Genomic DNA, 72,089 nt, shown 5'->3' with positions numbered 1-72,089 from the left:
TCGCGCGCACAACCCACGGAAACCGGCAGAAAGAATGGAGCCGTCTCGCGCCGCCATCGGCGAGTTTATTACAGACGGAGAACGGAAGCGACGACAGCCGGCTGCCGCGAAGGGACGTCGTCCACGGGGGCCTTCGACGAGATAATCCGCGCCAGGCTGACAAAGCTGTCCGCGTTTCATTAATGACCCGCCATACGTATAAAACCCGCAGACGACTGTATCGGACCCCGGGTCCCGAGCATAACCGTCTCCTTAACATCGTCGTCGCCGGGACGGCATTTGTTTTCGCGGTTTTACAAGCGTATAACGTGTTGCGCGAGAACGATAATGCGAGAATAGTTTATGTGTATCCCGCCCGCGCATGTGTGCGTATGCGTGCATGTACACGGGCGCTCAGCTGGTGCAAGGATCCTCCGCTCCCCCCGTCGACACACTCGCGTCCTCCCTCGATGCGCATACTTGCACTTTCGCGCGTCCGCGCACAGGTATGTAACGCATTAACGTTATAGATACGCCCGGCGTGGGACACGGACCTCTCGCGCACACATCCTAACGAGCATGATCACTAACTCTTAAATCTCTCGCATTTATATCGCGTCTCTGTCGTTCGCTCGGTTCGGAAGATGGTTCCTCTCTCCCCGAGTCCCTCCCGGACCCAACCGCCGTGAATACATTGTCCCTTCGCGCCTTTTGAGGCCGCCCGACCAGTCCCGAGGGGGAAAAGACAGACGCGGCGACAGAAAGCTACGGACGTGCCAGGAGACGTCGGGATGCGGGCGCCGTCCGGAAAAAAGGGGTTGCAGTTTACGGTTTTTTATTTCCGCTATCACGAGAAAGAATAGCGGTATGTTGAAGTTTCTAAATCAGGAGATGTATCACATTCAGTTTTCACATAATCGGTAGCATGGCATTTTTTGGTGTGATTATAATATAATATCCTAATTACACAAACACGAAAATCTAAATTTTTATTAGAACGATATCATTTGAAAGCAAAAATCATCGAATGGACTTTCTGATATTGACAGATTCGATTGATATCGAATTGAGAAAGCACTAATGGATGCACTATTTGCTATCGTATTTCTGGTCAAATCCATTATACCTCGTGGTACGCATAAATAACATAGCAGCAGGTAGTTTGTGGCGAAACCGTAAAGAGGGTAAAATCGTCTACCTGGGATGACGTCACTGACAAATCGATTGTTCATGAAGAAACTAAGTTTATTTTTCTAAATATAACAGCTTTCCTATCAATCGATCCAAAAAAGAATAATTATTGCTGTATTTTTCATGAAGGGATATAATAATAACAATATTCTTCTCATGTGTTAACAATTTGGAAAACATATTTCGCTACTGTCGTATCTGAAGCTATGTATTATAATGGCAACTGTAACGTGTGTAGAATAAAATTATTACACTCGTTTGATTTCGTAACTAGGGCAAAGAGCTTGACACCAAATATTATCGACTTTTCAAGTTACCATGTTATCCTCTGCAGTTTATCTGAACAATATTACCGCGTGCCGCGCTACAAACGGCGAAGCTGCCACGGGGAACCCATTTACGGCGCGGCGCGAAGTTGCTTGACAAATTAATAAAACTCGCGATTAATCTCGCCCTGTCCCTGCGCACCGTAGCTTACGAAATCGGGAAAGAGTCATTTATCATGCGCAACAATGCACCTCCGCTCGAAGAGATTTCTTCGCCATTTTTACGAATTTGCACGTCAGAAGGTACTCAGCTGCTCGGAGCGCGCATTAATAACAGCATTTCGGGATGTCTGGATAATTGCTATATTATCTGGAAAACGACGATTGCGAGCTGTGAACCAGCTATTTCTCAGTTTCTGCTCCTGCGTGCAAATCGCGCGCACGTATATGTAAATACGTGATGCATGTAGAGGATGATACACTGCATTCTCTTGCTTCGAGCACCTATCGACAGTCGTTCACCACATTTGCATAGAAACCATCCGCGAGCAGAATATTACGATCGTTTCTCGCTCGCGACGCACAGGTCTCGCGAATACATATCTATGCTATACATACTGGATGCTCGTAAGTCGATCTTCGCCGAAATATACGAGGGAACAAGTATCTCGTAGAAATTTTACGAGATTCCATATGCATTTTTCAAATTGCTTTGAAGCCAGCCGTCGATTTGCGGAATTTGATTTATCGAAAGCATTCGATAGAGATATTCCTAGCTGTGTTATTGGATATAGTCGGTGAAACGTAAAACGCGATATCCGTTGATTTCGTAGTGCACCAGTTTCTCAGTCAATCTACTAACAACTATAAAAGTTTTCATTTACTACTTTCGATCAGACTTTACCCATATTCGTATAATTATCAAATAGTACCTAACACATAAGATAATAATATATAAACTAATGAAATATGTTGGAAATGCTGTCACTTGTACTATTTTCTAACTCTTTTTGTCTTCACAAATGGCATTTAAGCTACGTACTGATTACTAACTCGCCAAATATTCATAGCCTGTCACCGCACGCAGTCACCGCAATTTTTTATCGAGGTAAGAACACGACGCGTCGTGTCGCGCATTACGACAGAGCTCTCGGCAAGAAAAGCATCACGACGTTTGCGTAAGGATCGCCCTACATAAGTAGATACGTCGCCAGCTTCATCCGCCGATCCAACGGAGATACAAAATCGCCGGAGGTAGGTCGCGTTGCGTTCGACGGCGGACAGATTTATGAGGATTCTATGCCGCGCACTAATAGTACTCGAAATGGGAAAATCTCGAACGTACGATGACGATTAATTACGGGTTACCCGTATACATCAAGCGTGTACCCTGCGGCTCTTTCCGTTGACCTTGCTGGACCTCGCGTCTGAGCCCTACGCACCTCGATTACGCGCGTCTTTCGACGCGAGAGACAAATGCGATCGGTAAGCGGCGCCAGCCGCTATTACGAATGTCCCCTTGCCGTATAAGCAGGCCGATTATATCCTATTAAATTATTATAATGTCGTTGAGAAATAGACTTTCTATTCTCCGTATAAAGCCTGCGAGGACCACGCGAGCAGCGCGACAAGTCCCAGCGACACACGACGTAGTTACGGATTCTCAGACGCGACTACTATGCCATGCATATGAACGTTCCCGGTCAACGAGCCGTCCGGGTTAACACGAGTCGGAACGCTGTGACCGCCGCGATATGTAGGTGCCGCATAAATTGCACTCGAGTGCATGATTGATGGGAAGGCGGCTCCGCTAGACGCATTGTATCGGTACGAGACTTGACGCGAAAACGAAGAATTTTTTAACGAAAATGGACAACAACAAAGTTTCCAAGTTTCTAGAAGCGAATCAATATCGAAAAGCAAGTGCCAGCAGAAACCGGAATATCGCGAGTATAACGTTCCGGATATCATTCGTTGCAAACAGATAAGCTGTTACGCAATAAATCACGTTACCGTCGAGCCTTACAGTGTAAAGCTTTTTGCCTGCAAGTGAAGCGAACGGTGACGCCACCAGATGTGACGGCTGGTAAGAGGCCGTGGAGCGATTAACTTTCGAAAACGCGTACTTTCCACGATCATTAACGGGGAATTAATATTCCGCGTGACAACACTTGCCGATAATTACACGTCAAATGGTTAATGAGATCCCGACCAGTCGCACCGAGTGAAGGCACACCGCCTGTCGCAGCAGTGCATATAATTTCGAGTTAGAGTAAAACGAGGCAGGCTCTTCGTCGTCGTCGTCGTCGTCGTCGTTATCGTCGTCGTGGTCGTGGTCGTCATCAGCGAGCTACTATGGCGAACGCGTTCTCTCCGCCAGTTTGACGGCCGAGTGAAAGCATGAGAAACGGGCGAATTATGCACCCGTTTACCGTAACTCATAGACGCCGCCGCGGACGTGTGTGACTCCAGGCTCGAGGATTAGACGCGTTCCGACCGTGAAGAGTACGTGGATGGTGGAGACGCGAGAATTAACGTTGTACGTACGCTACACGCGTATCCCACGTCTCGAAACGAACCAACCGTCTCGAATCGGGTCGCTGTTGCCCGTAACGCACCTGTAGTGTATCGCGTATACCCGTTTTCAGCTGACATTATTCCGCCTGTTGGTGGGGTCGACGAGGTTTCTAAGGTCCTCCGGAATTAAAGGCGCGGACACAAGAGGATTTCCTCGCGCCGAGAATCCGAGGGAAGGATTACTGTGGCACGACGTGTACGCGTCATTATGAACGATAGGATAGAAGAAATAGGAATGAGGATAGAGGAAATGTGCCGGGCACACTTGTTATTCCCTACGACGTCTTTCTTTCCTCTTCCGTTGAACGACGGGGTCTTTGACTCTTAAAATATTTAGTAGGTCAAGGTTCTACGATAGTAGAAAGAGAAATTCTTATTTCTCTCCTTATTTTTTCCTATTTCTGATTGTCATTTTATCATATTATATATTTTATACGATTTATCATGTATGCAACGCTTATGAGCGTGTTTGCTCATGTATCTGCTTTGTTCGACGTTCACCGTGTTGGATTGTTTCTAAAAAAAAACTGTTGCAAGGTACTTTGCATATTTTTCTGTTTCGATTTGTGCTTGCGCAAACGTTGTGTGAGGCATGGAATGATTTTACCATGTAGTATTTCTTATCGCGATGTCAGATAGAATTTTCGCTCGCCACGTCGAGTCCACGTCCGACACGATCATTCGTAGCAAAAGAACTTGTAACGAAAGAATCTTATAAATCACTAGTTCACCGTACGTACACCCGAATCCCCGCTTTATGTCTGAACAATTTACAGTGACAGCGGTGACACATTCCGTTAACAGAATTTCGCCTTTATACAAGAATTACTCGATAGAAACGGATTTGTCCGCCTCGAAGCGCCGGTTCGCGCGTATTATGCAAATACTCCACTAGATTATTCCAGTCGCGCTCTAAAGAGTGCACGAAACAAATCGCTCTCGTGACGCGGTCGCGTAATGCACGCCGGTCAAAAACAACCCCGAGTAATTCTTTTCCATTACACGAGAAAGAGATAGGGAAACCGGCGGGACGGCGCGAAGCGACGGTAATGCAAATGTCACGCGTGTTCAGGCTCGTTTTTACGGTGTCCGGAGTTCGCGTGTCCGCGAAACGTCATAAAGGCGAGGATATTCATTTTAATAACCGAATTAGTTAAAGCAGGATCTGCGCGCAAGATTTCTTAAACGCTCGCGTGCCACCGGCCATTCGCTTCTTGTTGCGCTCGCTCAAGGCCCGCAAAAAAGGACAATACTTCTTGAAACGAGGGAGGAAACACATATCGAGCTGAACCTGCCGGAGCCTCCCGGACGGATCGTTTTAACAGCTGCATGACTGGCTTTCTTCAGTCGAGTGAGCCGAAGAAGCGTTTGCAATTTTCTAGGAATACGGCGGCGAAAGGCAGATGTTTTAGAGAACGTGTTTATGCACATAGAAATAGCGTTTCAAGAAAAATTATAATTAAAATACACATGCCATATGTAATCATGTATATCATTTATTTATTCTGACAGAACAAATTATGACAGTTTCATAAGTGGTTGTGACATTTATGTACTCGACCATCACATAGAATGTAATAATCTTACAACATAAAAATGCATCTGTGATTTAGTTTGACGAGAATGAGAAATACTTTTATAGCTGACTCACAAATTACCGAAAATTTCGTTCGACTTCATGGAATGCAATTAACATTAAGTACACAAATATATTGGAACTTGTTATTACATCCGAAGAGCGCGAGCATAGTACTTATAAGGGATCGAATGTTGCGCAACAGTGGTTACAATCGAGAAGCCGATGAAGCGAAGAGGCAGATGTAAGAGCAAACGAAATGCAAACGACACGATGAGGTGCATCATCGTACCGTGGACGATCGATGCTAAAGTCGGTACTGGTAGTTGCGAACGGGCCCTTCGCCGCGGCATATGTTTGACAAGGGCAGCAAAGCAAACATAATGCTCGGGCCCTCTCAGGCCCGCGATGCAATTTATTACGCGATACGACCCCGAGTTAAACTCTTGCGGCGCGTATCTGCGCGCTTCATCGACTTCCTCGTAAAATGCATACGCATGTGCATTTTTAACGGTTCCTCATCGGATCGTCGTCGCGGCGTGGAGTGATGCGGTTTGGCGAGATCGCCGAGATGAGATTTAATGGGCGCTCCGCTCCGCGAGATTACTCGCGTATTCCCGCGTGGTAATTCCGCGCCGCGGGGAAGAGGTAATCGCGGTGGGAGTTACGTGAGGCAACTTTGCATTACACGTATGCGCGCGCGGTGCTCGAGTGACCCACATCGCGAAACTTTGCTCTCCCATTTAAACACGTTTCTATCCGCGGACGAATACGTGTTTTTTCATCAGCATAAGTCATCCACACCCTGTCAGATCCGCGACCGCACCTCGGCAACGATCCGCTCTCGCGGGATCGCGTGATACACTTTCATCCACGCTCGCAGCATCCGAACTTGCAGCCGTCGCTAGAAAAGAATATCGGGGTAGTAGGGGGGAAGGTGAGTTATCAGGAATTCCATCGACTTCGCAACGTTAATTGAGGCCTCATCTCTCCTGCAAAACGACCACGTCGATTCAAGCGTGTTTCTCGAAAGCGTGTTCGCCGTCTCTCGCACGGCGCGAACATCGCGATTCCAGGGGCGAACGCTCCGTGACTCGAGGCTAATGATTTTTAGGGATTCCTAGTAACAACGTAACCTGGCAAGGACGTGTTAAGGGAAACATCTTCTATTTTATGCAACACGTAAACACGCAACACTCGAAAAAAAATCATGATTATTTATTAGGAAAATTATATTCCGCGAGGCCCTTCATAGTTGGCGGCTGAAAATTTAAATTTCATTGCTTTCCATATTAGTCCCACATTAGGCTCTACGTTAGTAGCTCTATCTATCCCTGCGGAGCCCGCTCGCTATCGTCGGAATCGCAATTTGTAAGCGCGTCTGCGAATCGCGGCCTGGCTCGGCCGCTCACGCGCGTAATACGCAATCCGCACGAGAGTGCGAGCGTGAGCGGCGGGAACAAATTACAGACGTAACGTACCGATCGCAGACATTCCACCGTGCCTACGGTGTTAATTGAACGCTCGTCATCTCCCGTGGACGCGACGGACGCTCGGCGGCAAACTCGGTGCATCTAACACCGCGCGCGCGACGGCGACGAGCGCTCGCCGTGCGCATTACAGGGCATTAAGCTGGCGAGGGCCCGACGTAAATATCCGCAAACGGGCGACGTCTCTCGCGGGACCAGGACTAATTAACTGTGTCGCAGGCACGGCGAAAACGGCCACGCGCGTCCGATGCTTCTCGACAGACCAGAGGCTCGATCAAGCGAAAGAGAGAACGAGAGATTATGCGAGCGCGCGCACACGGCAATAACTGTTGTCGGCAGGCGAATATATTAAAAATCTTATTGCGACAGCAACTTTATTCTTGCACGCTGACAAAGTAACGTAACGAGCGTGGCAGGAGGTGCCAATCGCGTCTGAGGCACACACCAAGGCACACCGGGTGGAATCCGGAGAACGTCGTCGAGGCGGGTTCTCGCCTTCTACCGGACGAGTTCATCGGCGACATTCTGGCCAGGTCGTGTGAAACGGGAAACGGAAACGCCCCTGGTCGACTGGAATGTCGGGTTACGTCTCGCTCTTTCTCTTTCTCCGACTAGAACGACGGTGAACATGCGCGGATATTAGCTCAACGGGATACCGGTCGGAAAGAGAGAACGAAACGCCCGTTTTTCTCGTTGTGAGTAGCGAAAGGGTTAAGCTGCACGTACTAGGATTAGATTCTCCTTGATCCTGCTTACACCTACATGCGACATAGCCAAATTTAGCATTCCATCTGCGCTGGAAAAATAGACAATAAATATTAGAAATGTTAAATTCAACTTCTTTCGCGCATTGTAAGAAAAGCATTTATTATTATTATTCATTCATATTGAAGAGTCTGTAGCATGTTTATATTATATAACATTATAACTTTTCATAAGTTAAGATTTAACTTTCAAGAAAATGTTTAAGATTCAGAAATAACTCTATCATAAATTTACAATGACACACACTTGAGAGGGTTTTTGAGATTCTTGGCAGTAGATTATCATTCATCGAGTGGACTACGAAGTGGCCGCCTATGCCTCGTTTATTCCCTTCGTGTTTCCACGAGCGGGTTCGCGACTAATTGGCAGACCAGAGGCCTAAATGGCGACCCGGTTAAATGTGAACCTGTTTCGTGACGACGTCGGCGGCCGTCGCCTTCCCCGTTTGCGGTCCACAGGCTTCACGACACCTCACGAAAAGAATGGTCTTTCCGCCGTGTTTCTGGACGTGATTCACGTCTCCATTCATCCGTTGCCCGTGAGAACACGTCGCGTTTCCAAGCTCTGACGATATTCCGCTACCATCGCGAAATGATGCGAATAAAGTCGAAAGTGAACTTCCTGGTGACGAGTCCGCGCATGTTCACGGTCGAAGCGACACTTCGGACGTGACTGTCGTGAAGTTTGCGAAACAATCTTATTCGCGGAAACTTTGAATATTCATCGTTGACGTTTCGCGGATAGCTACACTACAGTGAAGTTAAACAATGCCACAGATCGAGCGAATTCCGCATGACTAAACCCTGTGAAGCTTACTTCATCGCAAGTGTCGAAGTATAAATCGCGTGTATCATATCTCCAACATTTCTGATATGTAGAAGGCTATATAAATTGGCTTTTCGAAGATTGAACCATTTTTCTCTTTTGTACAATTGCTTATTAAACGATCTCGAAGTATTCTTTTAACCAGAATATAAGTTACACTTAAAATATCAATAAATAAACATCGAAAAATAAAGGCAGCGCCTTAGATGTTCCACTTTTTCAGAATTAGCATTCAATTCGCGACCAAAAACGCCAACTAAACAGCCATACGTGCAGAGCTCTTCCACTGTAAACTTCCGCTTGCACCGGCAAAACCGCAGTATAGCGAATAAATATTCGAGGAGAATCCAAATAAATCGGGCTCGCCTCGATCTTTGGCGCATTCCCGCGTCGATAAGTTACTCGCCGTATGTGCAATTCTCAGCGAACAATGTATCGAGGATGACGGGGTGTAAGCAAAAAGGACGCGCGAGCGGAAAGCGCCATGACTCATGGCGACGATGAAGAAGCGTTCTAAGAAACGCAGTGATCGTCTCCTCCTCGGCGGCCTCCTGGCCTCTCTCGACACCTTCGCGAGTTTAATACACCGACGGCAAATTCGAATTGAGAAGCGTGAAAAACGCATTCTCCGATCATTACACGCGGCTGCGCGTTCTCCTCGCGACTCCTCTCTTGAACTTGGACCACAAATCACATCGACGACGTTACCATCAGTTTGGGAGACAGTCGGCAGTAAAGCTCGTACTGTTGGGTTTACCCTGCTTGCGGCCTCTCGTGAAGGGTCAAGCGCCAACGAGAACTTCAGTCTCCTTTTTTTACTTTTTCTTTCGTCGGCGCAGTTTCCTAATCGTTAGCGCACCAAGTATCCAAGCGCGCAATTAAACTTTATTCCGCAATTATTCCGCGACTCGAAAGGAAACTCGGAATTAATTATCGGATCTCAATTCGATAAAAGCCTGCCGTAAAATTCTAGTTGAGAAAAAGGAGAAATTACTCGATATGCTCCTCGCATGTATACGCGTACTCCCGCGTAAACGACAGGGGTATCCTCCGCTTGGCTACGTGGTAGCCAGCCGACAGACTCGCGGGTCAACAGGTGCATAAAATTTGCGGTACGCGGAAATTGGCGGGGCGGCGGCCGTAAAATCCGATGCACCGCTGTGTTCCGGTCGTTGGCTTGGCGAAGGGAAGATTTAGATCCGGTGTTCGAAGGTGCAGCGCCTATACCTTGACTAGTAGATCACAGAGGGGGCCCGGAGGGGCACATTAGGCGCGACGAATCGCCGTCGGTTTGTCGAATAACTAAGAAAACTGCGTTGTCTAGCTTACCGCGAACAATACATTACATTCCGTGGCATTATGAAAATGAAACTGCGCAATGAGGCGTGGCTGCTCCTGATGGCAAACTGACGGGTTCCAGCGGAGTCGCGATCTGTTAAAGTCTTCCTCTTGCGCAATAAACGTAAGTTACACCATTCGTAATATTGCTACGACGTGTCCTCCCCGTCTTGCTCGATTGGATACGTTCAGTCAATGCCAGCGACGTATGATCGACAGCATTACTTTTGCTATTATTATCATTCGTATTTCTATAAGCGCTAGTTAAATACAAGAATTTTATATCCCATCCGTTTGGCTTGGAGACGCTTTAAACAGGGACGCGTTTGCAGCGAAAAAGTATATTTTTCATACTTTTTCTTTCGCCTACAGTTCTTTTCTTTACCTCCTAGACGCACATTGCAACGCGCTCATATTAAAGCCCCGAATTGATTAATTATAATGATGCTATATTAGAGCGCCATTAGAGACGTGCGAGTGGTGGAACACCTTGCCTCGTGAACGTGTTAGCGAAACTTATCGGCACTCATGAGCTCTCGTTTCTCCTCTCGAAAACGGAATTTGCATAAGGAACCTGTTCGCGGGATGCGCTCGCCGGGAATAGATCCGACAAAGTGTTTTGATCGCGTTCGTTATCGGCCCCGAAGGAGCGTGAAACGTTGTGACGCGCGAGGCGCGACAGGAACCAGGGTGGAATCAATTTTCCCGAGAGATCGCCAGCCGCGATAGCATTCTATTCGCCGTTCGTGAGCGTGTATCGACAGACCGCGCAGCGAGCCGTTCAGCCGTGAGCGCCGCGCCCGACTCGTTGCAGCGCACGTCACTCTCAGTTCGTCTCTCTGCATTACGATTATCACCGTTTCGAAGCGGGAATCCACCGGCGACAAATCAACCATGAAATATGGTTATTGCTCCGCATTTTTGCGTGTCACATTCTCACTCCCGATTACGTAATAATTCTCCGATCAATGAAGCTGCGTTGCTCCAGCATCGGTTCGGTGTTAATCGGGATTAAATTTGAATAGATCAGCATACGCAGTTTACGGCCAGTTCTCGGCCAGACGTTGGATAGACGGAGATAAAAGGACTGACAGAAAAGTGCAGTCTTCCGGGGCTTACTCCGCGAGACATTACGCCACGCAACTCACGACGCCTCGTCCTCACACGTGCCGCCGCGTGCACGCGCGACCGTGAGCGGGTTATTCACGGCAACGATCGCGCTTGTACACCGTGCGCGATACTAGCGGACAGGCGAGATTAATCACGAGTACCGGTATACCCGTTCTTAATTGGCAGCATGTGACGTATCTATTAATGGCGAGCGGCTAAGCTGACGGCTCCACGCATTCGATTTCCAAGATTAGGCAAAGCAGAGGAAGAGAAAAGCGTCCCGCGGCTGCCCATGGACGGGAAAACTCGAAGGAACGCGCACGTGCGAGAGAGGGAAAGCGGATACCCGTGTACCGTGTGACAGCGCGTCTCCCCGTCGTGAGAGAGATGAAGAGATTGAATAGAGAAAAATGGTATTCTCTGTTAACATGCCTGTTGCCTCTCAGAAATTAATAGCGGTTTCTCTAATTGATACGTAGAATGACTCTCGATTGTCTACGCCTCCCGCTGTCCCCTTCTTCCTGTCAGCGGTTTCTCTCTCGCTCGCTACCTGCTTCTACGTATACCGTGTGTCTCCTCGTCTAGCCTCCGTCGCCATTCGAATACTTGGTCCTTCTCTCGTCCGTATCATTCGCCTCTCCTCCTTCGGCCGTGAGTCTCGCTCGTTCGCTTCTCGTCTCGCGGTTTTACTCGTCTCTTTACATACCGCGCTCACCTACACACCGTCGAGCGTGCACCAACGCCCGCGAGATACACACACACACACACGTACGAGCACGCAGGAATTCGCGAACGTGTGGCAACGGTGGTGGATTAAATGTTGTTTTAATCGCGAACGGGTCGGATTTTCCTGAAACGCGGCGTGGCGGAAGCGGCACACAAAGCCGGATATCTCGCCTCCATTGTTAATCATGTTCCTCTTGAACTCGGGCGGCAATTATTCCTTGGATATGCGGGAGTCAACCGTCGAGCGTCGCGTGAATAACGGCGGAAAGTGAGGCGTGAAGGTGTAGATAGAATTAATGACGACCGGAGATGTCGCAGAGAGCTGCGCTTTGCCTTTGTTGCATTATCTTTGACTTTACAGCTTGATGACGTTACGCGTGGCTGATGACATTATTACCGATCTCTTTGCACGCTTTTATGAATGGATCGCGTATTACTGTGTTTTCTACAAGAAATTTCTCGTTAACTGACAAACGTATTTTCGATGAAGTTAGTAAAATGTGTTATCTCGGATTTTATTTTTGGAACTTGCGTTTTAAGATTGTCAAGAATTTCAAAATGAATAATTTCACTATTTAGCTCGGTGTCATTCTTCTCGGTGTCATTTCTTCTCGATGAGAATCTCTCAAAGCTATTTGGCACGATTTATTTCTCTGCAATCCCTTCTTTCTTCCCTGCATATGACGACGTGCAGGTGCGCGATCGATCGAGTGGCGTTCCTGGCGCGATTCGATGTCCCCCGCGAGCAAACCATGTTCGTATTCCATGCGGGGCGCGAGCGGTCCCGACGACGTTAATTTCAATGGGCTTCACGTCGCTACTTCCACCCCCGGTGACCTCTTGAAAAGTAATCTCATGCCCCATAAACCTCGCGGTAGCAGGTTCGCGCGCTGAGCTCTCCGACGAATTTACGACGTCTGAAACCGGTGATTCGGGAGCCTCGTTGCGTTACGGCATACCGATGATTTCCTCTCAAGGGAACTCGCGTGCAGGCCACGAAGAGAGAGACCATGACCGGATCACCGCTCCTTTATCCTGCGGGCGAGTGTACATCCGCGGTCCAGAAATAACGCCCTCCGCGGCTCAGCTGGTTCGTCTCTTCTCGCTTCAGGGGCCCACGATTTCGGTTCGGATCGCGACTGTGAGTTTGCTTACCTTTGCGACTCCGGAGCCGCATGTCTCTTTCATATTCCGCTCTCTTTCGTGGAATATATCGTCCGTTTACGAACCGTGTGTGTACATATACATTTAGGCCGCTACATGCCGCACCGCCACAGCGTATTGCTGGAGACCGCAGTGCGGCAGTGACGTGTCGTGTCTCCTTCGTTAAACAATGAGGTTAACAAACCGCTTTCGAGGAAAAAGCCGCGATTGTAGATAACTTTAACGCCACAGGGGCCCGATGAGACGCTTAGCTTTCTAGGTTTCACGGACTCGAAATTTCGGGATTGTCGTCAGAGTTACTGAATACGTCATAGTAGAAATTTTCTTTGGACAAGATAATATATACTGTAATATATATCCCTATAAAAATAATGTAATTCAGTCTAAATAATTTAGAAAAAATGCTTTTTACATAAAAATTGTGAATTCTTACAAGTACAATACGCGTTTGCAAAAATTCGGAAATATCACTTATCATCAAAGAAATTGATTTCTTGAGGATAATAAAATCTCTTTTGTCCTTGGAGGATTACACCGAGCTGACGAAGCCGCACGGAACGAATCGCTCCTCCAGTGCGCGATCACACTTTTCCTGGCTATTACACTCTTTTCCTCGTACGTCTCGTACACCCGCACAAAGCGGGTCTTTTAAGACTCGCGCGTTTACCGCGCTGGCGTATAGCCTGGATTTGTATAGACTTTAAGAGCGGCCGCGCCCATAACGTGGCGGTCGAGTCTCCGCATAGAGAGAAAGAGAGAGAAAGGGATAGACATACATGCAAACGTCTGATGTGAGAAGAGCAATAAAGCGAACGGCATCCTTCTGTCCACAAAGGGTGACGGATTCGATGAAACCGGGCAACGCCGAGATGTGGGGCCATCCTCTTCGCCGTCGTCGCGAGTTTTACTTTTATTGCGGCCGCAACGGCGTTAGCATGGCGTGGCGAGCCCGGGAGGCCCCCGTTTTCGTGTAAACGTATGTGAAACGAAGCTTTATTAGTTTATTTTTAAGGCCCCATGCTCCCGCGCGTCTTGGGACTTGCGTGAGCGCGCGAGCATGGTTACCGTCAACGGCGTGCTGCAGTGGTGCCGTAAACTTCGACATCGAGAGTAAACTTGTCGTCCAGGAACTAACCGCGGCTTGGCCGGAATGTCTTTTTTATAAGGATTTTATAAGTAAGAGCCACGTGCGTCCGCCGGGAATCACGTGTATGTGTGCGAGTACTCTGACGCAACGCGAGGACGAGGACGAAGTGTTTCATTCGTCTAAACGAGTTTCTTAGGCATATAAAGGAGACCTCTAAATCTTTATCGTAATGCGTGTATTTCTAAATTTTGGGAAAATATAAATATGTTTGTACATGTTTATATATGTTTTCATTCTTTTTCGTAATTATTTTAAATGTTATATATTTCTATAGTGAACATTCGATCGAAAAGAATAATCAAAATCTTGTACCGTACTTGTGGTATCAAAAGAGAATCTTAAATATTTTCGATGAAAAGTGAAATTCCACAAAATCTTTATCTCAAAGTACGTTGCACCCAGTTACATTCCTCTTATTAGGAAATACTGGAAGGCATCTCGCATTCAACGAGTGAATGCTCGGTCTCGCTACTCCAAGACTCTCCGTCGTAGAGGCACTCGAGCGACCTTTCGAGGCTAATACGGATCTAAAGGCGCCTAATACCTCATACGGAACATCGTCGACGGATCCTTATATAGGAAAGGCGTTTAATTAACATTTCTCGATGACCGCGGGCAGCCGTGCCGACTGCCTCACGTCACCCCCGTACGCGCGCACTCACGTCAACGCCAAGTTGCTCAATCTCTCGATCTCATACCATCGGTATTGACTTGGAGTAACGACGCTCGTTGCACTCGGAAACTAATAGGGAGTGTCGTGGAAATCAGATTTAATCTCGCATATTCGATGAAACGAACATATCATGATAGTCGTGCTTCACTTAACCATGGATTTCAAAGATCCACAAGAAGCTTTAATGATTTTACATTTGTGATGTCTATCAGTTGATATTTTTTTCTCCAAAAAAGATGCATCGTAACGTATCTAGTTAAAGTTATCATTAATCTATTTCTCGATTTATTATCTTGTTTTTTTCGTATCACTTATTTACCGTAACCGCGACGTGGATAATTGATGTGTTGCAATGTTCAATATGACACAGAGTATTGAAGCTAGCCTGTCGGGATCCTTCGCAGGATAAATATAGCTCGGTTCGCCACAAGTACACACGGTGGCGATAGAAAAACGAATGCATACGAACTGTCATTAAGACGTTGCGGCGCTTAATAAACATGCCGCTGCTTCCTGATGAACTCGGCACTCGCTGTGAGTGGTCGACGAGGCGCGGCGAACCGTGTCGTAACCTCGACTGCGACTTCAACTGCTTTCGGTAATGCCAGAAGTCGTGGAAGTCCTATTGAATAACAATGATCTGCACGGAGTGCAGCTCGCAGGCAATCAGTGTCAATCACGGTGATTACCTCCGGGGTAATTACCGATGCCCGCAAGGGAAATTTGCAAGTTTCGAAGCGCGTGTGAGCTGGCAAAAGTACGATACAATGCGCAGAACAGTGTAGTATCGTATGCCAATGCGGGATGTATCAGCATAATTCGCTCGCATAGCGCGATTACATGCGAAATGTATTTACAACTGTATACATAGATAGTTATAAAGGACACATTATATATTCTCAATTTCACGTTTTCTAGTTTAGTTGCTTCGTATAAAACACTGTATTATTTACGTCAATAACAGTCTGATTTTATTATATTAGTGTCCGATAGATTACAACAGAATATTTTATCGCGTGGTTGTGAATATTTCTGGATAACTCGTTATTGCACTCTCAATTGGCTGGAATAACTTATGCTTGTCAAATTTTTTATATAGATATAATTGGATTACAAATTAAGTCAAATATAACACGAGACATTGGAAAATAACTTAAATTTCTTATTGTGTCATCCGCAAAAATAGTTTCATAATTTATTTTATCATATAGTCATATACCGCTGCATATCACATGTGTAATCATTTATGCGAAACGTATTTCATAAATGAAATACAGATTTAACAAGTTTGAAGCGCGTTATAAAAATATGCAATTTCGCAGTTGTCGTTTTCATTAAGCTAGACGTTGCAAAATTAAAAGTTTAAGGAACTTCGCCGAAATCGCCGAACTAAAAATACAAATACGATGGATGAGTCGAGTTGAAACGAAGCATTTACGGTGTCAAAGCGCGATCGGCTGTCGAGAGGTCTCGGCTCGCCGTTAATCAAATAATTCAACCGCCAAATTTAAATTGCACCATTGGCGCGTACGTCTATCCGTCCATCAGGCTGTCTGTGTCTGTAATCGCGCGCGTCAGGAGATTATAGGATTCCTACCGATATTCAGCGCTTACACAAGCGGAACCGGGCATTATCGTAAGTGCGTGTTCTTCGTTCAACTCCTCGAGCCCCGATATCGCACTTATTATACGGATCCTGGCCGACAAGAGGGACGAACAAGGGCGAAAAATCGGCGTGAACGCGCTCGTGCAAGAGGATCAGTACAGGTGTAGCATTAAAGAGAATTTATATGATTAAAGTTAGGCAAGTAGAAGAAAAAACTTTGATCCGTATCATTTAACGAACATTTAACAAGAAAAATTTAAATAGTTATGATATATTATCTTCTTCTACCACAATTCAAGATTATCTCAGTAATGATCGCTTCTCGACAACGTATTTAACAGCGACGTTAGGTGAAAATAAATTTGTCAAGCATGATACAAACAGTAATGTCCATGAATTTAATGATCGAAATCTTAGAAATATAATAAGGTGACACGCAAAACACGACCATAGGTGGCCAGAATTATTGCCATCGGATGTAACTCGAGACGATTCTAGACACACAATAAACAAGCTATTTCGGATGTATACGTAATTACGTGAATCACCGGCGGTGCATGGAGGGAGTATCGCTAAGTATCGATTTCATCGGTTTTCGGCTAGACGCGGATTCGTCATGGCACACTCTCGGCGGGTTAGGTCGCATTAAGCGCCGCGTTACATCTGTTAGAACACGAGAACAACCGCGGGCCCCTTTTGGACTTCCATTTTATGGGCCTTCTTTACCGCTGCCCCTCTTCAGACCGGTTGAAACGGTTTTTTGCCGCCCTCCATTGGAATTCAGTCCTCTCTTCTTCCCCCACGCAAACTTGCGGTACCGCAGAAGGTCGTGAAGTGAGAAAAGAGAGAGAGGAAATCGTTATTCCTCGTTTCCTACCCGGAATTCAATCGAAATGTATTCGGTATCACTGCGGGATTCTTGTCCTCGTATATGGGAGAAAAGCTAGAAAAACAACGATATGCTGGCGAAAATGGCTATAATGCGGAAAAAATGGAGCAAAAGAAGATTGATAAAAAGATTCACGCAATGACACGATTGCATTTAAAGTATTCGATTATAATAAAATTTTAAATTACACAGAGGCTAAAAATAATTATAAATTTTAGGTTTAATTAGTAATGAAAATTAGTAAATAAATTTTACGCAACCATACCTTAGTTTCCATTTATTTGCTAGTTTCTCAATAAAAATGTTCACAGATATTATATTGTGTTAGAATAAACTTATTTATTTTAAAATTAAAATTAAAAAGAAAACGGTGCATTGTCTTGTTAAAGTTGTATTATATTACTTTGCTCGAAGATTAGCTATTGCACAGGAGCTCCGTTCTCCGGCCATCGTAACTGCGCTATCGAAATAAGAGCAAGACCGGCGAGTCAACAACGGCCCAGATGTGCGGGCAAAGTTCGGAGGCTAAATTACTCCAGGAACAGAGACGGGTCGCAGGCATCTAATTCGGGACCTTCCTTCGACACGTGCACCACGCGACAGCATTACACGACGTATATACTTAGCCGAAAAACCATTCGCATGTACTCAACACATATACTCGGTTTGTCGTCGTAGCCGTAATTTCTATGCGATTTATTTTGGCAAGCTACACGGGACCCGCCGTTCAGTCGAACCAAAGCGAACCTTAGTAAATAACAGGGTCGATATTTCTCGAGGATATGCCGAGGCTGCATACTGCGGGGTGCAATCAACCGCGATTGCGATACGTCGATCATCGTAAGGTCGTCGCTCTCATCGCGAGGATGGATGATTCGTTGTTACGTTGCAGATTTAGAGATCGGATTGGCAGGAAGCCTCCGTATAAATGATACGCTTTAAACACGTAATGAAGAAGAGACGCCGATACTTCCTTGTAGCGTCACTTTGATTCGCATCATCAATTTCGGCCTCATTTTCGGAACATTTGAGAACAATCTGCTACTTTGCGAAGAAAGTGAAGTGTGAAAAGAGAAAGAGAGAGAAGCAGTAAATTTTGCATTTTGCATTTATTTCTTTCCTTCAAGTTTTTATTTATAACCAAATACATTCATCCCTCTAGAATTAAATCCCATTAGTTCTTTTGATCCCATCTGTAAAGTCAAAGTACCATTTTTCCACACAGATACAACACTATCCATTATTTTCAGCGCCACGCCCGTGAAACGGACTTATCGTCACCGAATGTATATTTCATCCTCCGTGTTAGCCATGCTTTTAGCCGCGGATATGGTGATCCATTTTGGATATATCACCGGTTGTCGCGATTTTCACGAGAGAGGGACTCGAACGTATACCGGAAGTCCAGGGGCCCGTGGAAGCGTGGAGAACCCGGGCGCGCTCCCGTAATCGCGATCGACCGATCGCCAGGCCCACCAATGGAGAGACATTATTTCTTCGGGTCTCGAAATAGGTCGTGTAAGTGCCTTCGTGGTCCGCGTGCCCCCGCGGTGGACACCACTTCCAGGTAGATATTGCTTGGCAAAGAGAGAAAGAGAACGATGGAGCGAGGGGAGAGGCTGATGGAGGCACGTAAGAGCTGCTATCGCGGCACGCCTCGAACTCCGTTCTGGCGGCACGCCCGTGTCAGCTCACGGAATGACGTTCGTTCTGGATTATTTATTGCCGTGAAAAATACTTCGAAGTGTCCTCCGTCTCGCCTCGACTCGCTCGGTCGCGCGATAAGAGAGAGGTGCTCCTCTCCCGTTTCTCTCTCCTTCCGCGGCCAACTTGGTCTACTCTCTCGATCAGCTTTTTCTTCTACGGTCGCTCTTATCTGAGCTTTGTTCCGGCCGACATCGAGGTACCCCATTCGCCCACGTTAACCTTCGGCGACGTATGTAAGAAGGATGTAAGGGGGAAGGGAGACGACTGCTCGAAGTATTCCTTTCCTTTCCCGTCCATTTCTTCCCGGTTTCTTTCCTGCTTCGGCGAGAGATATGCCCGACCACGCTGATGCCTAGTAGAGTTCCCGCCGGGTGTAGTCGACTGGGTTGTTTTCTACGTTTACCTGGCTTATCTGCGTTTACTGCGTACGGATACGTCGGTCCTCGCGAGATTAACCGGATACGCGACGTTTTATTGGAGCTCAAATTTATGCCCGAGACATGTGGAACAATATGAAGAAACCGAGAGTCAGTTTGGAGGATGCGAGTGGAGCTGAATGCGCTATTAGCGAACATATGTATCTTCCTTTTTTTCTACGAAAAAAATATATTTTGGCCTTGAGAATTCATCCAGCACCATCAAGGTAGTAAAATAATATCAGCGTCTTGATATCTCTCTCTCTCTCTCTCTTCTCATATTTATTTCACGTGGCAGAGAGCTCCGTCTATCAGCTTGGTCTTAAACCTATATCAATACCTGCGCAACATCGAGGTCCGCAACTTTGTACAGCGTCGCTTATCAGTAATGAGATAGATAAATCAATGAGTTATCGAACAATTACGCGAAATTACGACCGCCCGGGCGATCATAAAGTTATAATACACGAAGGATATTACCTTGCGCGGCGCGAGTGCACGATGGGAGCCATAAACGCCTTCGCGTATGCACGTAAGTCGCGGAAAAGGAAACTCCTTATGCGAGCATCATTAGCATGCGCGTTACGGGAAGCGATTATTCTCAGGCAGCCGCTAGTGGGTGGCCATTGTTAACTTTGCGAAGCTAGACCAATACGTAATAAGGCGCGATGGTTACTCAACTGTCAAACTGATTCAGCGACTCGCGCCTCTTTCGCGTGTCTCTGAATCATCGTTAGCGATAGGCGACCACATTACGCATTCCGCGCGTATAATAGACAATGTAATTGAACGTTGCGTGCGCCGTCCACACTCTTCTCCCTTCTCTTCTCAGACTCGCTTTGGTCGATATCTCGTAGCGAGGCGTGAACGTTTTCTCTCAAACGCGTGCCTGCGGCTAACCTCACGACCGAAAACCTGTTCAGGAGTTCTCTCCTCCTCGAGATCGGTCCTCGATGACGTCGCTGACGAGGCTCGTCAACGGGATTGCTCTCCTCGGTGAGCCTCCTTCGCGAGTGTCCTTGGCTCGGCCGCTGAACGTTTCGAGTTTCTCTCGATTGCTGCTCAGAAGAAAGTATCTCATATTTTGCATAATCTCAATCGTCCTTTTTGTTTCCTTATTCTCTTAATGATTATTCTTAATTTATTGATGAAATGCCAGCAGTGAGAAATATTCTTAGTCGCGTAGATTAAGATTCGGTAAACTGTAAAATTCTTATCTGGCGTTGGATATTATTGACACATCTATCAAGATAAATCTTGATTCATCGAAGCATGATAACGCAAGATCGTTGAACTCGGCCGAGAGGGAAGGTCGCACGGATCGTTCGTGGGTCGTTCTGGCGAGAGTGATGGACGTATCAGCGTTTTCTTATGCTCGATTTCCTACGCTGGGTATGTCATCGTTCGAACAACCGGACTATAAAATGACGAGTGCTCGCGCCGAGGATTAACGTCGTCCACGTCGAAACCGGAACTCGCCCGTCCCACGAACCATTTGGACAACGTGCGAATAAGTTGTAGAATTCTTTTCCCACCTGCGCCCCTTGTCGGGCCGAAGATCGCGACAGGTCGGATTAGCATCAGTCAGGCGACTTCGTGCCGACCGTCCTTAAATTCATAAGTCCCTTTTGCACGTTCGTCTCTTTCTCTTTCGTATTTTCTCAGCGCGCTCTTTATCCCATTCCGCTCGGTAATACTTTTCAACGATGTCTCTCCAGACTTGCCAAACGTTCCAGGCTTCTACCTTTCGATAATCTCGTCGACTGTCGTCTTCATTGCTTCCTGCTCGCGTGTTCGTATATTACTTATGTTGTATCGCAGATTTGACAATCAATCGTTTGGTTTTAATCCACGCATCGCCGTACCTATAAATCCGATTACTTTCGGTATCTGCTAATCGCACGAGACATAATGCATGAGAAATGTTTTTCAAAGTATAAGATTCTGACAACAAAGCTACCCTTGGCGGTCGTAAGCACGAATTTCAGATAATAATGTCATTTACATTGATCGCAAGAAATCTATTACAAAAGTAAATGTGTAAAGCGTGTAAAGCGGGCAACTTATTTGCATAAATACAGGGTGTCCCGGGTTTTAACCGACAAACTGCGGGAGCATATTCTACTAGTGGAAATAAGAAAAAATTCTTATATCGAGTTTGCTTAGAAATGCTTTATTACAAAGTTATAAACCAATATTGAAAAGAAATATGAGATAAGTAACAACAGAACATAGTGTAGATGTTTATGTTACGTGTATTCACATGTATTCATGTTCACTATGTTGAAACGATTCAGTATGATTGTTACTTTCACAACAGTAGCTGTTAGATTTCAATCGTCGTGTGAACTAGCAATTACTATCAGAATGCCAAAAGTGTTTTCAAATGAGGAATACACTGATATTCATTTCGTGTACGGATTCTGTGACGGAAATGCACGAGCTGCCGTACGAGAGTATCAACGTAGATTTCCTAACAGGAGAGTATCAGATAGATTTAAAGCAACGAATTACCAATTCAGTTACTGAGATGCAACAAAATTTTCAGGAATGTCGTACTGTAACAAATTCTGTACTACGTCGATGTCTAGCTTGTATCGATGTGCAAGGACAACATTTTGAAATGCGTCACTAAATCATTGCGTAGATAATTTTTATTTTTGTGAAAAAATCCGTTGTTACTTATCTCATATTTCTTTTCAATATTGGTTTATAACTTTGTAATAAAGCATTTCTAAGCAAACTCGATATAAGAATTTTTTCTTATTTCCACTAGTAGAATATGCTCCCGCAGTTTGTCGGTTAAAACCCGGGACACCCTGTATATGCAGCATGTGTTGACTGTATAATTCCATATTTAATTCCAACGTTTTACATATTTATCGAATTAATATTACTAACGTAATGCAGTAGATTCTCACTTTGTGAAACAATTTACAACACGATTACGTTTATGTCATAATTATGCTATTTTACTACCTATTTACTGCCACATGCACACATAAGTAATTACAAATATCATTTTGTTTTGCAGGTAAGCTACCACGCGCGGAGATAAATGTTATCTGGGCGGCGCGCAACCCATTCCGGATATCCTGTCGAAATAATCGTAAGATCAGAGACACTGTTTCTCGCGGGATTTCCCTACCGGAAACGAGTGCCGCTCGCACAGACGAGCCGCTCGCTCACACGAGATATTATCGCGCTGATAAAGTGTCGGCGGACACATGGGTGAACAGATATACCAATTAGGACGCGCGATAACGATCTCGATCGAGGTGTCACTCTCGGTCGATTGAATCGTCGAAATATCGTAACCGTACGGCCCTCGCTCTATTATTGAGGTATTAAACGTTACCCATCGTAATGACGCGCCATAAAACACGGTGCCGGCTCTAAATATAGGAATAAATGTCGGAGCAAACGCGCGATCGCCGTGAAGATAAGCCATGCTTCATAGAAGAAGCTATAGACTAAAAGCTGTTTAAATGACGTGGATGTAATCGTTGGAAATGAAACGTAATTCTCATTGCGATATTGCGGAGCTTAATCAAGACGAGTAATTAAATGCTCGGGTAATAATAAAGCTGAATGAGGCACGTCGCAGTGATTCATATTTTATCTTTAGATTTGTGCGCGACACGATTTTATTCTGGAAAAACTAGCCTTTCAGCTGCAAATCTAAAGAAAGACATTTTTGACGAAGTTGCGTTGTTAGTCGAGCTAAAAAGTAAAAAACTATTTTTAGTGAGTCCTTTGCAGTGTCACATTATCAAGAGAAGAGAATGCACTTTGCGTCGTTTGTCATAGCGAGATCACTAAGCTGATTAAGAAACGCAAATCCGTTTTCTATGCGAGCGAGAATTGATCTCTTTGTGCACCGAATGAAAAGGCGCGCCGGGATGAGAAACGAGTTCTACAGAATTTCTACGCAGAAACAATGAGTTTGCCTGCTCTGAATAACGGCTCATTAAACGTGAAGTTGGATCTGTTGTATGTAATTACGGTATCTGTCGCGCGCAAATTGCGTATTTCCTATGTTATAATTATGCGATCGTAATTAGTACGTTCTCGAATTTCGCGAGGTGAAGTTTGAATACACTGTAACGTTATACGCATCCCTATTAATGCATAATTTATAGCCGATAACGTCTCGATTTCAAAACGTCGCGGCTGCGGTGCCTTAATCGATAAATCCAATTATGGCATGAGGAAAAAAGTAGACTACTAACATTGTTCATCAATTTATTCATAAATAGTTTATAAAACAAACAAAGTTTTTCTCTTATCTTCGCAACATGAACTTGGTTGCATCAATGTGTTGGTTGTTTTAATGTTTTAGAATAAATATTCAAGTGATAAATTTAAAATTTATATAGATGTTGAAATACGTGGATCATAATTTGAGCCATTCGATTCATGCATTATTATTCTCAAAACTTCGAAGGATTAACATCTCCCTGCAGCACATTGTCCACTATGCGGCAGCGCCTGTCCGACATTCTTCCAAGATCGAGACTTGTGCTCGTAGAATCGCACCGAATGTTTCCTTCTTGAGCCGTCAATAGCACCGACACGCGTCGGCAGCCTAGTCTGCTATGCGCGCGCAAAAACACGTCTTTTTAGCGCGGCCAAAGGCGGCGGGGCCGACGGGTGACAAAACGAGCATGACCGAGGCGGATTCGGAATATCGAACGAGCGGAAGCGCTTTGTAGCGTCCGTGCTCGTTGGTCGGGTTCCGAGAAAACGAGATCTCCTCTCGATCTCCTCGCGCGCTCCGCTCGTTCGTCCCGTCTCTCTTCCCTCCCAGCTTCAGGATTCGCCGTGATCTCCGACGCGACGTGTCTCCACGTCGTCCATCTCCTTGTCGTTCTAGGATTCGCGCGATCCTTTCCTATGCCCGACAGTTCGTCCCGAGTCTCTTCTCCTCGTTCTCGTCTCCGCTCTCGCACTCGCCTCGGATAAACGGGAGCGGATCGCGCGAGGAACGCGAGAACGGCGAGAAATCGGCGAAAGGCGAAGGCAACAAGAGGAAAAGAAAGCAGACAGGAGGATCCACGAACACTGTTCCGCGACGCACGACGCACTCCACCCCGAAGGCCATTCTTCAAGGCCAACCTGTGCGCTTTCTTTCGCTCGCTTTCGCGCTTGTGCGCGCAGAATCACCAGCGAGCGCAACGCTCGTGCCGAAATTAATGAAGTACAACGCTCGATAATCCAGGTACTGTCGGGTCTCTTTTCACGAGGGATTAGAAAATGCATAAAATTTTTACGTGCGTCTGTATCGGCTCTGCAATGGTCATTCGCTCGTTTCGTCGCTCGTTAACGCTTGTAAGAACGGCGCGCGGAAAGACGCGCGCGAGCGCACAGCAAAAAGACTGCCAGGAGGCCGGGGCCGGTCCGGCCGAAATCTTTCCCAAGTAACCGGACACTTCGCAAGCCATTATATCGGCTGGCCTAGCGAGCAGCCGAATATTTTATCGTATTTTTATAGCGATCGAGTCGCCGCCGTGGAGTGGCTGGACTTCTGACTGCCACCACGTATCGTGTACACGTGTGAGCGAGTTTTTTTTCCCGCCCAGTGTGCGGTTACATATATACGCCTTCTCGTGTAAACATCCTTACACTAGCTGCACGTCTGTCACGCGGTTAGATTTCCCCGAAAAAAATAACGATAGCGTAGAACGGACGTTTTAACGAAAAATATTCTGCGATTGAGTTTCATCCTGTTATGATTATCCTGTGATGGACAAGAGTCAATTATCACACTTCTGATCTGGAAAACGATCAGTAGTCGGATTGATGCAAGATCAATTTCATAGAACTGTAACAACACCGTAGCGGATCGCTAGGAGCGAGACGATGAATCGAAGTGAAGCTGAAAAATCAAACGCCGCAAATCCGTACAGCGATCGGACGTACGAGTGACCGCTTCCTGGCGAAGTAAGGGAAAATAGCGAAACACAAGTCGAAATTAGCTTAGACGCCTGAGCGAGCAAGTTTTTAATTTCCAATCCATTACCCCGTGTCTTGCGCGTACGAAATCACGTATCTGCGGTCTTGGTGCCGTTAGACAGATTGGCAGGTTATTATCATCAGCGTCGGTACCTAAAGCGAAGCGGATAAGGGCAATTTATCGCATATTTATCGCGTTTAGCAGGCGCGTCTTGTACTTAAAACACCATTAGCTCTTAATTTGCATCGCCGCGATGTAGCGACATTGTAGTCCCATTGTACTGTCGGACTCCACCGCGGGGAAGCGGAGCCTCCTCCGCTTTGACGAGCGTTTCCTCGAGCGACGGAGCGAGCCGGAGCACGAATCGTTCGTTCCTGCGACCTTGCGCGTAGCGATCGCGCCCTGAAACTATGTTCCCACGTTATCGTGGAGCAGATGCTGTCTACTCGATATTGCGCTCGCTCGCGCGCGATCAGCGATAATAGTCGCGAAATGGAGAAACGGATAATAGCGCGCGCAGTGAAAACGACGCGAAATCGCTCGCGGATAGACGATCTCGGCGCGATTCGCGCCGTTTCTACCGCGCGCACGGTGCAAATCGTGGCTGCGTGTATCCCTCTTAGTCGCGCCTTTCACGCATTAATGATAACGACATGAGATTCCGAACGAAGGACAGTCGCGAGTCGTGCGCGGAATTTTAAAGCGTTGTTGGCGAGATTTATCGTGACCGCTTCGACTCGCGCGAGCATTCGCACGATGATTCCGCCTCGTTCTCTCGGGTACAGCCGGCTAGATTAGGATCATGGTTTCGTGAAATAATCGATACATCCCGAGGTATTCATTAATCTAGTGGCACCAAACCTCCCGAGGCATTGTGTCGACTACGACCCAGTCAATTATTACTGCTGCGAAAAACGCATTCCTTTATCGCACTGATGTGAGAACAATATGGACGTAAGCTACATTCGTAACAGTTCTAGGAATCGGAGAATGCTCTTTTGATACTTTTGTAACTCTCTACCCAAATAGCATGGCGATTATTCACCGCATGGCATTACAATGAGTGAATTAATATCAGTTATTTAGCCTGATTGGATAAAAATTTTATCTAATTCCTTTCTGCGCTTTTTGAGATTATTCTTTGTGATTAGTGTGGTAGCATACAAAATTCTGAATCCGTAAGCTAATACCGTTGATCGCCTAAAGAATCTTTTAAGTAACGTATTAGCGTAACGACGTTGAAATTACGCGTAATACGCCTATTATTGAAATCTCAGCCGATCGTTTGCAAGACACGAAATAATGCGCGAGAGCGCACGGGAGTTGGAGGTGGTTTCCTCGCTTACGTAACTTCAATTGTGCGAACTCTGAACCGAAGCGCCATTAATACCACCTTTATTATGCCCTACAAGTGATATCCTCGCGATGAGAAAATAAGGCGGTCGCGACACAGTGAAGTGTAAAAATACAATATAAGATGTAAGAAATAGCATTTCCAATGCGCGGTATGACAATAACTAAATAATAATAATGATTCTATTTGTACTGTAGAAGAACGTGAGATGCATTTCGTGATAGTGTGATTGCGTATCAGTCAGCATAAAAAATCTGTCTATTTATTTCTACATATCGACACGACGGTTCGCATGCTGCTAGGGATCTGTGCTCCCTGTTTCTTAAATCCTTATTCTTATATTTTACTGTTTGTTGGCCGTTAACCGCGGCACTTACGACTCCTCCGCGCCATTTTCGCGGCTAGATAAGGCGCTAAAGCCGCCTCGTTTATCTTGCCGACCCTCCAGGTCTCGACGCTAACGACGGTACAATTTGTTCCGTGTATTCGGCCCGTTCAAACAATGGGCGCGCGCGCACACCCGCGTCGTTATCGGCCTGAGCAAATGCAGAAAACTCTAGCCGCCGGTTTACATTCCCGTGAGTCACCGGGATACCGGAGATGGAGAAACCGTGTCGTCGCGGTTATTAGAAAAAATGTCACGCGCGCGCTTTTATACACTCGTAAAAAAGCCTCGTGGTGCCCCGCGTCGTAAAATGTTCGCGAGCACGCGGTCGTACAGTTACGATCGGCCGCCGTTCGAGCGCCCGGCGATTAGGGATCCCTTTTGTTTAGAGCCTCTGCGGAGGTTCTCTGTTCTAGGACGAGTTTCCGGCGCGGTCGAACGACCACGCGATCTTAGAACATTTAATTTCACCAGGATGACCTCGGTTTTCTAGATTAAGAGCAGCCGAGGGGGGAACCGCCTTCTAACGATCCCTTCGCCTCGCCGGCTTTTGCTCGCACGCTAACGTGACATGCCGTTTGTTCTTTTTAGTACAGCTGAAAACGAGTTCGGCCATGTCGGAGCTCTGGTTCTCCGTGGCGAACTACTCCTTGTACTTGGTTCGCCACGAAGACCATAAGACGCGCGATATTCTGGCGGAGCTGATGTTTGTGTATCTTGCGGCTGCCATGTGCGCCAGCCAGATTTGACACTTTTTTTTCTCTCCTGTTCTCTTATTGCTTTAAATGAATCAGCGCTCTATGCAACTGACGAGCTGTTGGAATTCTCAAAGTATATTGGCCTGTCATTAGATACTGCCGTAATATAATCATGAATATGAACGTTATCTGCAGGAATTTAACAATTTTGAAGAGATTTCGTATTATATGAAATTTCACTGTATATTAGATTAATTAAATTGTTAAGAAAGGGGTAGGATATGCAAGGATTAAGATCATATTTTCATTTTCACACATGCAAGCATTAAGATTATATTTTCATTTTCAACGAATACTGTGTGACATGTACGCGACGAAGTAGCAATATCATAATTGGAACTTTCCATGACATGTTAATACACATGTTAGTCATCAAAGAGATAGAACAGCTTTACTCTACGAAGATTACTATACACTTGCACCATTTGCTGCACTGGCGTGTTTCCAAATAAATACACCGAGGAAGTGCGCGCACCAAGCGTTCATATCCGATGAAAAATTACCTACCGCCGTATTTATTGTGGACAACTGGTTTCTGTTAAGCCGAGGAGAGGTCTAGGAGTGATCACGCACACGCGGGAGTCCGCACGCACGTTCGACAGCCTAGAGCGCTTAAGGCTCTTTCTTAATTTGCCGACGTTCACTTAGGGGAGCTACCCTAAAAAACGCCGGGGACACCTTTTAGACGCATGCCTGTCCGCCGCTGGTTCTTGAAAGGGTTCCTTCAGATCTTCTTGGATTTCCGCGCGACACGATCGTCACATTAAGTGAGATCAAACGGCTGAATGCGCGTTGTTTACGATCACGTGCTGACGTTCCATTAGGAGTTATTATTTATCGTGCAGACAGAATTAACCCACGAGCTGAGTGTCGGCGACCTATTCCCTCCCTGAACCAAGGCATGAGACAAATTATCAAATTACGGATGCATCTGACCTCACATCACATGCGTCATCTGTTCGATAATAATCTGTTTTCGAGAGTATGGCTAAACATTTCAGTGCTGTAATTAGACACGATGTAGTTGATCTAGGCTAGGAAATATCGAACATTAAACAAGCTTCCATTTCGTACCGTTCCCCTTCTCGCTACCGGATCGCCATCGGGGAACAGATCTCCGTTTGCTTTTTCTAGATTGTCTTCTTAAGTGCAGCGTAATGCGCTGCGCCTAATGCACACGATCGATAAGTTTAATCGCGCCAACAATTTAACCGGTATCGCGGTGCGTGGCTAATTCGACATTTGTTCTTACTTCTCGTCGAGCTACTAGATATATGGCTGCCCAACGGCAACATTAAGATCATTGTTAGTTTCGAGCCCCTTCCGCTACATGTTGCAATACTTATGATCGAATATGAAAAAGGTGATACGTACATGACAGATACACATTTCGTGATCGATAAGATACGATAGGTGTATAGATGGATGGAGAATGAAATTGCGCAATCTGAGGAAAACCGCAACTACTATTCATCACGGTGCACAGTACGCAGATATATCTCTCTTTCTCTCATTCTCTTTCTCTCTGTCGCTAGAATTACTCAAACTGAATACCAGTTTCTATTGAAATTTATTGTATAACACCGACGACATTGCGATTGATAGTCGAGTAAATCCACTGGGGAAGCACGCGAGATTTCCACGGGCTCGTCGATTTTGAAATATTTATGTATCACCACGCGCTTGCACTTTTTTCTCTCGATGCACAAATCACGCGTGCGATTATACGTCGATCGAGCGCCATTGTAAATCGAATGATCGAGCGCGCGAGCGTTGAGGCACGACGCTAATTCGACGTCTGTCTTTATTTCCTGTCGGGCTGCCAGATACGGGCTCTTAACGGGTGACGTTAAGGCCGCCGTTAATTTCGTTCGCGCTCGCTTGTGAAACGTACATTGCGCTGCGCGCACGAGGAATCGAAGCCTCGATAAATCACCGCTTGTTCAATTAGCGCGATGCATTTGTCATTTTATATCGAAGGATGCACTCCTGATACGCGTTCGTGGAGAGATTATTCATACTTCGGTAATTCACTATTTGTCTCTGATATTTAGACACGTTACAAATTGTGAAAATGTTAGACTGACGTAGATGCATGATCCAACATGTTCTGTAATCATGTCTCTGGTTTCTTGCACCGTTCTTTGTTTGTCATTCTTTGGCGAAAAACATTTCGTGAAGTTTGATTGGTGACTCAACGGACATTAATTTGTCGTTCCTCTTTACATCCTGTTGTTAGTTACGGAGGCACTCCGTCGTTTCATTACGGCCGCCGTTAATTTCGGGACGCGCTGCGTCGCGTCGACCGCGAGAAGTGAAAATCTCGATACGCGCACGTGCCGGTATCGATAAATCACATGGCGGCGAGTGTCGGTGCACTTAGCCGGCATCTAATCTATTATTGAGAGTGTCATTCGGGTCCCGCGTGGATTGCATTAGCGCCGGGTGTTTAAATGTCGACCCCCCTTGATATTTCGAGTGTTTCCATCGGGAGGATGCGCGCCGGTGGTCCGTGATTTATTTCGCCTGGTGAAATCGAACGGGGACGACCGGGCGACAGTCGATGGGGTGGTGAGTAAGCATTGTACTCATGACAATGACCGTATCATGAAAAATCAAGTGGTTCGTCGTAATATCGAAACGCTGTAATATCTTTTAAATTGAATTACAAACTGTATACAATACTAAATATTACTGAAGTAAAATTTTCTATAATTTTCTGTCGCTTAATTCATTTTTGTATATTAACCTGTAAACCATTCTATTGAATTCATTGGTAAAATTGAAACTAGTCGATTCACGGTTGGTTGCAACTCGAATCATTAAATCTTTTTCGATCCTGTATTGAGCACCGACGGTTTCAGATGTTTGGCAATCAGAGAAGCGATAAAGATCTTGGCATGTAAGGCCGTAGAGATGTGACGACAACGGAACCGGCTACCGGAATATTCTTTTCCCGCGTCTATGTAAGGACAATTTATCAGACGGTGCTCGAGGAGCGAACGCGCCGCTACACTCGCGTAATGGCCATAATTTGTATGCATGCACTGACACGAGCAAAACGCCAATATCGGTTAGTCGCTCGGCCCAGAACTTGTCCCCGATAACGATTCCTAATAACGCAGGACACGTCGCGGGAATCGCGACACGGCGTCAGGAACGATCGTTATAAGAGCGATCGACAACGGCAACGAAGTGAAAGTGTACGAGCCGGGGGATCGACGCGAACGCGCGCGCACACACACACGCATTTGTGCGTGCATATGAACACTGTCATCCCGCTTTCAGCTTTAAACACGAGGGCCTATTAAATCCGACAGCGGCGGTGGTATCAATCTGCAGGAACGCTACGAGTGTTGGCAGTACGCGACGTTGCTAATCGATGTTTCAGGAGGCGATTTATCTATCAATTATTTCACCACTCTCTCCTTTTTCTGCATGCCGTTGGCATTTCGTTATTTTTATGTGTCGGACCTTGAAATCCGAGATTGTGCGGCGATTGCATCGATATAATAGTCGCCGATGCTGTTTTTGAGCATACATTTATGTCAGCGAATACGAGCTGAGATTTTATTGTCCGCCAAGACTGCGTATGCAAATTGCGGCTGTCGTATTCGCATTTCTACAAGCAATGAATATGCTATAATTCTCTCATTATGCTGGAATTCTCATCAGGTATCAGATGCGCAAAAGCGATATTAATTTCCGAAAATGACACGCGGACAAGAATATTATCACACGTAAAAAAACTTGTTGGACAAGATATTATAATGTTAAATGACCAAAACGATGCTGAGAATCTTCTTCTGATCCCGCGACAAAAATTTGACACGTGTTAAGCCGCCATTAATCGAATCAAACCAATAAATAAGTATTACTAAAAACGTCATCTAGTTCTTCTCGAACCTGTTCGAACGTTTTATAACGTCGAGCTATTTGATCATCTACATTGTCATTCTTTATGTAGCTCAAAGGGATCGTCGGCGTGTCAGCGAAGCATTCACCGATGTTGCACAGAGGATGCATCTGAATAGCCTCGCCATGAGAACACCGTAAGCTGCCAAAGCGATCAGCCATGGTGCGAAAGGTAACGCAGCCAATGCCGCGCGGCCGATGATAATAAATCAATGAGTAATTAAAGATTAACGGTACGCGGCAAATGAGCGTGCGCGGTCGCGTTGCCCACACGGTGAGGCGACGCGAGGTGAAGGATGCTGCTGATGTATGAATGATTTCATCAAAGGTTATCCATCATCGCCTTCGTCTAGCGGCGGGATGTTTGATGGTGCCGCGTTTCTCTTAAGCGTGCGCTTCATGCGTAATGTTGTACAACGCGCGTTCACGCGTGCACGCGCGCGATTGGATTCAGTCGCGCGAGCACCCGCGGCATTCCGAGACTACCGACGTCGTAAGCGTGTTAACAGCGAGGAGGAAACGTCGTGCCGCATCTCTCGAAGGACAAGTCCCTCGATGGTACTCGTGATTTCTATGGCGCTCGAGCGAGACGACCGGTATTACGCGGATACGTCCTGACGTCAGCGACGGCGGCGCGGCGGCGAGAAATCGTTCGGTGGTGATTAATGAAAGGCGGAAGATAAAGCGACCGGCGTTGCCGCGCTCGAAACGAAACGGACGAACGCATCCCGCGGATAATCTCGATGCCTCGATGATAGCGTAATAGCATTAAGTAGCGGCTTCTTTAGCGATACGGTCGTGGCTAATTCGCGAGCGCTGATCGTATCTTCGACGATAGCTGGATCTAATTCAAAAACATTTATCGCATCTATCCGCCGAGATGAAAGCGATTGCCAACAAGAGATTGCAGATGGTGCACACAAAGTCCATAGATACACAGTCACGCCGAAGAGGGATCGTCAGCGAAGGCGCGACGGCGCGGCACGTTCTTCATAGGGAGTCGAGACTAAACAGCAACGTGCCCGCTTATAGCACTTGACATGTCCAATTACACGGTTCTCGTGCCTTTCGCAAGCGTGGCGGTTGCCAGCTTCGCGAAACGAAACTCGGCAGCTTACGCGTCCCCGGAGTAAGCCCCGCATACGCGTGTTACGTCACTGTCAGTAGCGAAGAACTCTCTCGCGTAGTTTGCTTTCGCTGCACCATTCTGCTTTCCTATAAATTCCATATTGCACGAGGAATTATGGAAGTAAAATTGACCGTAATTATGATAATATTATGGTCTGTTCTAACAATTAACTGGGAAACACACGTTGGTCTCGGGAAATATTTTTAACGTTCTGTATTACATTAACACAGTTTCCAGCTTGTTAATTTGACTATTCACTTATCGAGCAGAATTATTTGGTACACATCATTGTGTTCTCTTTGTTACAAGTACTGGTAATCCGATCATGTGTTTTCGGACACTGGCCCGAAATCAATAATTTCGCGGTCATAATCCGATGTAGCGTTTCACCGTGCGGCACAGCACAAAATCTCGACCGTAATCGATGAGCAAGATCCCGCGCGCACTGGTTGATAAAACCCAACGCGAGGATCGGAGCTAGATAGGGACAGCCATGGGGCCCATCGATCGATGCGGAATCACGATCGTGCGGCATGCCCGATGATGTTGCTCTCGACAAACCCCAATGCAAACGATCGATCAGACCGGACCGCGAGCGATTTCATCTGAATGTAAGCTGAATCGATCGCATGACTGCGCGATTTCAACCCCGTTCGTCCGAGATCGCCGCGCAGGATTACGTCCCCGAGGCGGCAACTATAATAATCGAGGCCTCGGCCGCACGCACGTAAACGAATCTCGGATTGAAAACCGCCTACGACGACTTGCGACACGAGAAATTTACCCCAACAATAACTTGGTCGCTCTATGACGAACTTGATTGATATGTACCACGATGTTAGTCAATGTCGGTATTGCATTCTGGAAACGCTTGTTCTTTTGCACGAGCGACATAAGATTCCGCTTGTTCCGCTCAAGTTGCAGAATAATAGATGTTTTGACAAGAATTAACTCGAACCGAAATTTCGCGATTTGACTTGCGCGCGATCGATGCACTACGTCATTCCAATGCTGCTTGAGAAAAGTGCGCGGTGCTAATTGTGTCGTCTTGAGCGGAAATTGGAAAATTAATTGCATAGCGATTAATAGGTACATGAGTGAGTGCTGTCGATTCGCTTCGGGAAAGCTTACGAGTCAAATTGCTGGAAATAGGTTCGGAGTAATAACTGTTGTGTAAATAGTAATCGCATATGATATATATTGCGTGCACTCAAGGCACTTGTGTATAATGCGATTTAGTTTACATGAAGTTATTCCAAGCGAGATGGAAAGCGAAATATCATTTTGTTGACGCGATCTCTCGTTACGACATAATGTAATTATAATACGTAGAAATATAATTTTGTATTCTGAAAATATTTCATTTCACTTTCAAGCTACAAAGTAACACTGCTTTAGCGAAGCAACAGACAGATGTAGCAAAAACCAGAAAACAAAATATAAATATATTATTTCGTAACATTTCGTATAAATAAGAATGGACATTTTCTGAATCTTTTTATATATAATGCATTAAATTGTTACTGTCTTTAAATGTTAACCAGAATATTTTCTACTCTCATCTCTCTAGTATAAATAACATTTCATCGACGACTTAAAAATAATATACTAATTCCTGGAATCAGTACGACATGAAAATTAATTAAGATTAGTCAAGCTTGCGAGGCAGCATGATCAATAAGAGCGTCTCGATAAGTGATCGTGCGCCGAGCGCGGCCTTAATTAGCATGCGGGCGATCCTATTTCTTTGTGCTTGGGACTTCGAGGACGAACTCGCCATCGTTGCTCTCCGTCGCGACAAAGTGCATCCTCCTTAGTCGATACTAAAAAACGAACCTGTGAATTACGACACTGAAGAGTCGTTAGCACTCCATTGATCGATGAGTAAAAAAAGAAGGAGCGGAAAGCGGCCCGTTCTCGAGTTTGCACAAGCAACAGAGATGCACGTATAAAATTTAAAATCCATTTTTACGTGACACTGCATTTGATGATATTAGAAACAGAAGGGTTATAATAAGGAAACCGCTGTTATCCCGTAATGTTCCGATGTCATAGTTCTCTTCATATTGATTTTTTTCGTTCAATATTAATTTATACTATTAATTTATTATACCCTTGTCATCTCTCCTTGGTCCTATTGTCAGCAAACGTTTCACGTTTCTATAAATATTGGCTTGCTTTTCGATTTGACTAAAACGACATTTTCACACATTTTCCATCATCCCAGTTTCTTCAGACATTTACACAAATGTGACTAAATGTAACGTGGCTAACGTGTATTCACGCTCGTACGAATGGCACGGCTTGAAGACCGTGTACGAGACAGTTTTGTGTCCAAAGATGGTATAGAAAGAAGTGGCAGCAAAAGGGATCTCCGACGCGTTGTGTTCCTCGTCGTCGCGTCTGCTCTGAAAAAGAACCAGTGATACAAGTGGTGGATAATTATAATCGACATTGATTATCCGGACGGTTATTTATGAGATATTTATGTATAAGGTCGAAAGAGAGTCGGACCTGACCAAACGAGAGGCTGATCGGACGAACGTGTTGCGACCGGACGCGAGAAGATACGTGCTACTACACGTGTGCATCATGTACGTAAGAAAGAACGAAGAACTGATGGAAGGAAGCAGGAGGACGAAGATAGAGTACCCGAGGGAACGAGGCACGAGCCACGCCTTCTCGGGTTCTCGGGTCGAACGTCACCGTTTTTCTAGTCTAGGAAGAGCTCCGCATGGGCGGGAAAACTCTTCCCAAGTGCCGTTGGCAGCATTTTTAATTAATCTTTCGCTTATGAAATGTATATAATCGGTAATTTAACTTCGTGCTCCTATCACTCGCACGCGGCGTTACGAATTCAGTTTATCCGACGATTTATCCAATGCGTGTTAAAAATACCTTTCTCCGATCGCGCGAGGATAAATCACGTGCACCTCTCGCGTAGTTTATGAATATTCAAATGGCATGACAGAGTTTTATGCAATCAAATCATGTCGTTAAATACCATGTTATCTGTAGCCATGTATCTTTAGCTCGTAATGTTTCGCAGTAAAATAATTGAGCAACCACTGTAGCTGCCTGGACGGCTATTAGTTCGTAATAGATTTGGATAATAATTGATATGTATTGCGCAACGACGGAAATGTATGTCACGGAATAGCATAAATTTCGAAACTTCGAATCCCCGGAGTGGTGCAAGTAAATTGTATACTTGTCAGTATCGCTTGTAACATATAGTACTCCTTATCGATTGTTGCTACGAAGATGCAATCGTTGTATTGGATGACATTCTCTTGGTATGCTTTACCAATTGTTACATGCAGTACAGATATTATTATTATTATTATCAGTAACAAAATTACAGTATTTTTAATTTCATTGCCAAGATAGCTGAATTAATTTGCGTTTAATTATTTAACGTTACGCAGGCGTGCGCGCACGATGGGAACCTAATGAACAGTAGCAACAGTTGAATTAATGTCCGATTAAATTTACTAAAACGATGATAAATTATCGGGACATATCTGGATCGGGAATCACACCGCAGCACAATCCGTAATTAACAACTCCGGTAACTTTCGAAATGTTTCGTACACGTGTACTGTATGAATATATTGATTAATCGACGCCAATCGTTATAATTTATTAACATTTCCGCAAGAGATACGCGGTTGATGATACCACACGCCGCATTTATTAGCGCAACTGGTCAACTACAAATAGCAAACATCGAACGAAATACCGCGATATAATTTTTTAACGCACCAGATGATTATTACGCTAATTGGAAAATGTCAATCGTGAAAACCAACATTTCATCGTGATAAAAACTACATCCGGTCAGTCATATCGATGTCAGCTAGCTGATTAACCGCCGTGATCGATTCATCATCAATGATCGATCGAAACTGGAAGCTCACTTGGATCTGTCACACATGCACGCGCGTACGAATGTGCATACGTACGTCGAGATAATGCGTGCACGGTAACTGGTATACCGGAAAGAACCAGCCGGGTCGCAGCAGCGTAAAACATCGTCGGCGACGCAGCCGAGGCGAAACGAGGTTAATCGATACGCTAATTTCGAGTAACTGCGAGATAATTGTGCGGCGTTTCTTGTCGGCCCTTCTGCCCGCTTTGCGCCCTCTTCCGCCCCGCTTTCGCACCGGTAAAAACGTAATTAATGAGCGTGCGGGAGGAGAGAAAGAGAGAACGAGCAATACCGCCTGATTACGCTCTCAGCACGGGCATTTCATTCTTCACGCTTCCGCGACGTGACCATGGTTCCTCTCGCGGCTTCGCCTCCTTTGTCGAGGGTCATGCTGACTTCTTTCTTCGACCACGGTGCAGTGTATTCGAGAAAACGAGCGTGAAATAAGTGAACGAAAGAGAGAAGCGTTTATTACTGTTCTTTGAAGACGGATGTAAATCAAAGAAAAAACACAAAAATAAGATTTTATTTGATACTGCATCGTAGATACATGAGAAAGATGACACAATGCGATGATGGCAATAATTCGCATCTTAATGGCAGTTTATTTTCTCTGAATATAGAGTCAGTTATTAAGTTAATGCAAACGAACAGAACGTGAAATTATAAACACGAAATAAGATACAATAATCAGTGAATAATAAGTAATCAATGAAAGCGATGAGTTTTGCGATCAGCTATCACGATGCAAACGAACCTCCTCTCTATCCACTTCGTTGTAGAAACAATCGAAATAGACAGATTGGATTTGTCGGCGAGTGACGACCGCTCGATACCTTCTAATCCACCATCTCTAAAGCTCTACGTTCGGTATCCCGCAAAGAACGATCGATAATCTCGAACTAGTTCGACTAGTACGACAATACGAAGTTGTGACTCGCTAGTAATTATCGTCTGATTGTAAAATTTGTAACAGTCATCAGGATGTCAGCGTTCGTCTGCACCTGCTCCCGATATTTGTATCAAGGTTGGAAGCGCGAACATGCAACATGAAACTCGACAATATAACAGATCAAAAGTGCTAGACTAATTGTAAGATGCGAAGCATTCCAGTTGTTTGATCCGCCGCCAATTAATGCCCGTTAGGGAACTACATGTCAGCATGTAGGTCATTGTTTCTTAATAACCGTCCAGTTCCGCGCTTCTTTGCCAAAGGCGCACGAGAACCTTCAACGGGACTTTACGATCTTTCGATGAAAGCGATTTTCCCATTTGATCCGTTAGCGATTAAAGCCCGTTACGGAATTACAGTTGCGCAAGCTATTGTCTTGTGTCGACGGCAACTGCGGCGGCGGCGGCGGCTCAAGAACGTTTGAAAGAGTTAGAAGTCATTAAGCGTGTTATGTTCGACAAACCTGCGTGCGATTGCGATAAGGTCGAGCCAAATTGAATGTGTAATTAAATCGAACGGACGGACGAATGAAATAATGGGTGTCATCTGATAATGACTCCCTTCCTCGTTTTGCTAGTCATGGTCCGGGACCATCGTGCCGGTACCACGCGGGATTAAAGTCGTGTCCCTTTTGTGATCTGACAATACACGGACCCCACCCCGCGAACCGCGGTCGATAATTAATTGATCAGTACCCGCAGATACCGCATGTCGACTACACCATTAGTTTCGAGTTCGATGGATCTAAGACCGCGAGTTCAACGACCCGCTCATTAAGTCAATGAAAATGATTTACGTGGAATCCTTGTGTGCACCAAAGGATGATTGTTTGCCATCAGTTATTATGTCGATTTCTTATGTTCGTATATCGATTAAAGCATCTTTTGTTCATAAAGCTAATTTTCCATTGATCGTGCAACTTCAACGTTGATAGTAGTTACATCAAGGATTGAATTCTAATTAAAATGTGAATTGCCTGAATTTGAATGTAGGATAATCCGTATTCTTCTCTAAATTCGATGCATTGTATTAGGAGTGTGATTTAGTTTTGAGGGTTTTGCAACAGATGGCTGTAGTGTCAGTTTGTTCCAATAGCTGTTTCCGATAACTGTTGTTTCTTACAGTGTTGACGTTATCCATGACATTTAGTAGCATTATAGCAATAGATGCAATAACAGTCGTGTTTATATCATCGTAAAAATGCAACTTCCGAAAGCTCTTTAGCATTTTCGACATGCGTTGCTTTTGTTTTTTAATCAAAAGAAAACTGCGGCTGACGGTTATAGAATTCTTGTGGAAACTTATGGTGATTCTGCCCCATCAATTAAGACGTGTGAATACTGGTTTAGACGCTTTAAAAGTGGTCATACTGATGTGAAGGACAAAGAACGCTCGGGACAACCAAGAAAGCTTGAAAATGCAGATTTGCAAGCATTATTGCACGAAAATCCAACACAATCCACTTCAGAACTTGCCAGAGCATTAAATGTTGATCGTACAACAGTTACCAAACATTTACATGAAATGGGAAAAATTCAGAAAGAAGGGAAATGGGTTCGACATCAATTATCGGAAAGTGCCATTGCGAACCGGTTGAACATTTGCATTTCGTTGATCGCCAGGCAAAAAAAGAAGAGTCTTTTGTCTCGGATTGTTACTGGGGATGAAAAGTGGATCTATTTTGATAATCCCAAACGCAGAAAATCATGGGTGGATTCAGGCCAACCATCAACATCCACTCCGAGACGCAATATTCACGGTTCAAAAGTAATGCTCTGTATTTGGTGGGATAGTGTACTATGAGCTATTAAATCCGCATGAGACTGTCACGGCTGATGGTTATCGACACCAATTGTACAAGTTGAAGCAAGCATTGGACCAAAAACGACCACCAATTGCGAGTAAACGACGGAAAGTGATTCTTCTTCGTGACAACGCTCGACCTCACGTTGCGTTATCAGTGAAACAAACACTATTAGAGCTCGAATGGGAAGTCTTACCGCACCCCGCGTATTCTCCGAACATTGCTCCATGCGATTATTATTTGTTCCGGTCGATGCAACACGCTTTAGAGGATACACACTTTGATAATTTGGAAGAAGTGCGAAAATTCGTCGACGAATGGATCAACTCAAAAGAAGAGTCATTTTATCGTGGTGGAATCCATCTCTTGCCAGAAAGATGGGAAAAAGTTATAGAAAACGAAGGAAAATATTTTGATTAAGGTATTCATTCATTATCATATTTAAATACATGCGTTTTTGAGCAAAAAAAAACCCTCAAAACTAAATCACACCCCTAATATATGTCTGCTGAGACATTCTGTGCAAAAAATTATTGCATCCGGTAAAAGAGATCTCGATCTCGGCTGATACACAAATTGTCGACAAGCTCTATTTACGATCTCCGAATTCTTACACGAAGCAGATAACATCGGCCGGGTCCTCCTGCGTACCCGAGCATTTCATAATGGCTCGGCCATTGTTCCCGGTTGGACGTGGATGTCCGTCCAGGCCGAAAATCCGTGAAAGCCGCGAGGAGAGTTCGAAAGTATCTCAAAGATAGTCAGATCAGAGCTCGACGAGACTGCCCGATCGATCGCAGTCGTTACAGATCGAGGCCGATGCGATGGCGAGGCCGTACGAGTGCCTTTGACGTTCGCAAGCAACGTGAAAAGAACGTAGATAGCTCCGGTGAGATAAGACGAACCGACACGAGCCATCACCTCGACTCCTCCGTTGTCCGGAGAGAGGAGAGGCTTCGCCTCGTCACATCGGGGGGTTCTCGTTTGTGTATTCGGTTACCGCGTGTTCCCACAGAACGTTCTCTCGTATCTCCGCCGGTTGCTGGCCGCGCGTCTTTCCTAGCTCGATGCGCACAGAAGCGTGCATTTTCCAGTAAAAGCTCACTCCGCACCACGACGGCTCCTTCCTGCGTATCCTTTCAGACCTGTCTTCGAGGTAACGGCCGTGGATGATGCGAGATTCCGTAAATGGCATAACGCTGTCGAAGACCCGGCGTGGAATACTCGCGGACGTCGTGCATGTGCAACTTTCCACTTTTCGTGGAAACGTTCGCTGCTGGCGCGAGAACAGGTTTATAATTGGAGCAACGACGCGAGGGAATCTCCCGCGACTGCCCGCGGTGTCGTACGGCGATGGTCCATGGTCTATTCGTGTCGACGTTTTCTTCTCTGAATCCAATTCTAGCTGTCAGTCATCGTAACTGCCGATCATTCCGACTGACAATGCGGCCGGAGGTAAAATGTGGAAGGACAGCGGCTCTTTCCAGGAGAGCGCGTCCCGCGGAACTTCTTGCCGACTCGCGCTGTCACTGCGGTTTTGTAACAGCTGATTGTAAAGCGCTTTGCGGCTGGCAGACCCGTACACTTCGTAATTAATGATCCATCTTTACATAATGCACGGTGACCGACACTCGACCGACCCGGCTACCTTTTTACTGTAAAACTACTGTCATCCCGTGCCGACCGACGTTAATTAATAGCGTTCTTGATGATGAAAGGGATGCAATTGCTGTTTTGTCACATCGTACGCACAGAAGCATCTGCGTCGTGTCTCTCCGTGAATTCTCGGTGTATTAATTCCCTTGCGTCGCTCGATAAATCATTTGGGAACGGTCACGAGATCCCTCACTCGGCGTCGATGCGTCGACGCGAACGATCGTGGAATATTCGAGCACACCGCGTATATATGGCCCGACGCTTTCTTGCCCGCTCGGCGACTACCGTCACCACCCTGCCACCGGTCAATCAGGGATTTTATTCAGTAAACTGCCGCGCCTTTACCAGCGTATCGCATTAAACGGGGCCCTTCTTGTAATCCCCTCCCTCTCTTTTCGTCCCTGCCGCCCCCCTCCGTCGGTCCGCACATGAATTATTCATACTCTCGACTCAATTCTGCAAGGGGGTCCGACTCTCTGGAAGTCGGAACAGAAATGCAGGCCCGGATTATAATAGCGCTCATCGCGCGCGGCGCGCACGATGAAAACACCGAGCCACTGCTCCCGGATTAAGGGGTGTGCAAGGTGGCGTAATTTCCATTTAAAAATCTCGCTCCGAGGATTTTCCTTCTGCTTGCAATAGCGCGGGACCAGAGTCGCATAGAGCGCTTCGTTGAAAGCTCTAGACCACTGACATCGATACATCCAATATTATTTCAGTAAACTATCAATATTTTCCGCGGCGACTTTGCGTCTTTGCGGAAGACTTCGAGAACTCGCAAAATGTAACATTCAATTCGAATTATGATCTAGATTGTTAACGTAACTGGATTTTCCTCAGAAGATTTACTTCACGCCTTTCGGGAATATAGTTTGCGGTAAAATTGAAATTGAAAAAATTGGCTTTTACTCTTGGGACTTCGTGCCGAAGCGCAGGAGGATACATTTCTCAAGTCCAATTCCAAGCGTTCTGTATTTTCACGATCGGAGACATACGCGAAAACAGTGAGGTATGTTTGTTCAATTAAGCCGATATGGTAGAAAGCCTTGAAAGTTCCATTTCCATACGAAGCCCTATACGGGATTGTTACGAGCGGAACGGAAATACTCGGCAATTACTCGTGTCGACTTCGGCATTCGGCATTCGAGACCGCGCGAATCGACTTTTGATTAAAATGGAGATAACGCGGTAACAGGAACGTACGAAATATCGTGTCGACATCAATCGTCCGATGCCACGGCGACATCGGCGCGTGCAACGGGGTTGCAACAAAGTGAAACTCGTTTCACTTGGGGATTTCAGTTCGCGCGCGTGTATGGGAATCGACATAAACCTTGGAGACCCAATAAACGCCTTGCAACTCGCGGCATGACGCGCGCGTTGCGCCGTGTCCGCCTTATAACTTATGTCCACCTTTTCGTTCCGCGTGCGGCGCGTTGTTTCAGATACGGTTTCCGCGTCGTAAAATTTCGTTATTTACGGGATATAACGTGGCGCGCAAAAGGGCTCCTTGTCTGAAAGAAGTCCTTTGAGGATTGCGCGCGGTCTGGGCACAGGCAGGGCTCTAGTTACGATGTCACAACACGCCGCTAACAAAATTTACCGCGGCACCGCGGTTTAATTCGCGCTTAACGCTCGCGCGGCATGCGAAGCGAGGCTCGGCCCCGGCATGTATCCAACGTGAACGCGCCCGCGAGTTACGACGGGTTAGAGTAATACGGGTTAAAGCGGAATAACGCCGGATCGTATTGAATTCCCGATCCGCGCTGCGCGGCTCTATGATCGATCGCGCTGCCGTCCGCCGAGGCGGAACCGAGAAGCGAACAAATCGGCGAGGGGCCCACCTGCGCAACACGTTCCGCAGACAAGACAAAACAAGAAGCTTGAGTAACAAGACGAACGGCGAGCTAAGTGAGTGAGAACAGACCGGCGATCAATAATTCCGCGGGAGTGGGATCCCGGTTTTTGTTCGGTTACGCCGCGGTATTTGAAGACTACCGCAATGGCGCATTAGTCGGGTCTGTCCTCGTTATCGGCATTACCTACGCGGCTGTCGCTGTAAATCATCGTTTGCATTATCTCAGCTGACTTGGGCGCCCGATGCGCGCGCCAAAGGCAAAACTCCGACGATAGATCGCGAGTTTGCAGCGAAATTGAGCTCCATTTTCTCTCCGTCTCTCTTTCTCTCTCTTTCTAGATTTGCGGCGATCGCGCACGGCCTTTCAAATTACCGTGGCAACCTTCGTCGGATTTCTCTGGTTATTGGCGACCGTTGACCGAATTGCTAATAGCGACGATTTTACGTTCATGATACTTCAATGATTTAAAAAGGCTACATTATGTTCCGCGTTATTCCCGTAATAATACGCACGTGAAAGCTCATTTCGTCTCTGCGGCGCATTCTAAACCAACTATGTGGGTTATACGACCGAACAGTAATGGTCACAACGAAGTCTGCTATTGTCGTTTCGCTGACAATCGTGCTAAACTGACGTAAAGTATTAGCTCTTAAATGGCACACGGTAATGTTTAGCAAATCTTGCCGTAATTCAGATAGCGGGTTATTCGTTCATACCGAGCCAGTCGTGCAATTTTATCGCATTAATACCCCGCTAAGTGATTTTATGAGATTGTAAACCTTTATTATAATTCCGACGACAAGCGGACAATAATTTATTAGTCGCCTGTCTCCTGATTTACGATGGTTATCAATGGGGTTAACAATGGGAATCAATAGGCTATAATATCAAAGAATGTAAAGCTCGTGGAACAAAATATTTATTTTAATCGTACAAATTAAAATATTAAAATAGCGTTGAAATATTTCACTCGCTAAATCTATCGAATTTCAAAGCTTTCTTATTCTTTATTTTTGGAGTAAGTGATTTTGATCATCTGACTGCATCGAATGCGACTTTTGAATATCTAGACTATCGCATTTTGCCTTTAGAACGGAATCAGCTTGTATTCTCTAAGCGATTATACCGGATAGCCATAAGTATCGTCTTGTCTCAGGATCGCATCAGTTTGCCGATTGCCAACGACGGATTTGCGTCAGTGGATCAAGGGAATTATGCTAATTTTACGAGTATATCTCGACCCAGTTCCCAGATTTGCGCCCGCAGGATTTCCTCGAATCAAACACTCTCGCGCGAGCATGATTTTATACTGTTACCACAGCAAACATTAAACACAATTATCGACATCGAATAATGGCATTATGATTATTGTTTCCCCTTGTCTATTCTCGTGGACGTCGCTTTCGGCACTTGTCATTACGTCATCACAATCGATAGTTTGCTCGAAAGTTCTACATAGCTTAGAGTTCGGTTATGTTCGTGAAATTTGCGAGCCAGATCCGCTCGAGAAATTTCGCAAGGAAAGTTACTCTCTTTTGTAACCAGCTAATTAAAATACTCGATTGGTCAGTCGGACGAAGTCAGTTGTCCGAAGAATTTTTAACGGACATTGCATTACCCTCCGTTTTCGTAATATGCTTTTCTTTCACTTCGACGTAGTAATAATCTGAGAAAACTAACAATATTTACTGATGAAATAAGGAACACAGCTCTCATCTATCATAGTTGCGATTAAGAAGTATGATCACTTACGCACATATCTACGAACACTTTGTTGTTAGGATTCTGAAGGAATCTTTTCGAACGAATAAAATAAAGTATATGTACTCCGATATTAAACGATATCTCACACAAGTGGAGGATCATGAATACACCCGCCCGTCAGATTTTGATTGTTTTGGTCTCATATTAATGAAATTGTGTTATATAATGGACGGTGGGTTAATATACGAAACAAGCCCAACGTGACTTAGCTTCTTGAGAATCGCCGAGCCAGCTGTCGTGTTAAGAAGGGATGAAGAGCGTGAGGAGGTATATATGAAGCAGAGAGCGCGAAGCTGGGTGGTTTAGGATTAAGCCGAAGTATATTCTTGGCGGGATTATCGTCTATAATTAGTCGTCGCTGAGGGAGGAATTAGGTATATTAAGTTATGCACCTGAATGTTATTGCACATGCACCCTCGTGTCAGTCGAGCCTGGTACTGCCAGTGTAAACATGATATCACCAAAAGCACGGATTACTTAAATCTTACAAGCGAAGGAAATGTTTTGATGAAGAGTTGATGCGCGAAAAGCCGTTTCATTCTTATGTGAATAACGTGAATGAATCCGAGAACGTAGATTATTATTCTGTGTGCTTATGTGTCTCCACATATATTTTTATATCCAATGAAATCAACGAGGCAAAATATTTTATCAGTTTTATAAGATGAGATTTGTAAATTTATGAGTCAATTGATACATTACAAGTTATATATTGAATAATTACAAATCTTATATTTATGCATCACAATTTTCATATAATTTTATTTACGTGTTTAAGAAGCCGTAATTTGATACAAAATAATATTTCGTTCTTTCTGTTTGTGACATAATGACGTAACAGGACGACGACAACTTGGCAGCGTTACATGCAAAAACGCCGTCTCGCGCACATTAAGGCTTCGCGTCGGGCGCGAGACTTTAATCACGAAAGACAAGAAGGAAGACTGATTGTGCCCTTAATGCACGCAGTCTCACGCGGTCAATTAGGCACCAAACGCGTTTAACCGATGTTTTCACGACATGTCTCATCTTTTTCCTCGAATTTGTCCAAGGAAGTTCTTGATCTTTTTGCAAATGCAATGCTTAATTTGTTAAACTGATCTTAAGAATATTAAATCTTGGAGACGATTATTGTAACCGCAAAACACATTTCATAGGCCTTCTCTTGGCTGCATCTCCCCCTCTCATCTTTTTCCCCTCTCAGTATCTGCGTCGGATATTTCGTAGACAGATAATTGCGGCTATAAATTCAAGATTAATCGAGCCCAACGCTGCCTGTCGTTGCCTCCTCCCCGCGAAATCCATTTCGCATTATAAATCAATCGACCCGCTTCTCTCTCGTTTCTCTCACGCTCCTTTCGCGCCTCCCTCCGATAAAACTTCAACACTCTCTCCCCCGTAGCCCAATCTCAGGGTGAAGATGGTGCTTATGAGATAGGTTACATCCAGGAGAGCATGAAACTCTGGTATTAACATCATCTCGTTTTGTTGAATGCGTACGATCAAATCTCACGCGCGCAAACGTGGCATACCGATCGAAATTCTCAGAATAATAAAACTGATCCTTCTGGGTATATATATCGAGATTCAACCGCGAAGTTGCACCGACCTGTTATTAAAGTAGCACCATGGAATCTCTCTGGATGGTGCATCGTTGAAGCAACTTGAACAATTGTAAAAATGACTAACACTAAAAGGAAAATATTAAATTGAATCATATATTTAATAACATAAATTTTTAATAATTAATAAACATATTTAATATACAAGTATATTCATTTTTCATTTTTAATAATAGAATTTTTTAACAAAACTAATGTAACTGACGGTGTAATTATATGATATGAAGTGATACATGAGTCACATCGTAAAAACTTGATAAAAGCTTTTATCGATGTATAGAAAATTTATAGAATAAAAAAATATGATTTCTGTGTATACTCGATTTTCAAAGATGCTTCGCATATATCGCTTCTCCATATACTGCAACATATCTTATCCCTGTAAGCGTCGGCCGTGCATGTGTCTCGTCTACGAAATTAAAAAGTGATCCGATACGGCACGGTACCGTGCGAGTTCGAGAGCGAGCTGAAGGCGAAGCAAAGGGAAAAGGGCGGAATGGGTATCCGATAGCTGGTGGGATGGATAAGGTGGTCGAGAGCGTGGTGGACACGCCCTTCGAGGTGCGATCTCACGCGATTTAGGGCTCTTAATTATATGTGTGTGGAATGGAATAGCGTACATTCTCGAAGCGGGGGAGTCGAACTCTCGTGCGCGTGCACGTGTATCCGTCGCGCGCGTTTACGTGCGCGCGTACGTTCCGCTCTTTCCACATCGCTTCGTTTCTTCTTCTTCCTTCCCTCTCGCTCTTCCTGACGCTCTCTATACGCATTATGAATAAATATATACGCTGTATTGACGCGAGTGCACGGGGCGTGGTGCGCCCGGAGCGTTGACCAGACCCGGCCAAATCTGGACGATCTTTTTCCCGACATCTCTTTGGATGTATCTTCGCGAAGTTGCACCGTGAAAACATGCGCTATATCTGTTTAATGCTGCTACACGATGATTGTTCTGCATTAAAGGAATTGAAAATTTAATTATCTCCAAAGTGATATATGGGTCACTCGCGAAGACTTGATAAAAGCATCATGGAATTTTTACCGATCTGTTCTTCGTAATACACTTAATTATTCGTCAAATTAGATTAACCTCATCACCTTCGATTCTCAGCATAATCAAAATGGATAGCACGATCAATTTGACACTCAATTTTAGATAACTACCCACTGTTTTAAGTCTCTTACATTTTCATCTATTTCAGTTTTCATATCTCCGATTGCGAAATACTTCAAAAATAAAGTAAATAAACTACATTGCATGCTCGTGCACATTGCGATCCGTGATCTAATAAAACCCCAAGATAGTCTCGCGACGTGCACCAATCGGCATTGGCGCAATTGGCAGCAACGAGATGGCCGCGAGATAACCACGAATAAGTCATAAATATCTAACAATTAAGAGCCACTTACCAGGCAATGGAGGAACGGTATCGAGAGATCGAGCACCACTACCACCCCGTCTGCTACGCGAGACGAAGTCATTCCGGGCTTGTATATCCGTGAAATTAAATCGTGCGTTCGCGGTGATCATCAGTCACACGTATCGGCGTGCATCGATCCGCGTGCGTGCATTCCGCTTGTGTACACGACACACGTACGAAGGAAGACATATGCGATACCGCGGGGACCACTGAGAGCCGAGTGACTCGCAGAGCGCGGCCGTGTTTCGTTTCCATTGCGCAAATCATGCCCGACGGAGAACGCACGCCGCACGCCGGGTGGAAACGCTTAACTTGTAAATTGCGTGCCTGCTGCGGGCACCTACGACGAGAGCCACGGCCACGCGCGATCGACCGGCTCTGATGCATCTGAATCGTACGTGCAAGCGAGTCCGATGCGCAATCGATCCGACGACACTGTCACGTAATCGATCCAACGCGACACCACAGTCGCGCTCGATCCGCTTGCATTCGTCGCGTCGCATTCGCCGGCCGATAGTAATCCCCGCGGCGGAATGACACGCTTCTCGCCGTGGACGATCGTTTCGACGTCGCTATGCTAAGCTACGCCGTTATCGTCTCGATACAGCGCGCAAGGTAATGGATCTTCAAGCGAGTCGCGGAGATTATAATAATGTCCTGAGTGACAGCGTAGAAAGACGGGAGGATACAATGTGTGGGAGTAAAGGCGTTTCCCGAGGGCATCGGATGTACGCGTGGCGGTACATGCTCCGCGAACGTCTCCGTCTCTGTGAATCACGTAGGCAGGCGGAAATCCGCGCTCGTAAATATTTGCAGCCGCAGAGACGCTCTTAATATCGCAACAAGCTTGTATATAAATATCTTAAGGATATTTTTTATTATCGTTGCACATATTGGAGACGTAAGGAGAATGGAAGAATAATCTACCGACGGTCGCTCCGTGGTTCACGTCTCGGGATTTAAGCGGCGTTTATGATGTGCTCTGTCGTGATCTTTGCCGAGGTGTCTCGACGATCCGAGAATCGCAACATCGGCGCAACAACGATGTAGAGATCGGTCCAAGAGGGCACGAGGGATGCGCGACGATATTAACCCATACTGCGCAGTGCGGTCTGTCCCGGACAAATCGCATATTTACGACGCTCCCGGGCCCAATAATGGGATTTTTAATCCCTCGGGCTCGACCTCGCGGGGACTTAACGCGCGACGACTCGCCGCCGGTCGTTTCGCGTTATATTTCGTTGCCCGCGAGAGAGCCGCGCGTGTTCACGTTAGGCGGACACGCACGTCTCACGCGATCTGCGCGGCGAGGTCCGAATGGAATCCGTTGGCAAGGAGGATATAGACCCCAGTGTGTGTACATAAACATGTCAGGGAGCCATTATGCAAATTTTTAAATACGACGGGACCATATATCCTGCGACTACGTTGGGGTGCGAAAAATAAAATTAGTATTGCCACAAATGTTCTTCAGCTTAAAAGACCGCTCGGCTCGGATATACACGCCGAATGAGGCGCGCGAATAAGGGCCGAAAGATCAGCTCAACCGTGCGTCCGGCTCAGCTTCCAGCCGAAACGTTAACGTCGGATCGCGATCCTAGCACGTTCTCCAGGAAATACGGCGTGTCAGACCCCTTGCGGTTCTCCTGTCTCACGAAATTGAAGTGGATACGAATTTGTAATGATCAATGGCTGTTATAATGGAAATATTGATAGTTCTATTTTAAAATTCTTTTAAAGTTTGTATGTGTGTGAGATATTGATGACAGTCACTGATTAATAATGGAAGTAATATTCGTATCTTATAGTAGAAATGGATAAGTTATATTAATATTTCTTTCCCTCGTCATGCAGTTTTCTATTTTCGAAGATTTATTTAAATAATTTAAATTTCCTCTGTCCCCTAATTGAATAAGATCAGATGTATTTTGAATATAATAGATATTAAAAATTACTAATTATTAATTTTTATTGTTTTTAGTTTCTTTAATGAATCTTGTCATGATATTACTACTGTGTGTGTCATATTGAATGACTAAACGCGTCACTTTTTAAAATAGACATTCTGTGGTGTAAAATGTTATCTTGTGACGCTTTGAGGTGTCGTCTTTGGAAACCGCACATTAATATTGCGCTCGTTGTCGCTCCGGAAGTTCTGGAATTCTGACCGTGTAAACCACTGGTGTAAAAAGCGCGACAGGAACGACCACCCTGTAGACTTTTACGGTCACCTATAACGACAAAGATGTTATATGAACAGAACCGATCGAGCTCTGTTAAAATAAAATGGAATCGGAAACGCTCGGGATTCCACGAAACTTGAACGCAGTAATAAAATTAATAGACTCCCGGCGCCTCTCTATCAAGTTAATTTATACTCGTCCATCGTATCGCTCCGCGAATACATCACCTATTTAAATGCCGCATGAATAACCTGAGAAACATTCACGGTTCGTCAGAGCGACGAAAAGATTTCTATTAATACGACGTTATTTTTTATTTTAATTATGGTATTTTTTATTTAACATCCTTGATATCAGACCTGATTGTCAATTAGCCACTTAGCTCTACCCGATTCATCAACGTTTAAGACAAATAATGATTATAAAAAAGACTGGTTTCTGAAATGTATCTTAGAGATACGTGCTACGTTAAAAACATGCAGCATTCGCGCAAACCTATTAATTATCAGTTATCTCTACCAAAGAGATCATTATCCAGGCACGTATCCCTAATTCCTATGTTTGTTTGGTACGATAATTCCAAGCTTCGTGTCATCTAATTTTCTATTGCGTAATCATTTGAAAACATAATGATTCTCTTCCTGATGTTCTCTCGAGGAGTCGTTTCACATCGTTCTGGCTCTAGTATCTTCTCACTTTCTCGCAGATTCTAGCGCGTCGGAGCGTTCTGCGCCGCGAATTATATCGATTGCAGCTATTACCCCCCGCATGTTGCGTAATTCTCGCTCGGGCAAGTGAACCCACTCAATCGGATGTTAAACCGCAGCGCATCGCATTTCCGTGATGGCAAGAAATCAATCGCCTTGCGATCAACTTGTTCACTGCGTCATTCTCGGATTCGCGGGAACCGGATATTGCGAGGCTGTCTGTGCTCGTAAACGGTCTCTTTGAACTCATTCCAGCGCGTGATGCCCATCTGCTGTAATATCAGTCTCACTGCGCCTCGCAGCAACACGCGCGAACCCTTTCATCAGTGGTGCGACGGTGGCTTGTTATCCTGTAAGATTTAAAAAGTAATAAACATTCGAGCGCAAGCTGACGCGCCAGCCGGTCGAACGCGTTTTCCGGCTACAGGACCGGCTCGCGACTCGTGGTGAAATCGCTCGTGGACTCCGGGCGGTTACACGGATTCCGTCGAACGGCGCTCACGCACTCCATCCGCACTCCATTTACACCCGAGCGCTTAAGAATTGCACGCGCCATCCGGTACGCGCGCGTACACCGCAAATCCGACGGCGACTTACCGGGACCGGTCCCGGGAGATGTTGCCGTCGGGCCAGGGTGCCCGGCTGCGTCTGCGGCGGAAATGAAGGAGTTGATATATCTGCCCGAGAGCTATAACTCACTTAGTACTTGCATACGTACTCCCCCATGCTCAACCGCTGCGGACCCCCTTCTCGCGCTTCTCCTTTCTCTTCTCCGCTACACTTGGCTCCTTCTCTGTTCTCTTTCCTTCCCCGTCCCGTCCATCGTCTGCATCCTTATCGGCCTTATCTAAATTTCTCGCCCTATCCTCTTTCTCGAGAGGAGCGAGGGCCGACTACTCCCCCTTTCGCACTTTCCGCGCCCTTTTCGCATGGCCGTACGCGCGCATAATCTCCGAGCGCGCTTGCCCGTGACGTACGTGGATGCACTCGCGCAACCTCGTGTCCAATCTATTCTCTCTTCCTCGGTTCCTGCGCGTACGTGTGCGATTCTGCGAACGTTACTCGTTCTTTACCTGCGTGTCTATGCGTTGATATACGTGCGCGTACGTTAAAGCCCCCCTGGTACCGCATATTTCCGCAACTTGGAATTTACGACCTCGACATACTTTTTCTGTTTCTCCGGACTGGAAAGCCGCTTTTCGCAATCGACCGTGTATTATATTACCGGATGGTAATTGCATTGTTCTTCCCTTAAAGCGCGCGAGTATACTGTAGCACATATCTTCCCCGCGCACTTTCCTTTCCTCGGATCTCCACTCGTACTCATCTGTTCCGCGAGAACACTCGCTCTTTTGCCCGACGTTCTCCCGGTAGATCCATGTGCATGGTCTATCCTTTCAGACGTATTCTATGACGTATACGTGTGCGCGAGCTCACATGGTCGTTGCTAAACACGCGCGCGCTCGCTCCAGGAAGAAGCGAAGAAATGCAAGCGCAGTGCTCGCGCGATGAGGAAAGGATTCCGCTTTGCGCCCGCGGGCCGCGGAGGTGTGGAACGATCGTGAAGCGCAAAAGAACCAGAAGAAGAAGAAGAAAGAGGAAAGACAGACCGCGAAGAGAGGAGTCTCGGAGAGGATCAGCGCTCGGAGAGAATTGAGCGAGAGGCGATACGCGAATGTTTAATGCCTCGCACTAAATTATGCAATTACCTTTATGTCCGCCTGAAGACCATCCTGACTAGCGCGCGCGCGGATGTATGATGCAATGTCCCTACGATGGTGCGTCGCGCACCTGTCCGCCGCGTGTATGTACGTGCGATGTAGCTGCGAAAAAGCGCACGAGCGCGTACGGCACTCGCGAGTGAATGCACGCGGGTGAATCCAACTCCGCTCCGGTGTGCGCGCGTATGGACGCACCGCGATGGTACACCAGTCCAGCTATTCGAGATCGATGATCAAGCAAACGCGATAAGAGCCAATATATTGATCAAAACGACTGGCCTCTCGAGTGACTTTCGGCGCCCCGTCCACGGATCCTTAACTCCGATTAGTTCAAGGATACGTAATTACTAATTTGCATAATGCAGTGAGTCGCGCTGTTACTGTTCGGAAGTTACACGATGCGTGAAGAAAGGGTGCAAGTGTGAGAAGCATTTCATTAGAGAGCGTGACCTCGTTGCTGGCTCGTTCTATTTAAGAAAATTCTCAGATGGGATCGCTCTCGTTCCAAGATTATCTTCGTGCTTTTACAAATACTTTTTCTTCATATATGTACGCATTCCTCATTCTCGCACTCTTTAAATGACAAAGTCTTCGATATTTTCACAGTTGCATATACATACAAATCCGTCGTGATGTTTTCTTTGTACTACATGAGTTAGATTTAGGTTTCCACAAGGCGAAGAGCCGTTTCGAGAGCTTTTCAATTTCGATGTTTCTACGTGATGCTTTTCCTGAGCACGTCGAAGCTCATGATTTACGCAGACCTTACGCAAAGTCGCCGTCGCGGTTTGTCTTTGGCGTTGTATATTTACCTTGCATCTAGTTTCTCGTCACGTGCGTCTACGCTAAATTAACGTCTCTCGACGCAAACACAAGGGGGAATAAATTTCGATTAAAGCAAAAATTCTCAACCGGCACGGATTGAAAGTAATGATTTGCGCGGCAGTGATTATTAGGGTCGATAAATTTTAGTTAAAACTAATGACAAAAGCCACAACTTCCACACGCGAGCCGAACTCGACTCGTATGTCCGGCGCGCGTGTCGTAAGCGGGAATTTATCGGCGCGGATAACTCATACGCCTGTATGATTTATTGGCGCGGGTAAATTAGCGGCCGGCTAATTAGTATGCGACCACAAAACGAAACGAAGCTCGAAAACCGGCGTGTTTTTGAGCGACGCGATCGAGTGACCAATGACATGTGTCACTGCGCGTCGGTGTGGATAATATACGTCTGAATTTCTGTAAATATGACGACGTCTCTAAATACTTGTGATATTTCTCCATATTTTTCCGCGCGGAAAGTTACCTCGACATCAGTGTATGAAATGAAAAAAAATCTTAACACAATTTAATTAGTACAAAATAATTGTTCTTGACATTACGTATAGAAAAGGTGCAAGTTGCAATAATTCTTTCACCTATCTAAAACAGGGTTGCAAACGCACAGTTCCAAGTTAGCAAGCATAAACGCTCACATTCGTTATTATTATGACCGCGACTTTTCTCACGGGAGTATCGTTGCTGGCATCGCGCAATATGCATCGCAAGTTCACTCGAGCGTTACACATATATAAAATCGACTTATTCTCTCCCAACGGCGACCGCGTTGCCTGGCGCATTACTAGCCGCGCGGGACCATTACGGTAAATCAGCTCTCTTACTCGCGGAACGCCGAAGAGCGTCGTCCGAGGCACGTTGCATTTATTTATCCGTCTCGTCGCGAGAAATCGTATACGCAAGGGGGAAGAAACGAGAGTTACACCTGTACGTGGATCGCTAATGAGAATCCCCGCGATCACCTCGCGACGATAGATCGCCTCGGCTGCGCGCGAAACACCATCTTCGTCGCCGAATATTATTAAGGACGTTTAACAACCTGTAGTATCAGCGTCAGGCCGCGTGCTCGCGTGTGCGTTAGCTGCGTAAATCACGGGGCCGGCCCGCGGGCCCGCCGATCGGGCCGTTCGTAGGGAAATTAGACACGCGCGTTGTAGCAACCTCTATCCGCCTTTCTCTCCCCGATTTTCTCTCTTTCTTCCTCGTTCGTGGTCTCTTCCGCTCTCATCGATCCTGCCTCCATCCGTCCGGCTCTCCTCTTCCTCCAGAGACCCGCTCGGTCCCCGGCAACTCGTCGCTCGCCGAGCAACGGCTAATTTATGTAATTATGCGATCTTACCGCGACACTAGAAACTATTCGCGCGAGCCACGGGACGGCATTTTTCTCAAAAATCCCGGTGATTATCGGACGCGTGCCCTTCACTGCGCCTGCCCTTCCTCGCGCCTTTTCGTAGCCCCTTTTATCACGGTATTCCACTCACGCGACTTGTCTCTCATTACATCTTCCGGACAGCTTCGTTCCCGGAGCCGGGATGCATAAATTGCGCGCTCGCGTACGCGACAGGTGCGCCAGGTCGCGAGCACGCGCGGGAACGGGACGTGGAATTTTTAGGGAAGGTACGCGTCGATCTCTCGTCTCGTGCGAGTAGTTTTTGCGCGAGGTTCATATACAGTGTTCGCACTTTGTTACGCTCTAGAAGTTCGCTTACCGTGAACGGGAATTCCGATCTGATCTTTTATCGTTCCGCGGGGATTTAAATCATCGCTAGAAATACCTTGAAAGTCTCTGGCTTACTGCGCCCAAGTGTGTGAACTTTTAAAAGGGCTTTCCTTACCCAGAGAAAAACACGAACAATCACTTGAAACGGTACAATAAGCGGCAGATTGCCGCTGGACACGCGTCGATATTTGGTTTTTTTCTTACTTAAAAATGAGAAAGAACGACGAAAGACAGATCTACGACGGAAGATATACGAGCTCGTGAATCTAGTAGCTTGGCTCGATGTAGAATAATTGGATCGTCCTTCGCGGTTGACGTACATTATTTGTCCCGTATCAATTGCCATTAGTCATTCAGGCTGAGCCCGTTTGCTGCGGTGAGACGCGTCAGCAAACCCTTCCGCGAGGACGCGAGCGATCCTGTTACCTCGTTACGGACATATTCTACACGCGGCGATTTGTCCGGGGCGTTATCCATGTACGGTGCGTTCGCGAAACGCTAACCTACCGTTCATTAAGCCTCTAGATTTATGCATGCGAGCGCACGCGTCCGCGCGCTCAACGCGTTCCAATCCGCTTGCAACGAGAGTTCTCGCGGCGTCGTCGCTCTTTGTAAGCTTTATCGTTCATTTGTCTCGAGCTAACTGCGCTATGGCGATGATCAAATCGTTTTTACCGTGTCATTCGACAAGACCGTCTAAATTTATAAACAATATTCCGTCTTGCGCGATCGTAAAAGAACTCGGTTGTTAAGACCGCGGGAATATCGCACTAAAAAAAAAACAGAAATCCTGGGAAATTGCATTCGATTACGAGCAGAATAAAGTCGCGAGGCAACCGTAAAGAGCGCGGATAACGAGCCGAGAAATCTCTTGGCGAGAAGTCGGCGATGTTCATGTCTAAATCAAAAGGTTCTAATGGATGGCAGATTAACGCCTCTTTAATATTTCGGTATATTGAGAACTGAAGAGACTTACACTAATAAGTGACGAATATGATTAAGATGCATGACAAGATAAAATTTATTATATTTTTTATTATCTTATATAATAATTGTTATTTCTATCGCCGAATAATTGTGAAGGAACCAATGGTCGTTATATTAATAAATTATGAAAAAGCCATGCGCATAGTTATTCTTCGAAGACAATTTTGTTAATTCGATTGTACGTACAATCCTTCGATATAATTGCAAAGTTTTGTATAATTTCCTCAATTTTCTTTCGCAATTTAGAACCGATCCAGCCACAGTTCCGTTCCCTCACACAAGCTTCCCCATTTTCCACGAATCGTAATACGGCAATTTCGTTTGTCTGTATAATACATTAAGAAATTCGCTTCGACGGGTCCTCGCTATTTCACGAAGGATCATGATGCGGAACACGATACACAATACATAGCATGGGAGTTGGCCGAGTTTTACTCCATCTCTGTCTCTCACGCAATTACCCCGCGACCGGGTAATGTGCGTGTCTGTCCGCGTGTGTTTCGACATGCGCCGTAATGTGGTCCTATTAGAATCACGCATATGCGTGTCTGGCACGAGGCAATCAATTCGGTGTGCCAGAAATGCTTGGCATTCGCTGGCAAATAGCTTTTTCGTAGAATTTAGACACTCTGTGGAATGAAGTGACTGACTACTTGACCAAATGTCACGACTACAGTTTGTTTCAAACATGGAGGTCGCGTTATCCAATAATGTCTATATAATGTGTTACGATACGCTGCATTAAATGTGCAATTATTGTAAAATAAAATTTCAAATTTAAACAACGATAATGAGCATTTTATATGTAACGTATGCCGCAAGTTTGAATTATTTTTTCTCAGTAGGGCATCATAACTCCTCGCGAAACTAAACTCTGCTTCGACAAGGATCGCTCCGCCCTTTTGGAGAACGCCGGTCACGGACGAGCCGGATTTCCTGCTCCGATCGCGGCACTTCTCTCGAGGGAGAGGAAATCGACTTTTACGAGTATGATTAGTCACGGGCGTCACGACGCCAACGAGGATGAGTCTAGCCGCCTCTCTGCACGAAATACCCGGTCCCGATGCTGACGAAACTTTGTCAGTGTCTCGCACGATTAGCGGCCAAAGGTCGATTCCCCTGATCTCTCCTGCTAGCCGCGGCCGGAAAGTCTTCCTCGTTTCTCTCCTCCGTCCGGCCGTCGCGGCGTCCACGTAATGGTTGGCAGGATCCCAGAGTTTCTTCCGTACCGCACGAATTATTCCAGTCCTATCTTCGCGAAGTAATTAGTACGGCGCGGGCGCCGCCCACGTTGCATCGGACAATTAATAGGAGAGCGAGAGATGGAGGCGGTACGCGTGTCTGTACGTGTGTGCTCGTGTGCACGACGAGAGAGAAAGAAACACACGGAATGAAAGGAAGGGAAAGAACCGTGGAACACGGCGCACGCGATCGCACACCATGAAACTATCCCGATCCGCAATATCGCGCGCGAAGTAGACGGGCAAGACCCGCCGTGGAGCGATGATATACCTGGCGATAATCCGGCCGCTTGAAATAGATCGCTTCTCTCTAGACGCGACCACAGCTCAGCGAGAATATTTTCGTCATGATTAAAGGGTATTTTCAGACATAAACCATTTATAGAATACGAACACGTTTAATCTGAATGCGAAAATTGCATACATAATTGATAGATCGTGAGATTGATTGTAATGTAAACAGGAAAAATGTAGTTAAACGACGATATGTTTATGAGAGAGACAAATTGGCTAGGATAAGAATACAAAACCCAAATGTGGAAATGAATGAACTGAATTGGAATATATCACAATGTTACAAAAGTAGTTCAGTTTCTGAAATTATTTCATTTGTGATATTGCGATGAATATCTTAGACAATCGCGTTTGCATAGACCGGATGTGCTTCCTGAGCGTTTCTAAATGTATCACTTGCAGGTTCGTTCTGATAGTTCAACGAAGTATATGATACTTGATACCCACATAACCGGATGTATAAAAATGAACAATGAAAAATGAACAGAATAAATTATTTTAAGACGCTTGTAACAGTACTGTCTTCTACAATGCACTTATCGCATATACCTAATCAGAAAGAACTAATAATGGAACAGCAGAATCGAAGCTCCGCATATCGATTTGTTACGGCTCTCGCAATTATCTCGTAACAAATTTCATCGGGCGGAAGATCGGGTAAAAACGATCCGACCATTCGAAATCGTAGAAATCCTTTCCGTATCGAATTCTAGTTTGGGATTCAGACTCCCCGTCGCGTGCACCTTTGTTTGCGCTGTTTTTTGACTAGCCAGCGTGTTCGGTGTACTTCAATCGTTGCCCACGAATTGCACTTTCGGCTACTCGATCCACCTTGGTGCAACACGGCGAGAAGCGAAGGAAGACCGGAAAGATGAATAAGTGAAAGAGCGGATGATGTGAAATGAACTTTAAATGTATGATTAACGAAAGCTTTATTGGAACACGTTGAAAGCGCGTTCGAACAGCAAAGAAACTTCGTAAGAGATACACTGTGGCTTTAAGTCCGATCGACTCGACTCGCGATGCTCGAATGACAATGATCAGCTGATTCGGAAGCTAGCCGGTGTCGGATTCGGTAGCGGGGAAAGACGAACGCGTGTTTGTCTTCGATTCGCGTCATAACAAGTTCTTATTATGAGGCTTAGAATCGATGAAAGGAATATGTACATGCAGAAATTAAGATGATAAAGAAAATCGCAGTTATAATTATTGATAAAAGTCTGAACACAGCGGAAGATATCGTCGGTCGTTGCTTCTGAGAAAAATCGGGATCAGAAGAGATCAGAAGATCGCGCGCTGCGCGTTGGATCGAGCAGAACTTTATTTTTACGGCTGCTACGAATTCAAGTACGGCCTGGAGGAAAGCCATTCCCCGTTGGGTGAACCGAGACATCCACGACTTCGAGGCCGACAAGCCCTCAACAAAACTCGGAGAACTCTGCGGCGCCCCATGACGTCGATTGTGTGTGGTCTGTCATCTTGTAGATTCATTTCGAGATCCGTTTGGATTGTTTAGGAAACAGACCTGTACCTCGACTGCGGCTGGAACTGCGTTTCGTCTCAGACACACCAAAGTAAACATCGTTCGCCATGAGGGAATCCGACGGTTCCTGCGGAGTTCCCACGTCTTTTCGTGGTTTCGTTCGATCTGAATGTCTCCAAGTGCTCGCGATTTATCATTGTCTAATGAAGAGAAAATTTTTGCATCCAAATTAATCTCATATTTATTTATAAACATTTTCACTAAGAGGATATATTAGAGAAAAACTTGTTTAATTCTCATTTTTTACTTGTGAAAATGTTTTAAATCATCGCTTATTTATTTTAAGGATCAGATAATACATCGAAATATTAGGAATTATCTGATACTGCCAGCTTTTGAATTAAAAGAAGAAGAGCCAATAGCAGGGCTCGGAGTAAGAAATGCTCAGAGAAAAATTAAGCCAGAGATCGAACGAGAGTCCGCGGGTCGCTTTCCCTTCACCAGCATCCGTACGTTCCCCGACGAATCCCGTATGAAAAAAAACCGACATGGCAGAGACGTGAAACACGTAGAACGGGCACGACGGAGAAAAAGAGGTTCTGTCTCGTAGGGAGTTGTATGGGCTGGGCCGTGGGTCATTCAGAGTGCGCTCAGTGACCCATTGTAACGTAGAACAATATGGTGCCCGCTCTTCAATGGCCGGCTGTTCCTGAGGTGTTATGTTATGTGTTGGCTGTTATTCAGATGGGGTAGAGTAGGCATTCACAGCGCCATCGCCGTTGCCGCGACAGTGGTTCAGCGTCGCGATCTCCCAGAGGCCGAGAGTCCACTTCCATCATCGGATGGATGACGTTGATGCTCGCAAGAGCGTCGGCAGCGCTAGTCTTAACAAATTGATTCGACTTAAGCAAACTAGCTCGGCGACAAGTATTCCCGCGCAGACAGCTCCTTATGGTGCCCGACTTACGGTGCGCGAGCAAGTTGATCCCTCTAATTAGCAGCTCCCGCTAAGAGGATTTGTCAATTTGTATCGAACGAGTCGGCGAGTATGCTCAGTCATTAACATATTTCTATCCGTGATAACTTGGTGCGTCTCATATTGCTTTGATCACGCGATGTAACGTGAAGCACACAACCAGATCTAAATATCAGCAAGATTATAGCGACCATGCTAACCGTCTTTGAAAGAATAATACTCCAATCACTCCGAGATACGTTATTCATTGACGAGTCCTGTGGTGCAGCAGGTAATTAATAACGTCTGAAGATCCCGAGTGATTCACTCTAGCTTAGTGACTCATCGTGGAGATCTCGGCTATATCAGAGAGGAGGAGCAGAAAGGACTGACCGTAGTCCAGGATCCGGTGTGCCTGAAGGGCTTAAGTCCACTCACCGCGTCTCACGCTCGAGAGGGTGGAAACGAGAACGCCCCGGGACAGGAAAGGACGTCAGTGACTTAACGGCCGCTTCTAGAGGAAGGATATCGTCTGTCCTCTCGCTCGCAGTGCAACGTGGTATTTGGATTTGCTCCCGCGGCAGGAACAAGTCGTGCCCGTGGGCTTTCATTTTCCTTGATGGCGAAAACTGGTAGACTTTGCACGAATTTACTTCGCGAGTGTTCTTTTAATGCTTATTCCTTGTTTGATACCTAATTTTATTTACGAAATCGCGATATTTATGTAATTACAAATACAATGATCTTTTTTAAAAGATCCTCGAGTAAGATTATTTATTCGAAGGAACAAGGCTGAAGATTTCAACTTACAACTGAAAAAAATATCAATTCATGACTCCACATATCTGACGTTAATTTTCCCTGAAGCGCAATTAATCCTTAATCACGTACGACGAGATGTATAGTCTATCTATGAAAACAGTTATACCATGTTTTTTGATTGATACAGCACGTCATATGAGTGTCTGAAAAATATCACGGGTAAATAACAGGACACAGGTTCGTTAAATCTGACAGTAACTTCTCAATTAATCACACGTCGCGTCCTTGGATCCCCAAACCTTATTACCACCTACGGTCCATTCTCCGAAGCGCTCTGAGATGCGTTTCTCGCGAGAGTGGCGATTCTCATTACTAAATCTCTATCCTACGCGAGAGTGGGCGGATGGATGAGCCGCGGCGTGTAGCCGCGCGCGAAAAGAGGTAGGCCGCCGCAGAAGCAGCTCGACTCTGGGAGCCGCCTTTCTCACAGGATGCATACGCGTAAAGCACGGCACCCTTCTCTTTCCCTTTTCACCTCCGCAGCCTCCGTCATCCCCATATTCTCGCATTACGGTCTCCCTTTATGGTCTTTTCGTTCTGGACCCGTGCGTCGTCGTACTTCCACGTACATGCATGCCGCGTTCTTCTCCAGCGAGACTACCAACGCCGGCACTACCGATGCGCGGGACGAGGAGAGATTCCGGTCGCGCGGCGAGGCTTTATGCATCGGCAACTTTAAATCACAACCTGGAAATAACTTACGTACGGATAGATAGTTATTACTATGAAGCTTATGTGAGACGTGCGTGTGCGCCAAGCAAGCGGAGACCTCACGGGTATACGTATGCGTTCCGTACCGCGACCGACTCGCCCGACCGACCGGCCGTCTGACCTCAGCCTCTTTCTCACTTCCATCGGTTTTTGCCGTCTTTATCGTCCGCCGCTTTCCGCTCTTTAACGGAAGAGCCGCATCTCTCCCGACTGACCGTTGCTAATTCCTAGTTTGCCACGTACGCCGATCTCGCCGCGTCGGATTACTTATTGCGGCGCCGAACGACAAAGCATAGCAGATCGCAAAGTTATTACAGATGGATTTATTTATGCGTACGTTGAGGGAAAACGGAAATGGCGTAGTTGTTTCTCGCAGTTTCACGCAATTTTTCCATTGGTTGAGAATTTTCGGCCCTAAAAAGCGAAAACCACGGGCCGCTAACGTGCTAATTGGTCGCAATGTTGGTTGGTTTTAATTACAACTATTTGCGTAGTCGGTTAAGCGTCTCTTGATTTAGCGAAAAATTTCATTAAAAATAATTAATTACTGTTTTTCAACGTGTTACAATCACTGTAATTTATATAACGGCGTTGTGCACGCCATACGGAATTTGGTCGACAACACCAATCTCAGATCTCGAATGCGAAACTACGTCAGGCCGTAGGTATGCGCGGAGGACTCTGGAGAGACGGCGGGCTCTCTAAGTGGTCGAGTGGCAAAAGCGGTCGAAAGTGTCGTAAATTAATGCGACGGGGTAGAAGCACGTCCAACGGAGCCTCGCCGACGATCTCTCTCCATTCACCATCGTGCGATGCGGGCCGAAACGTTGGTTGGATTCGGTCGAGCGCGGCGGTCTGCCGCTAAAAGAAAAGAAAGGGTAACGAGAATCGATTCGCGCGCCGGGAAACGGTTCGCGCGGGAGAATCCCCGCGTGGAAGCCGATCACAAATGGAATATGTCTGATTTACGTGTGACAGAGAGGAAGGAAGGGAGGTGGAGAAAGGAGAGGAAGTCACCCGAGAGGAAGCAACGGAATCGAGATCGAGAGCGAGAGCGAGCCGCGGAACGGCGCGAGAGGGTCGACCGACCGCCTGCTGAATATCATTTTTTCCGCTCGAGAAAATTTTTCACTTTTTCGTTCTCCGACCGTCGTCGTCATCGTTGCCGCCGCCCTTTCAAGAGGACGCGCGATAGAGAGAAAAGCGAAAGAGAGAAAGAGAGGGCCTTCCTCTTCTCCGTTTCCGTTTCTACGTGCCGACTGCGTGCCCTCGCGGAGCCAGACACGCCACGCCGCGCCGTTACTCCTGTCGTCCTGTCGTTTGTCAAACTCGACGAGAGATCTCGCTTAGGGGACCCCTTCGCTCCTTTTTTTTTCGTTCTCCCCGCGCTGTCGACGGCCGAGTCGTCGCCGATTGAGAGGCTTACGCGATGATGCTCTTCTTCTCCCTCGTTGTCGCCGAGCGCATGAGAGACGACGACGACGTCGACAGGGGAAAATCCGTCGAAACTTGACGGAGGATGCATGAGCGAGAATGCCAGCGTGAAATCGTGGGGATCTGCTGCTTCAGATTCGAAACTTCTCTTGGAATCAAATTGCGCGGAGAAAGCACGAGGGGGACGCGACGAGTTTTCGTTGCCTTGACGTGATTTATAAATGCGAGTTTTACGTGGTAATCGATGTGGTAGCTTATGGGAATCCTCCAAAGAACCTTCTAAGGAGCGAAAGTAAAATTTTTTACATGTTTAATAGAATGCAAATGCTTTCAAGAACTTTTTTCCTCGCTAAAATTATGCTGAACGCAGAGATTCTGCTTTTCTTACAAGTCTGTCGTATCATAAATTTTGTTCGACGAGACTTTTTAATCTAGCGCGTCGCGATAGATATAGAGATACAAGCCACTGACAAAGGACATTTGCGCGAGAATTATAGTCGCAGAGCCACGAGAAAGAAACTGCAACCCGAGATAAGATTCTCGATTTGCCTTTTTTTGCCACTCTAAAAAGCCGAATTTTGGCCGACGGAGTTTCGGGCGTAGCCGATAAAGAACGGATCGACGCTGGAAAGTGAGAACCGGTTGCATTTTCAGAATTTATTGAAACTGGTTCCTTAAGGATACGTTGTTATTATATGCACGTGGACGTTCAGATACATTTAAACTCTTATACGGCACAGATACTGAATCGATGCACCGATACGAATCGACACCGCACACTCACAAAGCCGCAAAACGAACATCGGGAAAATGCAAATTGCATTATTGCGGGAGCGATATAAAACATGCGGATAAACATATTTAAAGCCGTGAGGAAAAAGAAACCGGTATGCTCCCTTGATTCGGATAGCGTACCAAGTGGTAGTGTTATCCGCGAGGATGCGCGAACGTAATTTGCGAATTGCCCGATAGCCGTACGTGGTATATGGTCGTGACAATAATGACGAAATATTGATGAGGAATCGTTTCTGACGTACGACATTCAAATCGCGCTTTACCATAACGGGAACGCGCCGAGTGCTTAAAAAATATGCGCTTTCGCCACCAATCCACCTACGCTCGCCTGGAACTTGGCCCAAGTGCTCACTGCAGGGTGCAGATAGCGAGGTCTAAGCCGAGGTCACGGGATGAGCGCATTACCCTAAGCGTAAGCGTGTAATAAAATCACGGAGCTAACGACCGAGAGATTCCGGCGGAGCAACGCCGCGAGCAGAACAGCGCAGCCGTCCGGGACCGTTTTCCTGCGCGCGGTCCTCTCGCACAACACGAAGGGATTTCGAGAAACATTTCCCGACGTATCCGAGGAGGTCGGCTATCGCGGTTTGACTATCGCCTAGTAACGCAATCGAGAAACAAGACTGCGTTTATTTAGCTCGGACATTGAAGCCGCACCGGGAGGTCCGTCGCGGAACGATCGGACGTTGTACAAGATAAAATAATCTGGCCGAACCGAAGCGGGGTCATCTCGAATCGTTCGCGTGCGCGAACCTTCGTATATTAATAATAACAAATTGATAACCGTCGATTGGCGGCTTTCGTAAAAATAACATCCTGCGCGTACGAAAATCCGGTGGAGATTGATTCGCCGGCGTGTACGAAATCGATGGCGATGTTTATTCCGGACACGTATCGGCTAATAAAAACGCGGCGCCGACGGCCCGAGGATTTGCAGTGCAAACTCTTCAAACGGAAATCGCCGAGAGTTGTTTTCCAACGGGCAATCGCAACGTGGGCCGCTTCCGACAAATGCATCAGGCGACTGCCCCAGGCGATCGACTTCAATTTTTCGAGAAACATTTCAAGAGGCGGCCGCACCAATCCACCTAATGTGTATTTATCTACTACGAGCTTCAACGAGATTCGGCGCCTCTCGCGTATCCTTTAGTATTATCCTGACGGCAACGCGCTGGATAAGCGGCAACGTGTTGCTCTCGTCGCCTCTCTCGAATACATTTTCAGGAAAAATCCGCATCAGCGGATCCTCTCCGCTGCAGCTCCTCTCTCTCTGCCTCTTTGGCGCTTCAGGCCCTTTTCCCACCCACTAGGTCGCAGTCACCGACACGTTTAATTACGCCTCGCGATTCATCGCTGCCCCATTATTGCTGTGCGAACATTTGACGCGATAAAAGCAATAGCGCCAGGAAAAGCTCCGGGCGCTGTCCGCCACTCACCGTTAACGAAAATCGCAAAAGGATGTGGCAGTTCTGGCACTTACCTGAAACAGACAGAAAAAGAGAATATGATTGGAAGGCACGTAATCAGTAGCATATGTCATTAAGGTAAATCTATCCTAAATGGTAAATGATAAAAATGATAATTGTCTGAAATCAATTGTATGAAAATTATTCTATGAGGGTTCATTGTACTTTTTGCCGAAGGAAAAAACAAGAGGATCTGTCACGTCAGGGAATTCACGTGTCAGTGTCTATTCACTTACGATAAACACTGTGGTTTCGTTTTCATATATAAGTTTATTTTATGACGAGGAATCACCACTGAATGGTTTCGCGTGTTTGGCGATCGAATCGTATCGAATCGTTTAGATCCGCGAGTCGGCAACGCCTAGGAGGGCTGGCCTCTGAGCTGACCCTCTCGCATACGATCAGCGAGGCCTTGGAGAACTGTATCCCTGGGCTGACCATTCGGACATTCACGAATGCGTTCAAGTATCGTTCGAGTTTGAATATACTCGCGTATCAAGATGCGCGCTATTACCTTAATGACATATGCTCACGACGACGACGCCGAGTTCACTCGGCGCGTACTTACGCGCGTCGCGTCGCGGAGAAGACAATCCCGTACTTATGCGTTTACGCAGAGGAGGCAGGCACAGGCACGACGTGTGAGGTTTTTCACGCGGTTCACCTGGACGACTCCGGTCGAGGTTTAAGTGGGTGTCCAGGAGATAAGCGGCCACGACTGGCATAACAGCTCGATAAACTCTCATGTTTATTGGATCGCCTTGGCTCCTTCTCCTCTCCTCTCAGCGTCTCGCTCCTACTCGGCTCTTTGTCCGCCACTTTCCTACTCTTTGTCTCTCTCTTTCTCCTCTGTCCTCCATTTTCTTTCTCTCATCTCCTTCTATCTCCTTCAATCTTTTCGTCTATCGCTCGGCGTTTCTCCTCTCCGGCTCGTGGCCCTTCCGCCACGACTCTTTCACTTTCTTCGTCCGTGTCTCCTCTACGCCGTCTACCGTTTCCCTGCATTCGACCCTTTACCTCGGTTGTTAACCCCGAATTAGTGACCTCGTGGACGCGAGGGATTCCCAAGCCGCGGCTTTTAATAAGGCAGCTGCACGCGCGTCACTGATTGGTGCAGCGCAACGCGCATCCAGCTGGATGTGACGTTTTGTTGATAAGCAAATAAGGGATGTGCGGTACTAATTTGTTTGAGAAATTATACAGTAATACTTGACATTGCGCATACGTAGCATAGTGACTGAAAATGCTCACGTACCAGTTAGCGTACCGAGTTTAATAAAATTTTGCGACTCAGAAAAAAGAGAGCTTTTATTTCTAGAATAAAATAGAATAGAAAAAGAATCTTTATTATAAATAGAGATGTATATTTTAGGATAAAATAGAATTGTAGCAATTATAGCATCCATTTTTGTGATAGAAAAACTTTGCGCTTCAAAACAGAAGCTTTCTTTTTTTTTAAACTAAAAATTAAGATAAAAATATTGATTATTAAAAATTGATAAATCATTTTGCAGATAGATATACATATATGTGTAGCATGTTATTAGGGCGTGAAATTATGGTTTGCTTAGCCAATGTTCCGGATTGTGTACTGCAGTACATCTCTAATTCACATACCTAATGATTTTGTTTAATATCTATTACCCTAATTTATGAATCCCTTTGATGTGGAATACAAAGCTAGAAATTGGGAAAGATAAATATTGCACAAAAATAAATACTGCACGGACTTTACGCGGGCAAGTATGAGCATGACTACGCAGGACAAGCGACACAAACTGATATTTTACCATGATATTTACACTCGCGTCACCGCAAATGCATCTGCTGTACTTGATCGCAAAATGATTCTCAATAATATCACATACGCAAAATGTTTACCGACATTTCCGGTATTTGATCAATCCCTCGCAATTAACATGCACAAGTACCTTCAAAGCAGTGCACTTGATGTGAATCACATTGCACAATCTACATTTAAATAATTCCATTAACGTAGTAAATTAATTTCCACAAAATCAAATGATATACGTATCCACACGAGCAATAAGATAGCGATACGCGTACGTTATATCCGCGCATCTCGAGATCGTGCCCGGCCATTATGATACACGAACCTGCAGTGCGGCGTGTCGCGGGATTGACGACGCGGAAGAAGGCTGTCAGTTTTCAGAGTCGCGACGAGGAAGAGTCGCGATGGGAGTCAGCGAGCGGAACAGGAACGACGATGCTGAAGGCGGACGAGGTGGCGGCGGACAATACGGCGCGTATAAAGGCCGAATGTGGGCCCGCTCGCATAGTAGGGCTTTGATTGGATTTGCCACGCAGTGCCGCGCTGCGCCCACGTGTAACGCGTATTAGCATTCACGGTTGGCCGCCGCGGAGGGCTCACAGCGTCTATTACTATCGTACATCGTAAACCCTAACAGTACTTGGCGGAGTTTGGCCGCGCGGACCCGCCGGAATACCGATCGTCCGCTTCGAACCGCGCGACGTCTCGGCGCGACAACGGACGTCTGGCCAGGCTAAGCGAACTCGCACATCGAATTTCAATTCGCCTGTTTTCCCGTTAGCGCGGTCCCTCATTCTCTCTTCGTTCGCCTCATCACTGGCCCAAGATGCCTGCGTAGGCGGAATAATGATCCGGACGAGTGCCCATAAAAGTCTGGAAAATCTCGTCTTCGTCGCCTATCAACGGATCCCCTCGCAGTAATGATCGATCGCATTTTTTCACGTTACTGCGACTTTAGGGGAGAAAATAATGTTCCGTTATTATTTTCTACGAGTGTCTCATCGTTGAGTTATCTCATCTTATTGATTCGATTGTTTCATTATCTGAACTTGAGTAGTATACGGACGTAAATCCCCACGTGGACGGAGGTATTGTTGCATAATTTATACGTTGAGCCTGGATATGCTATTGCCTTCTAATCATATTCTCTTTTTCTGTCTGTTTCAGGTAAGTGCACACACCGGTTCACGACGACGACGCCGAGTTCACTCGGCGCGTACCTACGCGCGTCGCGTCGCATCGCGGATTCCCGGAAAACATATCGGGGCATTCACGTGTCGGGAACCATCGCGCGTTAATAGCTCAACGTCGAGGCACAAGAGCGACGATGGCATCGTGGTAGGTTTTAGAAATTAACATAATCGCGTAGTCGATACAACAACAAGACAATAATTCTCACGAGGGAATCCACGTTAATCACCAGGAACACAAAACGGCAAGCCGAGAAACCCGACGCGTTACTAGTGTCGAGGCGCTCGAAGCCGAACGAAGGTACCTTCGTTTGAGAGCCACAAGAATTCAAACTCGGCTTGTACGTTAAATAACAAAAAGGTGCGAATGCTCCGTCGTCGTTCTTTATCCCTTCATCGAATCGCTTCCGCGCGGCCGTGTACCCGCGTACCTCCACACGCACGCACGCACACGCGTCGGCGCGCTTGTCGCGGCGCGGCGAAGGCGTCGCGCGAGATCAGATTATCAGGACCATTGTTTATGCTTTATACATCCGGTATAAGCTGGCGTACGGTACAGCGGGCTTTAAATTTCCACGACGTATTCACGTGCGCGAGTGCATCGCGCGATGCGCGCCGGGCTCGTAGGGCGCGTGTAAAGTGCGTGGATGAGCTTTCTGCGCTTTATGCGCGCGAAGGGAACTCGGAGACGTCTTTATGTTGAAGCTTGAAAGCCTCGCTGATTTATGAGCCGACGTGTCGTGTCAACGGTTTATAGAACCTACGTGAAATGATTCCTCGCCAATTTTACGATGGCTCTCTCGCGTGCGAAACAGCCGGTTGAGCGGTACACTTTTTTCCCGCCGCCGGCTCGACGTTGCCTCTCTATGGGATTGTCGTGGAGAACGTAGAGAGAACGCTGCCAACAAAGTAGACGCTGGGAAAGCGTGGGACATGAGATCGAAACCGAGGAAAACGTATCGGGGCATTCACGTGTCGGGAACTATCGCGCGTTGGTAGCTCAACGTCGAGGCGCAAGAGCGACGATGGCACCGTGGATAGGTATATTCGATTTGTGATCAAAGATACCAAAGCGTTCGGTAATACGCGGAACAAAGTTACTCCCGCGGAGCTATTTATTCGTCGACTTGATTCGTTCCCTCTCACTGCTCGTTCCTCTAAGTGCGGCGATTTCAATTTATGCTGAAGGATCGCGTTCTACTTCTTTTGGAAGAGGAAAAATACTGGCGTTTCGATTTCACGACAATCGAGCGAGATTCGTCGCGAGCGTTTTCGTGAGTCTGCGGACAAGTCGGGTAATAAAAATGAGTGCTTAGATAAAGGCCAGTGGTTTTCACGTGTGTGGGTTCACTCTTGGATTCTTCCTCGGAGTCTTCTGCATGGGCGATCGCCTCTCTCCGAAAGGAACGAAGATAGTGCGAATTCCTATACGGTGGAAAAGCCAATGAGGGGAACCGGGCGACACTCGTAAAAATAACGCGGCTCCGCCGTTCTTTTCCCACCCCGCGAGCCTCGTAAATCCTTATCGTCACTCTCGTCACGTAGACGCTCCTTTCCATCGGGCACCGGGAGTCATGGCGTTCACAACGCGGCACCTCGCATTATCTTTACTTCTCGCCTCGGAATGCGAGGCGTCGTCGTCCCGTATAGTCGTCCATAGCTTAACCCTTTCAACGAGATAAACGTGTCGTTGGACACCTTTCGTGAAATTGAATAATTCCGAGGCGGCGCCGGCGCTCGCGCGCAAAGTCATATCCGTTCGAATGCATCCGTATAGAGCACGTCCCGGTACATCACGATACACTTACCTTTATCTTGCCTGGGAAACGCTCGTGGCTCGAGGTAGTCGTCTGTTTTCGGCGACCTCGAACGGCGAATGAACGGCCGATCGGACTATCGAGTGCTTTTTAAAGACATTTCGTTGTTCCGAAGGCACGGCTATCGCCAGTTGATTAAACGCTCGTGCGACTGGGCGTGTAAAAGGGGTAGATATCGAAATGAGAATTTCGAGAGACTTGATATCCAATGACCACCAAGGCGCGACGCTGAAAAAAATCGCTTTCGTGTGGATCACGCGTGGAAAACGACAATCGTGTTCAGATATCTCGTGTAGAAAGAAACGCGTCACACTATATCTGGAAGGTAACCGATTTTTTGGAGGCAAAATACAATACAATACGAAAACTATATGTAATCTTATGACAAAACATTCAAAAATAAAAATTGATTTCGTATAAAATATTTTCATTTCACGAAATTATACGCGATTTCGAAATTTCTTTCTTCTATAACGTACGCCATAGGTAGGTGCGATCTAATCTTACTTTGGAGGATGGTTTAATAAAGTTAAATATCTCCTATTTCAGAATTAAGCTACGATTCCCCTAACTAGATCTCGCTGAGTCAGAAAACGCATGAAATTTGAAGTCGGATTAACTCGACGATTTCGTTCCGACGACGCTTGACTACGGCAGACTGATAAAGATTGGCCGCGCTTGCGGGGAACTAGATCAGCGCGCGATTTACAGATAAATGATACAGAGCATAAACGCAGGTGTCATTTATCGAAGCGCCGACGTTCGTTGGCGGGTCATATCCTTTCGCGGAGCGTGAGATAGACGCGCTGTCGGATGGGATCTCGCCAAATTGAACGATTCCGTCTCTGCGGTCATACCCATCGAAGACGTTTTCCCTTTGCCGTGTCTCGCAGGACGCCGGACCAGCACGAACGAGAAATCGCGATTGGCTACCATCGACGTCCCGGGTTTCTTCTCGCGGGATGAGGTTACATCGCTTTCAGCGATTGAAAGTATCAATCTCGCTTAACCGCACTCATTGCGCCGCCAACTTCCTCGGTTATATTTCCTCTCCCGCTCTGCCTTCAAAAGTACTATTCGTTATTTTCGCCGGAAAGAAGCGTACGTAGACTCTGTTCTACTCTTCTTGCCTGTATTACCAATCATGATAGAACGCATGCATCCAACAGCGCTATGTCTGCGTATCTCGTACCTTTCCTGCGCTTATCATCGGCTTTAATCGCTCTTAACTCGCTGCCCACGTCGCTCCCTTAATTTCCCTGAGCACGGGAACAACGTTACTCAGCGGAATGCGGCTTTTACTGACTGACATATCCGTTTATGGGGATCGCGCGCTGCTCGGCTATGTCGATTCATGCGTATCGGTTGGAGATATTCGTTCGCGGGCTTTCCAGCGGGTTCACAAGCGTCGATCGGCGCCGGTTGCACACTTGCTTTCTACCGATTAATATGTGGTAAAGGTCCGCTCGCAACGATTAAAAGGCGTTCACTGGGCATGGCATGTCGTGGTGCCACGGCAATCACTGTCGCTAACTGTCAGAGCGATAGATAATTGGTAATGACTAGCGTTTGTACACCAATCGTTGATCCGTGTACACGTACGATCGAGTTTCTCCTGTTACCTCTCGAATGATCGACTCGTTTACCTCGGTTGAAACCTTTACGGTTCTGAACGCAATTAGCCGATCCTGCGGATGGCAGTCCCGGATTACGTCGGATAGAAAGTGGCCGCGCGGTTCCATGTTAGCGAATAATAGGAGAAGTTTAGCTTGTTAACGGTATCGCGCAAAAAACCAGTTGCCCCATATATTCACGCCCGAGAATGTTACCGTCGCTGTTGACTGCGCTTAGCCCTCGTTTCACTCTCCGTAACATCGCTATTAATTGGGATATAATTATTTACGTAACAAGCGTGCTAATAATACAAGTTACTACCGTGCGCCACAATGGTAACCTAGAGCAATAGAGAGCATAAAACAG

This window comes from Ooceraea biroi, chromosome 4 (genome assembly GCF_003672135.1).
Source record: "Ooceraea biroi isolate clonal line C1 chromosome 4, Obir_v5.4, whole genome shotgun sequence".
NCBI classification, from domain to species: Eukaryota; Metazoa; Arthropoda; class Insecta; order Hymenoptera; family Formicidae; genus Ooceraea; species Ooceraea biroi.
The sequence above is the reverse complement of the archived record's forward strand: the minus strand, read 5'-3'. Positions refer to the sequence as shown.